The following is a 72,089-nucleotide window of genomic DNA, read 5'->3' as shown; positions in this document are numbered from 1 at the left end:
TCGTAGATAGAAAATGTTTGTTTCCACAATATTCGAAGTATTCTAGAACATCCCTATGCATAATATTTCAAAATATAGTCTTTTTTTAACTTCCTGTCTGATCTTTAACTTTCCCCAACCCGTCCGTTGATATAGTGAATGAGTGCTTGTAAGATAAGTGACAACTGTAATTTTCCTATTCTTTCAAAATTCAATTTTATCAAAAACTTAGATACACATTTTTCTAGTTATTTCTTTTTTAACCAGCTTGTCATCGTCTAAGGGCATTTAATTGTTTTGATACTTTTTCTAATTTTATAAAGTTTCTACTGATTTAACGAGAATTGGCATTTTTATGAAACATCTGTAGTGTTATCCTGCAAAAAGTTCATGATAACTTAATGGGTATACATTTTTACCAACCAAATAACAAACTTTATGCTTCTTAATATTATTTCCCTAGAACAAATTGCCAATAAAAAGATTACTGTCAAATGATGTAAAAAGATACGGGAATGAAAGTCTATCTATAAAAGCACATGCTGTGAGAAAATTTCAGCCTTGTTACAAACAGAACATGGAAAAAGAACCTTCAACATCAAGTGGAATAAAATGTTCTATTCCGCAAGAGTTACAAGATGAAATCGATGCGATAGTATCAAAACATCTACAAGCACCAGGTAGTTGTACATTATGTTATAAACAGATTGTGACAATACTTTAAATATCAAGTTTCGATTCTAAGTAATAGTACCTTTGACTTAGAAGTAAGCATACATGATAACTTCAGTTAAATAGATTGGTTTATCATGTCCATTCTTACAGTATCTAAACTAACTCAAGAAACATAAATCTAAAGAATCGAGATGCTTGCATATCTAATATGTCTAACGTTCCGGTTTATCAGTAAAATATAATCCCGGTTCAAATTATTTGACAGTTAGTTGCAATAAATTTTCTACATATACAGTCAAACTTCCAATGTATACTATTACCTTGTTTCTATGAAAGGATACGTAAAAGTTTTTAAGTAATTTGCCCAAAACTTAAGGATGTACATGGCATACCTAGATTACGCCCATTGGATTCTAAAACAACACTTCAATAACAATGACAGATATGAACAGAACAATTTATTTGGAAATAGTTTTGCTGTAAGAAGGACATAAGAAACATCATCATCTTATAAGGAAAATCCCCTATTGGGAAGATATTGTTCTGAGAGCCTCTCCGTGTTTAAAACTAAAATATGTTCCCTTATCTAGAAAAAAAACCTATTGCTTCACATATACCATTTCCTTAAATGGTCATGGTTGTCTCATTGGCAATTATACCACATCTTATTCTATATAGGCTATGAGTTAGACTGAAACTTAAGATAAATAAATATAATCATGAACAAAAGCGGAATGTTATGATTAAGTTTCAATACACAGAGAATGCATGTATTCTGCAGGAGACACTGCTTATTCCACAACAATTATATATCCACTTTAAAACTCAATCCCTGTCCTTCATTTACATGCTCTCTTTTTTTCACAGAACATAAAAACAATTCGTTGTTCAACTTTATTTACAGCAAAACCAGAAGATTTAGACGAAAATCAGAAAAGATGGTTGGTTGTTGGAATATGTTTACACAGCGTAATATCCCATGCCTTGAGGAAATATGTTGTTCCAATTTTAACAAAACTTTGTTATAAGTTATCTATTAAACATAAACTTGAAACACAAATATTTCCAACGCATTTACAAAAACATCCACTAACAAACAAGACCTTCCTGAATTACGAAGGAGTTAACAACAATAAAGCAAAACATGGTTATTTTAAAGCAAGGTACGACTACACGATCAAGAGTGTTGTAGACTTATCCAAACTATTCCTACAAACACATATGGCACATTATACAGGCTTTGATGACACATGTGACTCCTCAGCTTTGCTAGGATTGATTATCAACATTGACCTGTTCGATTCAGTCGTAAAGATTGTTGCCGAGGATGTACGTTAAGTATCTGTCTACATTTATCGGTTCATCTTATGCAAGTACCTGTATCATGATAAGTTAAGACGCAAATTAAATTAAATTGCAAAAGTATTATTATACTTTTATAAAAATCAAATTACTTTCAGCAGCTATTAGTATACTTTTAATATAAAGAATATTTGAAAAAATATCAATATAAAGATGACCCTCTTCGAATCACTCTTCCTCAGCTTTTGATTTTGCCTTTTGATTGAAATTTCGTTTTGAATTTTCCTCGGAGCTCAGTTTTTTTGTGATTTTTCCTTTTTCAGACATGTTACTTGTTAAACCATAAATAAGAAAAAAATCGTTAAATAAAAAAAAAGACGAAAAATGTAAATCAATATTTTTATAACGAGGTATATCAAGTAGACATAAAAACATTGACACAATCAAACTGAATGCATGGTGTGAATTAGGCATTTCATTGAAATTAGAATAACAGAATTTCGTTATTTAAGGCTACATGAAGTATTCATTAAAGTGTAACTAATAAAGTTTTCGAAATCTCGAGAAATTATCAATAAAAAAATAGTTTGTATATTAAGATCAGATTTGAATCAATAAATAGATTTACTGGTTTCGTATTTTTAAAAGTTTCTAAACTGTATCAAGTCTTACAATAAGGACATGTATTAATAATATAATAATTATTATTTTTTTCATGACAGGTACGAAGAAATATAAGAAATCCTTGGGCTCATTGTGACTTTAGTAAATGGGATGCTGTAAAGTATTCTAATTCATTCCAACTGATGAAGAAGCTGGTAAAGTGCTTTAAACTGAATCTCAATGACGAAACGCAAATCATCGGGGAAATTGAAAAATGGGAAATGAATGGTATTGTTCAAATACGTATTTTTGATTATAGTTATATTTGCTGAACATATATATATATAATACTCGTCTAAACATCAATCCAACAATGTTAGATCTGTAAATTTGCTTTCGCAAATTTTTTGTTCCTCCCTCGCCGGGATTCGAACATATGCTACTGAGATATCGTGACACCAAATCGCCTGCACTGCAGCCGTCCCGCTATATATATAAATGTCTAAGAATATAACTTAAACACGCTAATTAATACATTAAAAGTTCTATTAGATTTTAAATAGAAATACGCAATATTTCTCTAAACAAATTTATTCTATTCAAAATCTAATAGAGCTTTTAATGTATTAATTAGCGTGTTTAAGTTATATTCTTAGACATTTATATAATTTTAATTCAGTAACTGTATCAGTTTATTTTTACAAACTAATCCACGCTTAAATAGATTGAATGTTGATTGTTGCTATTTTTAGACATAATATATAATATATATATATATACAACTCGTCTAAACATCAACCCAACAATGTTAGATCTGTAAATTTGCTTTCGCAAATTTTTGGTTCTTCCCTCGCCGGGATTCGAACCCATGCTACTGTGATATCGTGACACCAAATCGCCTGCACTGCAGCCGTCCCACTAGACCACACGACCACCTGGGCTCTCAAAAAAAGAGCTTTCGGTGGGCATGTGTTACCTTTCCACGTCAGTTTTAATCTAGCGGCGTACTACAGTACATGATATATAAGGCATGAAGATGTTATTGTTACAGATCAGCTAAATTATCTATAGTAAAGGATCCTACAAATTAATGTAAGATACAGTCACAGAAAATAATTATATTCATAAGTACGTCTGAGTCAGTGACAACCCTACAACAGATGTATCCATCGGATCGCCATCAATGATGGTGATACATGGCTGTGTACATAATGTATATACAACTCGTCTAAACATCAACCCAACAATGTTAGATCTGTAAATTTGCTTTCGCAAATTAAGGTATATTAAATATATATAGGCAGAATAAACTTATTTTACTAATTAATGATTTTGGTCTCTCATAATTGACCTAGTGTCAGGATTTTTCTACCACAAAGCAAGTAATCTGTCGTTAGATATACATTCCGGAGTCTAAATTCGGGTTCCTCGTTTGAAGTGTTTTACATAATTTGACAATTCTTGGCCTTTGGTTGCTAACTTTGTATTATGAGCTTTGATCATTGTTGAATGCTGTATAGTGACATACAGTGTAATTTTTCTGTCATTTGGTATATTGTAAAGAATTGTCTCATTGGCAATCATACCACATTTTCTCTTTTTATACGATCGCAAAAATTTAAAATTGTTTATCGCAAAAATTGAAAATTGTTTATCGCAATAATTTAAAATTGTTTGGTCGTCAGCGTCGTCCTGAGACAGATGGTTTTCGGATAATAACTTAATCATAAGTAAATAGAAATCAATACAATTTTAACACAAGGTTTATAACCACTAAAGAAAGGTTGGAATTGATTTTGGGGGTTATGGTCAGGAATTTAAAAATGATTGGCAAAAAAAAGGGACCAAAATAAGCATTTTTTTAGTTTCTAGACAGTAACTTGTGTTCAGGTGTATGAATCTCTTTGAAATATACCACAATTATCCATATTAAAAAGGGATTGTTAGGATTGTCTTTGGGGGGGGGGGTGGGGGTTAGGGCTCAAACCATTTAGGAATTAGGGGCAAAAAACGGGAACAACCTTAGTTGAGACAATTTAAAAGCAGTGTCAGGGAGGTAATCCAATTCAATTAAAAAAAACAATGACTGATTACCTCCCTTACACTGCTTGTAAATTATGTATTAAGAAATAATCATTGTCTTGGATGTTTAGCTGTCAATTTATTTTTAGAAGTTACTATTAATTAATATCAATTTTATCCATGATTATGTATGTCATTTTATATTTTAAAACTTTTATGATGTATTTAAATGCGTAATTATGGGTTGGTTTTGTTCTTTTTGGGAGTGGGGGGGGGGGGGGGTTAATTTTTAACAGCATAGTGTATTGCACAAAAGCAAAAAAAAAACCGGGGTTATTTTTTTGGGGGAGGGGGATCAATTCGCAACAGCATAGTGTATTGCATAAAAGCAAACATTTGAAGATAAATTCAAATCATATCACCAATTTTAGGTTCTTTGACTACAGTTATTCTGTGTCAGAAAACTATTATGTGTAAAAAATGTAATTACCATCCAAATTCAGACCTGTATCAAGTGTATATATTGTGTCAATATTGGCCCCAACTCTTTAGGGTTGGACATTTGCGGTCGTATCAAGCTGCGCTCAGCGAAACAATTTATTTTAGCATAATCTTCTGAAAACTCAAAATATTTTTTATAACTATTCAAGGAATTACCCATTTATATTAAAATTTACCTTTTTGTTTGTTTAGGTCCACGTTTTCTTAGTGGAACAACTCATGGTTTTGAATTAGTTAACCAGTTTCGTCAAGAAACACGTGCGCTTGCTGAATATTCACAACTGATGGCAACAGAAACAGATAGTAATTTTATAAGGATGCAGAATGAACTGAAAAAAGTTGAAAGTCTCCTCCTCCATAACCTAGACCAATTAAAGAAAGATATAGAAAAACGATTGTTTGAAATAGATAAAGTAAGTAAGACTTCAGATGTATTTGGAAGGTCTAAATCATATCCATGTACTGTAAACCAAATCATTTTTGCTGATACTTTATTTTACGTTCAGCCCTCTCTATCTCTTTTTGCGGCGATTTAATTTCGCTATTTTTAAATTAACATGAAGTAATTGAATAAGGATCGATCTAAGTTTGATATATTCGCGACGATTTATGTGCGCAGGTTTTTTTTTACTCGCGAAAGTCGCGAAATTAAATCGTTCATGAAAATAAGTTGGTTTACAGTTGATAATTTTGCATTTAGTTAGATTTGTAAGTGCCTATGTAGAAAACATCAAGTAACCAATTCGTTCAAAGGCTCATTGTCTTGCATTAAGGCGAATATTTATCAAATCAACTTTTACATTACAACTTCTGCATCTTTGTACGTTTTCAGGTGCTTGTGGATCAAGACAAAACTTTGAAAAATCACGATACTCAATTAGGTATGTAGGATACAAAGTAAGGAGTTGTGGCATGATTATATCTAAAATGTATCCATCAGATGTCAAATGAAAAGTGCATGAATGCAGTTAGTTGCAACCGTACTTCCGTCAATTTTGAGAGGAATCCATACCGTTTAGTCAGCTATTAAAACCACTAAATTGAATTTGTGAAACAATTCAACAGACCACTAATCAGTTAATCCCATATAAATTTCGTCAATTATGTGCTCCTTTATAACGTCATTCGGCAGATACAGGGGATCGATTGTATCACTGCATTGTCTAAGTTATTCGAGCTGGATTACGGCCCTTTACTTAGGTAACGGTAACCACTTAAAGAAAAAAATCGTAATTAACTTTGTTTTCTCATCGACAATTATATCATAACTTCTTGCTTGTATGTAGTTCTAACATATAAGTGACTTAGTGTAGCAAAATCAACTTTAGAATAGCTGATTTCAGGAAAGTTATGGCAAAATCTAATGAGCAAAGTGAACCCAAAATGGCGTCCTACGCAGAAAAACAAAATCAGACCCTAAAACAATTGAACCCTCAGACATGGTCAGTGTTAAACCTGTATTTATACAGGAAAAATATATCTTTGGGTCAATATCTGATAGAGAGACTCTGAACAAATTACACCTGACTCACCCTAAAATGTACAAAGCTGTCGGTGAAGAAGTACCCGAAAAAATAAGTATTAAAAAATCCGAGGCTTAAGGAGAATTTACCTCGATGAGGAATCCAAATGCCTTAAAACTCGTGTTAATCAATCTGGATTTACCCAAGAAATCAACGTGTGACTGCACACGAAAACATCAGCAATGTACGAATAAGAGTAAACGAGGTACCTCTTTCAGCAGACGACGGACAAATAATTGGGGAGATCGAAAAACATGTCTGCTCAATTTTGAGCAATATGCACAAACGGCTTAGATACAATAACAAAGTGACAAACTGCCTAACAGGAGACAGGATCATCATTTGTGATGGACCTCTAACAGAGCACATCCCAAGATTCATTCTCATTGGCAAATATAGAGCCACCATCATCTATCGCGATATGCCTTGAAACAACCCTCAAAATGTGAAATGTTCAAAATGTCTGCAGGAAGGTCATCAAACAAAAGATTGTACAAATGATTGGGTATTTAGGTCATGCGGACAAGAAGGTCACAAACAAAATACATGTACTAAAGATACTTTCTCAGACGCACCTGATCAATCAGATAAAGAAAACATTAGCTGACCATTTAACTATTAGTCTTTTAATTTTCAGTTAATTGTCAGTTAATATAACAACAGTATCCTCACTTAAAAGAAATTTACATTCTTTTGGAAATTATTTACATATTCTCATATCAAGAAGTAAGCAGCATGTGCACAATCTCAAAATCTTTATATCTTTTTCTATTAAAATTCTTTGTGTATTTTTTTTTCACTTGTTGCATAGCTACACAAGTACATTAACTTCTCATTTTTGTTTTCAAAAAGCTCTTTTGAACCGTTCCTGCATAATTTAAATGAATCCTGCAATATGTTTGATTTAAGCAGATATTAGATTTTCATCTGTGAATCCATACACCAAACCTCAAAAGGATAAAGCCCACCTACAAAAATCAAAACAAAGTTCGATTACTATAATTCACACAAAAACTTTGAAAAGTCATACAATACATACTTTTATCATACACATACTAGTGTTTAACTCTGCTTATCAAGTAGCCAGTCATACTATGCAAAATTGGCTATGTAAATATTATGTAAATAGACGTCCAGTATGTATATATGTTTATGTGTACATGTAAAAGCATTAAAAAAAATAATTTGTGTTTAGTTTAAGTCATGTTTTATCTATCAACTGGTTCTGTATATATGTTGCTGTTGATTGTATTTTTATGTATGTTAACAAACTTAATGAGTCCACAATGAAAAAAAAATTGGACACAGAGAAGTCTGTATCTCACGTCACATTCTTTATTCCAATCACGACCTATGTATTGAGATCAATAATTGAAATTTGTGTTATGTTTACACATTTATTATCATGATATTTATAAAATGTAGTTATACATAAATGTACATATAGAACGAATTCAATACAGGTTTAGACGGACTAAATGTTGAGTTTTATAGAAAATGTTGGGAACAGATCAAATATTGCATAGTACCAGTTTTCAAATATTGCTTTAAAAAGGAGAATTAATCAACTCCCATAAAATTGGCCCGTGGGGCCATTTCTCTTTTGTTTTAAAAAAAAAGGATCCCCTCTCCCGTGATAACTATAGACCTATTACATTTTTAAACTATGATATTAAATCACTAGATTATGCTTAGCGCAACGACTAAAATCAGTACTACCAAAAAGCATTCACTCTGATCAAAAAGGTTACATAAAAAAAGATACATAAGATTTAACATTATGCAAATTCAAGACATTATTGATTATTCTGAAAATTTAATGTAGATGGTGCAGTTTTATTTTTAGACTTTATTAAAGCTTTCGACTCACTTTGGTGGTGTTTCACGTTTAAATCTTTAAAATAATTTAGTTTAAAAAAATAATTCATAAAATGGGTTGAAACTATGTATACAGATATAAAAGGATGTAATTTAAATAATGGATGGGTTTCTGCCACCTTCAATATATTTCGTGGAATTAGACCATTGTTTCCGTTATCTTCGTTAATTGTCGTTATATGTGTTGAAATGATGGCAGTTAAATTAAGAGAAAATAAGGAATTAAAAGGATTTGAAATCAAGTAAGACGAAAAATATTGCTCATGTAAAACATGTCAATTGGTATATGATACTCAATTGGTTTTTTTTAAACAAGCAAAGATATAAAGTATAAAGTATAGCCATCAATGATAATTGAAACTTTTGGAAGCCTCGCTGAACTCAAACTGAATAGAAATAAAAACAGAAGGTTTGTGGCTTGGCAAACTTAAAACTCTGAAAGATAAATTTGAAAATATAAAATAGAAACAAGACCACATTAAAAGTCTAGAATATATTTCGGATACAATTATGAAGCTTGTCAAAAACCAAACACAGAGAAGCAAATAGAAAAATGTGAAAAATTAATTTAAGGATAGAACAAACAAAATTTAACATTAAAAAGAAGATTACAGTATACATGTAGTCGCCGTCAGCTGAAATTCATAGCGTTTATCAGTAAAAATAATCGAAACTATCAATCACGTTCACTCGAGAAATAGTTTTTCACATTCCATTCATAAATCGCAAGAAGTTAAACCACTACTGACCTACCTTTTAAGTGATCACACTGTAATAATCCTGACCTTCACATTTTCCAGAATATTTTCCATTGTAATTCCGCCATCTTCGTTTCTATGAGGATCATTTGTTTACATATGACATTCGTCACTGTACGCAGTTTCCTGAAATGTTCCTTTCATTGATGTGATAAGGTTTCCCGCGCTTTATGCAAATTTTATGAAATTGAACTCCACGGAAACACTTCCGGTAAAAACAATGGCTGATTCCACCATTTAAAATCGTCTATGAAAAAGTGAAGGTCAGGATTATTACAGTGCGATCACTTAAAAGGTAGGTCAGTAGTGGTTTTTCTTTTTGCGATTTATGAATGGAATGTGAAAAACTATATCTCGAGAGAACGCGATTGATAGTTGAGATTATTTTTACCGATAACCGCTACGAATTTCAGCTGACGGCGATAATAGTAAAGTCCTTAATTTAACCAAACCTAACATGCACTGCATCATGTATGATAATAACACATGAAATAAAACAAGTTCAAAATTTAATATATAATTTTGTATGGAGTGGAAAAAAAGATAAAGATAAACGCTCTATATTATGTGACCATATCTTGATGGAGGATTACAAATGATCGATTTAGATTCCTATATAAAATCCTTAAAAATCAGATGGGTTTTAAAAATAATAAAATAAACGATAACTGGAAAATTATTTCACAGATTTTATTTAAATAAATTTAGGAAATATTTTATTTTATTCAGAATGAATTTAAAAAATGTTAAGTTACTTAATAAGATAGATTATATATCTTTACCTGAATTCTATAAACAACTTATTAAAACATGGGTAGAAGTAAAAGGAGGTCAAAATATCACACCAAAAAACTTTCTTGAGGTTAGAAAACTTATAGGGGGAAATCATTTTATCAAAGATAATGGGAAATGTCTGATTTTTTCAAAATTGAATTAGTAGTAATATTTTGTTCCTAAATAATTTAGTAGATAAAAATTAACACATCTTATCAGAAACTGTTCAAACCAATTTAAAGAATAAACAAGACTGTATCAACGAGTTTTCTTTAGTTAAAAATGCTATACCAAAGCACTGGGGAAATATTCTAAAACAAGAAAGCTCTTACAAAACTGTTGTCAACATAAAAAAATCGGTGAATTTAAATATCCTACTAAAACATGAAATTTCACCAGATATGAGCAACAAAGTAATATATACTTTCTTACAAAGTATATTTACAAATGATAAACCAACAGGAATTTTAATATGGGAAAGAATTCTGCATAACAAATGTCTACAAAATTAAAATCCACATTCAACTTTATGTTCAGCTACCTTGAAAACTACAAAATTTAATTTAAAATGTTTAAAACAAGGTATTAAATAAAACTCTTCTTATCGTTTAATTTCATGATGTTAGTTAGATTATTTTTTAATTTGATGTAACTATCATTATGTAATGTAAACATTAAAATTTGGGAACTAAGCTTATTCCATGCATGCATGGACGAATTCAACTAATGTAATTATGTTAACTTAGTCCATGCTTGCACACAAAACAAATTAACATTTACTGTTAAACATTATGGTGTACATATAATGTGTAAAAAAATGTCTTACCTCATCATTTTGAGACTTTTATAACAATTCAAAGGAGTAAACTTTTGAATTTTGAAATTCTACTGTCGGCTGAAAGGTCATGCTATTAATATCAAAGATCATCATCAATTTCACGGTTCAGTGAAGCTTTAATAAATAAACCAAATACAGCTTAGGTTAAGAAACGTACCATATTCCGGTATAAAATTGTTCTCTGTAGAACTGTTCCAATGTATTTATTAAATATAACTAAATTGATACATATATTTTATTGAATAATTTTCCCTACATATTCAATAACTAACTTAAGGGACACTTAATTGAAGCTGTAGATTTAGTAAATTGTTAACAGCAAAAGTGCAATAAAACGTCTTTATACAGAATAAACTGGAAATAGTGTGTTAATGATCTTTTATATATGTTATGATAGTATGATACTAAACCCCTAACGGGAAGGATTGTGCCTGATGTTCATATGATGAAATCATAATCTTTCAGTCAGTTTAATTGAAGTCTGGAGCTGGCATGTCAGTTAACTGCTAGTAGTCTGTTGTTATTTATGTATTATTGCCATTTTGTTTATTTTCATTGGTTACATCTTCTGACATCAGACTCGGACTTCTCTTGAACTGAATTTTAATGTGCGTATTGTAATGCGTTTACTTTTCTACATTGGCTAGAGGTATAGGGGGAGGGTTGAGATCTCACAAACATGTTTAATCCCGCCGCATTTTTGCGCCTGTCCCAAGTCAGGAGCCTCTGGCCTTTGTTAGTCTTGTATTATTTTTAATTTTAGTTTCTTGTGTACAATTTGGAAATTAGTATGGCGTTCATTATCACTGAACTAGCATATATTTGTTTAGGGGCCAGCTGAAGGACGCCTCCGGGTGCGGGAATTTCTCGCTACATTGAAGACCTGTTGGTGACCTTCTGCTGTTGTTTTTTTTTCTATGGTCGGGTTGTTGTCTCTTTGGCATATTCCCCATTTCCATTCTCAATTTTATGTTGTTCTGTAGGTACCTAATCACATTCCCTAATGACAGTAGTGATGATTATGCAGTATAGCATTTCATCAGATGTTTGTTCAGAAAACAATGGGTTTTGCATAATCGCAAAATTGTCCTACTCTTATTGCAACCCGGGACAAACAAGTTGTTATTGGGTATTGCCCAATTCTAAATGAATAGACGTCGCTGCATGTGTCCTTAACGACAATGTCGATAATGACGGTGTTTGAAATTTATGAGGATGCTGCTATAATGGCAACTAGTAACAATGTACAAACAACTTTTATCGATTAAGACCTTGATAACATTTCTGTGTATTCTTATATTCAAGTGAAAATAAAGTTAGAATTAAATGGAAAGAAATATCTTTTTTAATAATATGCAAAAAAACGGATTTTCACAAATTAAACGTTTCAATTGAAAATATGACTAGAAATAGTTATGCTCATTGTTGAAGGTCGTACAGTGAATAACACGAGTTTTTTTCTGTGTCACTGTGAAAATTTGAAAAACTGAGTCTTTTCTACCTTAAGCCCCAGTCCCACTAGACCACGATCGCACCACGCTCACCGCGTTCTAAATTAAATTCAGATCGGGGTGAGGTCACGGTATGAGCGGCATGAAAATGCAAATTTTCGTTGCTTTCACGATGCTACTACGTCCTCATTACGCTTCTACAACGATCCCGCTACGATTATAACACGTTCTCACCGCGCTTATTCTGCGACCTTACTACGCTTATCAAGATCTTTCTACGCTCGTCACGTTCTCGCTACGACCATACCACGAGTTATCCGATTGCAACACGATCTTACCACGCTTCTACTGCGATTATAGCACGTTCTCACCACGATTACACTACGTTCAAACCGCGATCTTACTACGCTCTCAGCAATAACGTCACCATCGTGTTCCATATCAATACAGTATCATACCTTCAGTTATATTTCTAATTAATACGTAGATTTCTCGAAAAAAAAATACAATCAAGCCACCAAAATCTACTAGAACACGTGGGCGTGGTGTTAGGGTTGATGTAGAGGCAGATGGAGCTCTGACAGTAACGAATCTTGATCAAGTAGAGATGTCGGACCGACCAATCCGACCTAAATTACAACCTATTGCTGGTCCATAAAGCTGAAATGACGATATTTTAGTGAACGATAGCAGATATGAAACAGATCTGTCAATAGATATAGGAAGATGTGGTATGCGTGCCAATGAGACAACTCTCAATCCAAGTAACAATTTTTAAAAGTAACAATTATATGCCAAGATACGGCCTTCAACACGGAGCCTTGGCTAACACCGAACAGCAAGATATAAAAGGCCCCAAAAATTACAAGTGTAAAACCATTCAAACGGGAAAACCAACGAAATCTATATGAAAACAAAAGGCATGGTTGAGCCGTTAGATGAAATGGACAAGAAGTCCCAATTACATACAAACAAACGAAACCTGGAGAGAATTAATATATTTTATGGGAAAATGACAATGAGAATAATGGTCGTAGTATGAACGTAGTCAGGTCATAAGAAGAGCGTGATGAGGACGGCAAGGGCGTGCTAGAATCGTACTATGGTCGTGAACAGCGTGATGTAGTCGTAGTGGAAGCGTAGTTTGGTCGCGGTGAGAACGTGATGATCGTAGTGAGGTTGAATAACGTCGCAATGAGATCGTAGCGCAGTTTCTCCGAATAGAATCACGCTTTCGCTACGCTCTCACTACGATGGTACAGCGACCTTTGCGATCTTACTACGATCTTAATGCGCTCTCACTACGCTTCTACTACGACCTGATTTGGCCACGACCGCACCACGATTGTTTTGAACATGTTCAAAGTTAGCCACGCTCATCACGTTCTTGAAGACCTCTCCACGACCGTGACACGAACTTACTGCGATCTACACGATCGTACTACGATCATCAACATTTTCATTTTTTTCACAGATCGTAGTGCGATCGTGGCCTAGTGGGACTGGGGTAAAGGAATAGATTACCTCAGCTGTTTTTGACAAAACTTTTGTTGAATTTTGTGTCCTCAATGCTCTTTAACTTCGTACTTTATTTGGCCTTTTTTTAACATTTTTTTTTATCGAGCGTCACTGATGAGTCTTTTGAAGACGAAACGCGCGTCTGGCGTAACTAAAATTTTAATCCTGGTATCCTATGATCAGTTTATTGGTCTCTTGTGGAGAGATGTCTCATTGGCATTTATACCACATATTCTTTGTCATATAATCTGATATTTTTAGCACATTTTGAATAAAATTTCCTTAATGTTAATATTAATGTAATAATGAGTAAAAAATAGATTATTATTGATATTTTACGTTTAATATTTCAGAGGTACTTAGAGAAAATAGTAGCAAAGGTGCATATTATGGTGAGTTTTGATTAACTTAATGATAAAGCAATACACAGTAATAGTCTTTTCATAATATTATTAGTAACATGGTGTGTTAGTTTCCTAATACTATATACATGGGGTCAGTAAATACCATATAGGGTGAAAACGAAGCAATAACAACGTGTTTGCTTTAAATTTGTTTTTTGAATATATTTCAGTCGTTTATTATCAGTTCTTTCGTCTGTTTAAACCATTCAGATGTCATTTCTGTTTTGAAAGGAAAGTAACTCCTTACCAACTCCATATGGTTGCTAAACCTATATGGTAACTCACCCTGTATTTTTCCGGACACCCTATATGAAATATGTATATTCATCACGTGTAGTCGATTAACCAATCATATCCCTATAAATCTATAGAGGGTAAGATAAAGCATGCATATCATATAATGCGTTCTTAAAATCACGACCAATTCAATCTAGTATTATTATATTAGTTGAGGATTATTACGTTGTGTGATATTGACATTTTTAACCAACAAGCAGCGTACAAGCAAGTAGGATTAAAACAAATACTACGATTTCTGTGTGTCCACCCGAGCTTCAAAAGTAGAAGGGGAACTACCAGTTATGGGCCATTTTGTCTAATGTTTACCCTATGGGGAAAAGGTAGCGTCCTGAGAGGTAGTCCTCCCGATTTGAGGCTAATTTCTATGACATCATTTTTAGGTATTATGACATAAATTAATTAAATAAATGAATTTCTTTTGAGATAAGGTCATTATAAAGTGTTGGTAACTATGGTGTTTTAATTATGGATAAGTACATGTATATACATTTTGTTTTTCTTTAAAAAAAAAATGGATCAAAATTCCCAGTCTTATAATATATATACAGGAAAACACCAACTTAGTGTGTATTAACATATCAAATATCATTGTATTATAAGTCTTTGAAATCCTTTTACTATAAAATGCCAAACTTATGAACAAGACATTTTAACATTTTCTGTTGACCCATATAACCTGGTGAGATCAAATACACGGGCGAATGACCATTAATGTAAACATGTCAAGTAATTCTTATAAAAAAAAATATTATTTCTACATTTATGTTAGGCTGTACGAACCTTTAAAGTTATATTTATTTTTCATAAACTTATTCATTAATAGATGCTTTCATTCCAAGTAATTTTGTATTACATCAGGATCAGACTGCACAAATAAATAAGCCTTGCTAGCAAAGAAAATAACGTCTGATCGTGCAACAGGTAAATCACACTGAACTGATAATCGATCGAAAAAAATTGGCGGATTCGGAATTAACCAATCAAATTACGTAAATTACGGAATTTCCACAATTCATGAAAATTTTGCTATATAAACGATGAGAATTGCGGGGCTCGGACAGTCTTATCGAAGACATCTTTAACCTGAAAACGAGTTTAAATCAACAGTACCTTTAGGGTTTAAAGGTATGGTACGACTAATAATTTTATTTATTTTTAACAACTTTTAACGTTTAGTAAAGGATTATATGATAAAAAATAAAGTTATCTTCCTTATTATTGTTTTTAAAATAAATTACCAACTATTTTTACGAATAAAAAATATATGGAATAGACATATTTGATTGTTAAAATAATGAGGAAAATAGGGGGATGTATTATTTAATACTCGATGTACGATTTTCATTATAATCACATGAAGGATAAATATGGATCTAGAGTAACACTCTTGTTTACGGAGACCGACTCCCTATGCTACAACATCAACACTGATGATACATATTTCAAGATTTGATGGAAGACAAACACCTATTTGATACGTCAGAGTATAACCCTGAAGATCGGCTTTAAAACACTTTAAATAAAAAGGTGTTAGGAAAAATGAAGGACGAAACACATGATAATCCCATACAAGAGTTCGTTAATCTCAAGTCGAAGATGTACTCGTTGATATATGAGGAGAATGAAACACTCAGTGAGAAGAAGAAACAAAGGCTATACAGAGCGATCAAACATGACACAAGACACAACAATATAAACAAAGTTTATTCAACAAAGAAATCCACGTGTCTACCGTGACACAGATCCGTGCCTACGACCACAAGTTATATAATATATCTTCACCAAACTTGGCTTATCCCCTTATGATGAAAAAATATACTTACTAGATGATGGGATACATGTACAAAGTTTAGCCTATGGACATTGGAGCATATAACTATGATGTATGTCAATATTTTCTTCACTATTATACTTCTATCATTCGAAATAAGTGGACGTGTTTTAATGGCTCTCCAATATGTCTGCTACTTGTCCAGATTGTGGTACATATCTTCTGCCGCCACCGCCACCACCGCCACAGAATCTGGTACTACATCATCCATTCACCATGATGTTTGCTGGACCTTCTGTTTCAGGTGAGACGTTTGGATGAAAGCATTATAGAAGCGAGCACGGACTATGATAAAACCATCACCTGAGAGGATTATCTAGTGTTATAAATGGTGGCAGACATAATTTAGTGAGCTGCAACAAACCATTGCATTCTCTAACGGAAAGGAGAGTAGAACCATAAGCATCAATAGCCAGTATATAGTCCTATTCAAAAACCTACGTGGGCAGCCATATTTGCTAGACAGATGTATGCTAATAATCCGAAGAAATTCATGAATATATACACAGATGGGACATAACGCCAATATGGGAGTCAATTCATTGATCTGAAAAAGAATACACCGGAAGAGGACATACTAAAACTTAATATAATTGAAAACAAGAACATAATTGGTGGTGGTATTTCTGAAGAGTATATTAGCAGAACAAAACTAGACCCAACTCAGTTTGAAAAATCATTTCAAAGTGAGCAGACGTATTTACCAGACGAAAAAGAAATCATGCCTTCATGTGAAGATTGCGGTGTAGTCTTTGAAAGCGTTCCTGATTTAGCTAGACATATGATTAAGTGGTGCCCGAAAAATAATGATTTTAAAAGAAAACGTGAAATAAAGGATGAAGACATACCCTTAATGAGGTCTCGTGTAAACGAAATTGATATAGAAAGTAGATAAGATATGGCTGTTATAAAATTAGTAGAAGTTGTTAGAAAGGCAAATTCAGATATATGGGAAGAAAAAAATGATAAGTACATGGATGATGACATGAATGAAGACCACGTCATTAGTAAGGCCATTCGTAAACTAAAAGACGAGGGTAAGGATCAGTTTTTGTCCAGATATAGCAGATAAGTTGAGTATTTACTACAGTTACAAAATGATAAACTGCATGGCAAAATCATAAAAATGATAACAGAATTAGTTAATGATGGCATGGACTACGAGAACGCCATTAAAGTAGCAATCAGGAAATATAAACCTATATTGGAAAGCTATCTAGATAAAGCTATGGATAACTAACCAAATAATGATAGTTCTGAAAGTGAAAGTAACATTGATGACGACGAAGAGGAAGAGGAAGACGAGGATGAGGAGGAAGACGATAAAAGCTCAACTATATACATGGATAAAAGTATTGCAATACCTTGGTTTTTTAAATCTTGAAAAATCAGCCTCTTTTTTTGGATGAAATACGATAAATATTTGTAAAATTATATTGAAACGTAGTTAATGAATACATTGGCATTTAAAAGAAGAACAAAAAATGTATGAAAAAAAATGTTTAATCTAACCAAAATTTTTATAACAAAATAAAGTGTTTTTTTATACAAAAAAATGCATTTTACAACTTTTACTGTAGTCGACCTTTACAATGTCAGACATTTCAAAATTAATCTTTAGGTGATTCTTCACATCATGGTTGATTGGTATACGCCAAAGAATTAGTACTTTGTGCGTAGCCTCCATTCAAACGGATAACCGCATGTTAAGGGCGCTACTGAAAATGAAAATGCTAATATTTGAACTTCGAAAATGGGGAAATTAGCAAAGACTTGCTTTGAAAATCAATTATGGCCTGTACATTAATGCTATGGTAACATTATTTATTTATGAAAGCTGTTCGTCATAATTTGCTGAATGGTTCCGCACAATAACATGTGGCCCGTCGCGTACGTTTAGTTTTTTTTGCAATCAACACTGTCACTGTCACTGAGCACATTTTTGCAGTTTCCATGGCAGCCATCTTGAACCATTCCATGGTGCCTGCAACTCTTCACCTAAGGGTCCTCAATATAGTAGAGTTCCATCAACTTTGGTCAATTGGATTTCGAGAAATCTCCTGGACAAAATGTGTGGAAGAAAAATAATAAAAACTAGAATTGCCATTGCAAGCAATAGCGGATGTCACCCTTCCCCCAATTGCCACTAAGCGGCAGCCATTTCGAAATTGTTTAACAGTGAATGCACATATATGCATGGCAATACATCTTTCTGTAAATTTTCAGTACATTGAGAGCATTCTAAAAAAATCACAATTGTGCTGTTTCCATGGCAACGGCAGCCATTTTGAAAATTTTGAAGTCAAAAGACTCATCTTTACTTGCCAATTAACAATAATATCAAGTTTTATTAAGTTCAAAGCATTTAGAGAATTTTTGACTTTTTTGCAGTTTCCATGGCAACGGTGGCCATTTTGGAAATTCCAAAGTCAAAAGTCTCATCCAGACTTGCCAGTCAACAATCATATTAAGTTTGATCAATTTAGGAGCATTTTGAAATTTTTGAAATATTTGGTCGTGTATCCATGGTAACAGAAGAGTTCCAATGATTGTCAAAATCATTCAAAAGCTGTATATAGTGGACAACTATATTGTGTAAAAATTTGATGATTTCAAGTTCAAGCATACCAAAATTATTGACCAAACCCTGAGGTTTTTAGAGCATTTTGACACTTATGCACTGTTTCCATGGTAACGGCAGACATTTTGGAAATTCCAACGCCAAATTACGCATCTACCAAAGTTGCTCATCGTTACTATGAAGTTTCAAAAAATTTGGAGCATTTTGATATTTTTGAAATTTTTGGTGTAGTTTCCATGGCAACATAGTAGTTCCAATGATTGCCAAAAATCATCCAAAACCAGTATATGGCTGGCACCTACATTGTATCAAAATATAATGGTTCTGAGTTTAAGTATGTACAAATAATTCACCAAAACCAAAAAGTGGAAATTTTCACAATTGTTCCGTTTCCATGGAAACGGCAGCCATTTTATATGGTCTTAGACCCTACTGCAACCCGAAATGTTGTGTTCCTCCTTATAGTGAATTATCATTAAGATTGGTTCCATTTCACTCCAAAAAACCTGTCGGACAAAAAAAGGTGGATGAATAACTAGAATTGCTATTGCAAGCAATAGCGGATGTCACCCTTCCCCCAATGGCCACTAAGCGGCAGCCATTTCAAAATTGTTTAACAGTGAATGCACATATATGCATTGCAGTACATCTTTCTGTAAATTTTCAGTACATTGAGAGCATTTTAGAAAATTTCACATTTTTGCTGTTTCCATGGCAAAGGCAGCCATTTTGAAAATTCCAAAGTCAAAAGTCTCATCTATACATGCAAGTTAACAATAATATTAAGTTTCATAAAGTTTGGAGCATTTTGAAAATATTTGACATTTCCGCAGTTTCCATGGCAACGGTGGCCATTTTGGAAATTCCAACTTCAAAAGTCTCATTCAGACTTGTCAGTGTAGAATCCTATTAAGTTTCATTAATTTTGGAGCATTTTGAAATTTTTGAAATTTTTGACATTTGGGATGGTTCCTATGGCAACAGAGACCGTTCCCAAAATTGAATGGCATATACCACATTGGTACATGGGAGGGACCATACCATCAAAGTTTCAATCAATTTGACCTACCATTTTAAGAAAGTAAATGCCACTTGAAGGTTTTTAGACCATTTTGACCTGTTTTGCATTGTTTCCATGGTAACGGCAGACATTTTCGAAATTGCAACACCAAATTCCACATCTACCAATGTTGCTCATCATTACTGTGAAGTTTTATAAAATTTGGAGCATTTCCATATTTTTGAAATTTTTGGTGTAGTATCCATGGCAACATAGCAGTTCCAATGATTGCCAAAATCATCCAAAACCAGTATATGCCCGGCACCTACATTGTATCAAAATATAATGATTCTAAGTTAAAGCATTTCCAAATAATTCATCAAAACCAAAAACTGGAATTTTCCATTATTTTTCGGTTTCCATGGTGATGGCAGCCATTTTTTAGTTCCAATGTTGCACTGCAACTGGAAAGTCAGGGTTCCTTGTTATAGTGCACCATCATTCAGATTGGTTCCTTTGGCTCTGAGAAAACTGCCGGACAAAACTAGGTGGAAGAATAATAATAATAATAATAATAGTGAAAAAGAAACAGAGGAATAGCAATATGTCACCCGACATTGTCGATCGGGTGACATAATAATAACTAGATTTGCCATTGCAAGCAATAGCGGATGTCACCCTTCCCCCTATTGCCACTAAGCGGCAGCCATTTCTATGGCAACGGCAGCCATTTTCAAATTTTCAAAGTCATAAGTCTCATCTTTACTTGGCAGTTAATAATAATATCAAGTTTCATTAAGTTCAAAGCATTTTGAAAATTTTTGACATTTTTGCAGTTTCCATGGCAACGGTGGCCATTTTGGAAATTCCAACTTGAAAAGTCTCATGCAGACTTGACAGTCAACAATCCTGTTAAGTAACATCCATTTTGGAGCATTTTGAAATTTTTGAAATTTTTGACATTTTGATTGGTTCCTATGGCAACAGAGACCATTCCCAAAATTTAATGGCATATACCACATCACATTGGTACATGGGAGGGACCATACCATCAAAGTTTGGATCAATTTGACCTACCATTTTAAGAAAGTAAAAGCCACTTTAAGATTTTTGGACCATTTTGACCTGTTTTGCATTGTTTCCATGGTAACGGCAGACATTTTCGAAATTCCAACGCCAAATTCTACATCTACCAATGTTGCTCATCGTTACTGTGAAGTTTCATTAAATTTGGAGCATTTCCATATTTTGGAAATTTTTGGTGTAGTATCTATGGCAACATAGCAGTTCCAATGATTGCCAAAATCATCCCAAAGCAGTATATAGTGGGCACCTCACTTTATTAAAATCTAAAGATTTTAAGGATTCAAGATTCAAGATTCAATATTTTATTATAGTCTCACCACATACAAACATAAAATGAGATTCACATACATAGATTTAAAACATTAAAACATTTGCATTGCATGTACCAATCTTAAGAAGATTTATAAGGTTAAGCATTCTCAAACAATTCACCTAACTCCAAAATTATATTTTTTCACCATTTTTCCGTTTCCATGGTGATGGCAGCCATTTTTTAGTTCCAAATTTGCACTGCAACAGGAAAGTCAGGGTTCATTGTTATAGTGCACCATCGTTTAGATTGGTTCCTTTGGCTCTGAGAAAACTGCCGGACAAAATTAGGTGGAAGAAAAATAATAATAATAGAGGAAAAACAATATGTCACCCTACATCGTCGATCGGGTGACATAATAACTAGATTTGCCATTGCAAGCAATAGCGGATGGCACCCTTTCCTAATTGCCAGGCCAGCGGCAGCACTTTAGACAATTTTTGCTGTTTCCATGGCAACGACGGCCATTTTGAAAATTCGAAACTCAAAAGTTAAGTCTACATAAGCTAGGCAAAACTTGTTATAAGTTTCATTAAATTAAAAGCATTTTGAAGTTTTTCATAATTTTGCTGTTCCCATGGTAACGGCGGCCATTTTGAATATTCCAAAGTCAAACCCCCGCTGCAATTTTTTCCCTCCATAATCATATATACCATTTAATGTCTCTAGAGTAAATTTAACAGATTGATGTTCTGGAATGTTCTGTGAAAATTCAAAGTTTTGACCTTTTTGCATTGTTTCCATGGTAACTATAGATTTTTTGGAAATTCCAACGACAAATGCCACATCTTCCAATGTTGCTCATCGTTACTGTGAAGTTTTATGAAGTTTGGAGCATTTTGATATTTTTGAAATTTTTGGTGTAGTTTCCATGGCAACATAGTAGGTGCAATGAGTGCCAAAATCATCCAACACCTGTATATAGTGGGCACCTACATTGTATAAAAATATGATGATTTTGAGTGTAAGCATATTGAAACAGTTCACCAAAACAAAAAACAGAAATTTTTCACATTTGTTTCGTTTCCATGGCAACGGCAGCCATCTAGATGATGCCATACCTCACTGCAGTATTTAATGTGGTGGTCAACATTATGGTATAGTTCCATCAATATTGTTTAAGCCAATTCTGAGAAATAGTATGGACAAAAAAGAGTGGAAGAATAAATATAACTAGATTTGCCATTGCAAGCAATAGCGGATGGCACCCTTTCCCTATTGCCAGGCCAGCGGCATCCATTTAGAAAATTTTTGCTGTTTCCATGGCAACGGCGGCCATTTTGAAAATTTTAAACTCAAAAGTTAAGTCTACATAATCTAGGCAAAATATATTTAAGTTTCATTAAATTTAAAGCATTTTGAAGTTTTTCATAACTTTGCTGTTCCCATGGTAACGGCGGCCATTTTGAATATTCCAAAGTCAAACCCCCGCTGCAATTTTTTCCCTCCATAATCATATATACCATTTAATGTCTCTAGAATAAATTTAACATTGATGTTCTGGAATGTTCTGTGAAAATTCAAAGTTTTAACCTTTTTGCATTGTTTCCATGGTAACAACAGATATTTTGGAAATTCCAACGCCAAATTCCACATCTTCCAATGTTGCTCATCGTTACTGTGAAGTTTCATGAAGTTTGGAGCATTTTGATATTTTGAAATTTTTGGTATAGTTTCCATGGCAACATAGTAGTTCCAATGAGTGCTCAAATCATCCAACACCTGTATATAGTGGGCACCTACATTGTAATAAAATATAATGATTCTGAGTTAAAGCATATCCAAACAGTTCACCAAAACAAAAAACTGGAATTTTTCACATTTGTTCTGTTTCCATGGTAACGGTAGCCATCTTGAACCATTCCATGCTTCCTGCAACACAGCACATGTGGGTCCTTAATATAGTAAAGTTCCATCAACTTTGGTCCATTGGATTTCGAGAAATCGCGCGGACAAAATTTGTTGCAAGAAATATAAGAAAAAAAAAGAAACGTAGAATAACAATACGTCACCCCAACTCCGTTGAGGGTGCCATAATAAAAAAAAAGAGACGAACAATAACAATATGTCACCCCAACTCCGTTGAGGGTGCCATAATAAAGAGAAAAAAAAGAAACGAAAAATAACAAGATGTCACCCCAACTCCGTTGAGGGTGCCATAACTAGATTTGCCATTGCAAGCAATAGCGGATGGCACCCTTTCCCCATTGCCAGGCCAGCGGCAGCCATTTAGAAAATTTTTGCTGTTTCCATGGAAACGGTGGCCATTTTGAAAATTCGAAACTCAAAAGCTAAGTCTACATAAGCTAGGCAAAATTTGTTATAAGTTTCATTAAATTAAAAGCATTTTGAAGTTTTTCATAATTTTGCTGTTCCCATGGTAACGGCGGCCATTTTGAATATTCCAAAGTCAAACCCCCGCTGCAATTTTTCCCCTCCATAATCATATATACCCTCATATACCATTTAATGGCTGTAGAATAAATTTAACATTGATGTTCTGGAATGTTCTGTGAAAATTCAAAGTTTTGACCTTTTTGCATTGTTTCCATGGTAACAACAGATATTTTGGAAATTCCAACGCCAAATTCCACAACTTCCAATGTTGCTCATCGTTACTGTGAAGTCTCATTAAGTTTGGAACATTTTGAAATATTTGAAATTTTTGGAGTAGTTTCCATGGCAACATAGTAGTTCCAATGAGTGCCAAAATCATCCAACACCTGTATATAGTGGGCACCTACATTGTATTAAAATATAATGATTCTGAGTTCAAGCATATCCAAATAGTTCACCAAAACAAAACACTGGATTTTTTCACATTTGTTTCGTTTCCATGGCAACGGCAGCCATCTTGATGGTGCCATACACCACTGCACTATAGAATTTGGTGGTCTACATTATGGTATAGTTCCGTCAATATTGTTCAAGCCAATTCTGAGAAATAGTATGGACAAAAAAGTGTGGAAGAATAAATATAACTAGAATTGCCATTGCAAGCAATAGCAGATGTCACCCTTCCCCCTATTGCCACTAAGCGGCAGCCATTTCAAACTTGTTTAACAGTAAATGAACAAATATGTATGGCTATTCATCTTTTTGTAAATTTTCAGTATATTCAGAGCATTTTAAAGTATTTCATATTTATACCGTTTCCATGGCAACGGCAGCCATTTTGAAAATTTCAAAGTCAAAAGTCTCATCTATACATGACAGTTTACAATAATATTAAGTTTCATTAAGTTTGGAGCATTTTGAAAATATTTGACATTTTTGCAGTTTCCATGGCAACGGTAGACATTTTGGAAATTCCAACTTCAAAAGTCTCATGCAGACTTGACAGTCTACAATCATATGAAGTTTCATCAAATTTGAAGCATTTTGAAATTTTTGAAATTTTTGACATTTGTGAAGGTTCCTATGGCAACAGAGACCATTCCCAAAATTTAATGGCAAATACCACATTGGTACATGGGAGGGACCATACCATCAAAGTTTCGATCAATTTGACCTACCATATTAAGAAAGTAAATTGCACTTTAAGGTTTTGGACCATTTTGACCTGTTTTGCATTGTTTCCATGGTAACGGCAGACATTTTCAAAATTCCAACGCCAAATTCTACCTCTACCAATGTTGCTCATCGTTACAGTGAAGTTTTATAAAATTTGGAGCATTTCCATATTTTGAAATTTTTGGTGTAGTATCCATGGCAACATAGCAGTTCCAATGATTGCCAAAATCATCCCAAAGCAGTATATAGTGGGCACCTACATTGTATCAAAATCTAAAGATTTTAAGGTTAAGCATTCTCAAACAATTCAACTAACTCCAAAAATATATTTTTTCACCATTTTTCCGTTTCCATGGTGATGGCAGCCATTTTTTTAGTTCCAATATCGGAAAGCAACTGGAAAGTCAGGGTTCCTTGTTATAGTGCACCATCATTCAGATTGGTTCCTTTTGCTCCAAAAAAACTGCCGGACAAAATTAGGTGGAAGAAAAATAATAATAACTAGATTTGTAATTGCTAGCAATAACGGATGGCACCCTTCCCCTCATTGCCAGGTGAGCGGCAGCCATTTTGAAAATTCCAAAGTCGAAGAATGCATTTACAGATGTCTAGTAGCATTTTTGCAAAGTTTCATAAAGTTTGAAGCATTTTGAAATTTTTGATATTTTTGCTGTTTCCATGGTTACGGCGGCCATTTTGAAATTTCCAACTTCAAAATGCAACTCCGCACATGTCAGTCACTATTCCTGTTAAGTTTCATCCAGTTTGCAGCACTTTATTTTTTTTGGAAATTTTGAACATTTGTGCTGCAACCATGGTTACAGTAGATAATTCCAAAATTCTAAAAGCGTACATCTCATTGCCACATGTCATGTTATATATCAATACAGTTTCATTTACTTTAGTGCAATACTCTCTGAGAAAATGCTGATTTTATGCATTTTTCCATAGGGTCAATGCAAAACTTGGCCCCAGTTTCCATGACAACGGCGGCCATTTTGAACTATCCAAATATTGTCTTGACATCTTGGCATACTGGAGAACATTTTCATAAAGTTTCATCCAGTTGGATCTTATAACGAAAGAGTTAGAATTTTTGATATTTTAGCTGTTTCCATGGTAACGGCAGCCATTTTGAAAATTCCAAAGTCAAACTGGAAATCAGCACATGCCAGTCAACATTCCTGTGGAGTTTCTTCCAGTTTGGAACACTTTGATTTTTTTCGCATTTATGCTGTTTCCATGGAAACGGCGGCCATCTTTTACCATTCCATACCAAGGTGCACAACTTTACATGGGGGTCCTCCTTATAGTAAAGTTCCATCAACATTGGTCCATTGGATTCCGAGAAACACGACGGACAAAATGTGTGGAAGAAGAAAAAGAAAAATAAGAAAAAAAAGAAACGTAGAATAACAATATGTCACCCCAACTCCGTTGAGGGTGCCATAATAAGAAAAAAAAGAAACGTAGAATAACAATATGTCACCCCAACTCCGTTGAGGGTGCCATAACAAAAAGAAACGTAGAATAACAATATGTCACCCAAACTCCGTTTAGGGTGCCATAATAATAGGGAAAAAGAAACAGAGGAAAAGCAATATGTCACCCGACTTCGTCGATCGGGTGACATAACTAGATTTGCCATTGCAAGCAATAGCGGATGGCACCCTTTCCCAATTGCCAGGCCAGCGGCAGCCATTTAGAATATTTTTGCTGTTTCCCATGGCAACGGCGGCCATTTTGAAAATTCGAAACTCAAAAGTTAAGCCTACATAAGCTAGGCAAAATGTGTTATAAGTTTAATTAAATTTAAAGCATTTTGAAGTTTTTCATAATTTTGCTGTTCCCATGGTAACGGCGGCCATTTTGAATATTCCAAAAGTGCAATTTTTTCCCTCCATAATCATATATACCATCATATACCATTTAATGTCTCTAGAATGAATTTAACATTGATGTTCTGGAATGTTCCGTGAAAATTCAAAGTTTTGACCTTTTTGCATTATTTCCATGGGAACAACAGATATTTTGGAAATTCCAACGCCAAATTCCACATCTTCCAATGTTGCTCATCGTTACTGTGAAGTTTCAAAAAATTTGGAGGATTTCCATATTTTGGAAATTTTTGGTGTAGTTTCCATGGCAACATAGTAGTTCCAATGAGTGCCAAAATCACCCAACACCTGTATATAGTGGGCACCTCCATTGTATTCAAATATAATGATTCTGAGTTAAAGCATATTTAAACAGTTCACCAAAAACAAAAACTGGATTTTTTCACATTTGTTCTGTTTCCATGGAAACGGCAGCCATCTTGAACCATTCCATGCTTCCTGCAACTCTGCACATGGGGGTCCTTAATATAGTAAAGTTCCATCAACTTTGGTACTTTAGATTTGGAGAAATCGCCTGGACAAAATGTGTTGCAAGAAAAATAATAATAAGAAAAAAAAAGAAACGTAGAATAACAATACGTCACCCCAACTCCGTTGAGGGTGCCATAATAATAATACGGAAAAAGAAACAGAGGAAAAGCAATATGTCACCCGACATTGTCGATCGGGTGACATAGTAATAAGACAAAAAGAAACGAACAATAACAATATGTCACCCCAACTCCGTTGAGGGTGCCATAATAAGAAAAAAAAAAGAAACGTACAATAACAATACGTCACCCCAACTCCGTTGAGGGTGCCATAAAAAGAAACGTAGAATAACAATGCGTCACCCCAACTCCGTTGAGGGTGCCATAATAAAAAAAAAGAAACGGAGGAAAAGCAATATGTCACCCGACATTGTCGATCGGGTGACATAATAAGAAAAAAAAGAAACGTAGAATAACAATACGTCACCCCAACTCCGTTGAGGGTGCCATAAAAAAAGAAACGTAGAATAACAATACGTCACCCCAACTCCGTTGCGGGTGCCATAATAATACGGAAAAGGCAATATGTCACCCGACATTGTCGGTCGGGTGACATAAAAACTAAAGTCTACTATCTCTATTTTCTTCGAACTGAAAATTCTAGCTTTTTTGACCTAGATTAATTTAATTCTTAAATTTGAAAGCAATACAACAAAAATCAAAATGACTTAGGATTCAGTAAGCTTAATATATATTTTAGATAGCTGCATAATTAGATGAAAATCCAAGTTGATTTGAAAAAGTTATTAAAAAACTAAAGTGTACTATATCTATTTTGTTCGAACTGCAAATTCTAGCTTTTTTGACCTAGATTAATTTAATTCTTAAATTTCACAGCAAGACAACAAAAACCAAAGTGACCTGGGATTCAGTAAGGTTAAGTTATGTCTAAGATAGCTGCATAGTTTGATGAAAATCCAAGTTGATTTGAAAAAAAAATTAAAGATGCCTATCTGAATTTATATAATAACTTTCATTTTTATCTATTGTTAAATTAAATTCCCACATTTCACAGCAATAAATCAAACTACCTAATAAGCTTGAATTTTAAAGATCAATATTTAATTTAGTTAGATTGGCTGATTTACACCAGTCAAAACTAAATTTGAAGGTCAAGACTAGTCAAGACAGGTCGAGACTGGTTGAGACTGAGTCGAGACTAGTCGAGACAGGTCGAGACTAGTCAAGACAGGTTGAGACAGGTCGAGCCTTAGTCAAGACCATTTTAGACTACACAAAGGTCATCAAATACTGAATCATACTAATTAAGTAAAGTTAAGCCCTAGTCCAGACAATGTCGAGACTAGTCGAGTGAAATGTGTGCTCGATTTTACTGGTCGAGCACAAAAACTGGTCAATTCAGACTCTGAGCAGTTTGTAGTGTATGTAGACGAAACGCGCGTCTGGCGTACTAAATATAATCCTGGTACCATTGATAACTATATATGACTATGTAAATAACTTACAGAATTTTGCTAACAGCTACCAAAGACCTTCCATAGAACTATTTGCATGGCACCAGACAAAGTCACCATAAAAAGACAAACCTGTGGTGGAAAATGTATTGGTTGAAAAGATTACAACCTAAGACAGAGAAAGTACGAAAACCATTCCTTTTTCAAAATCGGTGATAAAGTTCGGATTACATACATAAGAAATCATTATACCAGGGAATACGGTAAGAAATGGAGCGCAAAGATATTCAAAATATCTCAAAGAATATTACTTGGTGGGCTTCCAGTTTATCGACTTATTGATTTTCAAGACAAAGAAATTTCAGGAACCTTCTACCAATCAGAAGTGAGTGGATGTTCGGGGAGACGCTATGTGGAGAGTTGAAACCATTCTTAGAACGAAAGGCAAAGGACCCAACAAACAATATTATATGAAATGGTTACATTTGCCAAGGAAATTCAACTCTTTGATTAAAGCTCGCGATTTATCTGATATTTGAGAGAGTTAACTGTCCCGGAAAGACTAACTTGAAGTCTTGATAGCTTTCATCCCTGCACGAAATATATCATACTGTTGGCCCTTTCTTGAGGTTGGAGATACTTTTGAGTGGTAAACGATTCTCTAATCCTTTTATCTCGATGTATAAGATAGTAATATATAATTTTGTTATATTGTAAATGCACCATGTGGATGGCTCTCCGACCCATGTTTGTCTGAATTGACGGGGATATTACATATTGTACATACTATTATATTAGTATTACTTGTGTGGAACCAAGAAGCCAAAACTTAAAAAAAAAGGAAAACAATCATACAAAAGAATAATCAAATTGGATAATTCTTTGCTCATATTTACATGAACAAAACCTTGAGTCGATACCTACAAACACACACACACACACACACACACCCACACACATGCTAAAAAAATGATAATCATTTGTACATTATTCAATAAAAACAATCCATTAATGTCATTAAACCTAAACATGACGTCATATAAATTAGCCTCACCTCAGGAGGCTATCTTTCAGGGACTACCTTTTCCCTAAAGGGGTTAACATTAGACAAAATAAATGGCCCAGAACCGGTAGCTCCTCAACTACTCTTCAAGTTTCCGAATATACAGCCCGAATCTGTTTTCGTAATTGATCAGTAAAAGTCTATACTTTCATTGTCGCAGTCAACTAAAACTACAAAAGGGATTAATTATAAAATACGTTTTTATTAGGTGATGGAAACGTGGCTTGTATCAAACAAATGAGTCTTCAATGGATTGTCATCCAAAAATAAAATTTGTTTTAAAACCTGTACATTCCATTTTCCTGTATGATTTTGAAAATAGTAAGTCACATTTTCGCATTTGATTTCAAATCAATTAGTGGAAATACAAAGATGATTTACGCTGACGCCCTTAATCGGAATTTACCAATTCGAATAACAAACTTGTTGCATGTAAATGATAAACATTGCAAATGAGACAATTGTATCGTACAAAATCAACAAAACAGTAACGGCCTTCGATGACTATTTTGAATACTAATTTTAATACATTTTTGTTTTGTCAGATTTTCACATTGTTGAGATAGAATTTTGGAAAAAACAAGAACTACTGTTCGTTGAAACGCCTGCTGTAATAAAGATTTTGCAGTGCCTTGAATCAGAACATACTGTATTAATAGTGGGTGAACCTGGCATCGGTAAGAGCATGTTAATGCATCATGTCGCTTTAAAAATACATTCAACAACAAGTTATTGTATAGTACCATGTTCAGGAATTCAGGATATATTTCATCATTTTAATATGGACAAAGAGCAGATGTTTGTTTTAGATGATATTTGTGGACGATTTACACCTAGTTTGTCGGACATTGAATGCTTGATAAAAAATGAACACAAGTTAAAACAGATACTGGAAAGGGGGAAAACGAAAATTGCAGCAACATGCCGTTTAGATATTTATTTTGAGGAAACTGTTTGTAAATCATGTACTGTTTTCCAACCAAATATCTTCAACTTATCTCAAGAATATTCAAAAGAGGACAAGTTAAAGATATGTATGATGTATTTATCAAAAACTAGTTGTGCGATGTTGAAAAATCAAGATGTAGAGTTTACACCTTTAATGTGTTACCTATACTCCAAAAATACAGAATTTAATTTAACAGATTTTTTACACTGTCCTTACGGTACATACCAAAAAGAATGGGAAAAGTTTAAAGTAATGAATCCACACAAATATTGCTCGCTATTCTTATGTGTAATTCACAATGGTATTATTAAGGAGTCACTGTTTGACATCTTTAATGAAAGTAGTAACAAAACTAAATATTTCTTGAAAAATATTTATGAAATCTGCGGAGTGAATCGAGGTACATCTAGAATCAAAATGAAATCAACTTTTGACAGCATTATTGGAACCTACTTAGAAAAAACAAAAACTGAATACAGGGTATTACATGACAAAATGTTTGACTTTTTATGTTGTTATTTTGGTTCAAAGGATACGCTGGTCAGATGTATATTGCGTTATTCAGACATCCGAGTATTGAACGAAAGAACACAATTGGAATCAATCAATGCAAAATGTGACAAATATACTATATTGATATCAAAGAGATATGAACAGGAATACTTTGAAAGAATTAAAAAAGACTTACAACTTGGAAAAATAAATCAATGCTTTTGCAATTCACAGATGAAACATGAAAAACATAGGTCTAAATTTCTCAAAGTATTACAGACAATAGACGACAAATTTCTTTTTGAACAAATGTTTTCGAGAAAATGTTTGCAATTTACTTTCAAACATAAAGAATATGCTGATGCTGAATCACATATAGAATACAACGATAATGGTGATCTGTCCGAACCTTTAATAACATCATGCTTTCGAGGATATCATGATATAGTTCAATTCTTCATCACCAAATATGTTGATCTAAAGAACTATTATTCATTTAAAACACCTCTGACAGCTGCTTGTTACGGAGGACATGAGAAGATAGTTTTGTTACTTCTAGACAAAGGATGTGATATAAACCAGATTGATGATGCTAGCCAAACACCACTGACAGCTGCTTGTAGTGGAGGACATGATAAGATAGTACAGCTACTCATAGAAAAAGGATGTGATCCAAGCTATGAGGGTCGTATGGGAAGAACACCTTTGACAGCTGCTTGTGAAAATGGAGATGAAGAGATAGTACAGTTACTTATAAGAAGAGGATGTGATGTTAACCAGGGTGATGATGCAAAACAGACACCACTGACAGCTGCTTGTAGTAGTGGACATGCTAATATAGTACAGCTACTCATAGAAAAAGGATGTGATCTTAGTTATGATGATCGTGTGGCAAATACACCTTTGACAGCTGCTTGTATAAACGGACATGAAAAGATAGCACAGTTACTTATAAGCAGAGGATGTGATGTTAACCAGGCTGATGTAACTACAGAGACACCACTGACAGTTGCTTGTGGAAATGGGCATGCTAATATAATACAGCTACTCATAGACAAAGGATGTGATACTAGCCAGAATGCTTGCATTGGAGAAACACCTTTGACAGCTGCTTGTAGGAATGGAAATGAAAAGATAGTACAGTTGCTTATAAGAAGAGGATGTGATGTTAACCAGGTTGATGCTACCAGAGATACACCTTTGACAGCTGCTTGTGGGGGAGGAAATGAGAAGATAGTCCAGTTGCTTATTGACAAAGGATGTGGTGTTACCCAGGCTGATGGTACTACAAATCCACTTATGGCTGCTGCTTGTTTAGGAGGAAATGAGAAAATAGTAAAAATACTTATAGAAAACGGATGTGATATTAACGAACAGGGAAGTTGTATAACAGATACACCTTTGTTAACTGTTTGTTGGAGAGGAGATGTGAAACTTGCACAGTTATTATTAGAAAAAGGATGCGATATTAACCGGTTTAATGGTAATGGGGACACACCTTTGTCAGCTGCGTGTTATGGAGGAGACGAAAAGATGGTACAGTTTCTTATCGACAAAGGATGTGATGTTATCCGAGCTAATGTTGAGATACATCTGTTTGCTGCATGTCGGGGAGGAAATGAGAAGATTGTACAGTTACTTTTAAAACATGGATTTGATATTAATCCACGCAACTATTTTGGAGATGCACCTTTAGTAGCTGCTAGTTGGGCAGTAAGTGAGAAATTAGTAGAGTTACTTATGGACAACGGATATGATATTAATCAGTTTGATGTTAATGGGGACACACCTTTAGCAGCTGCTTGTATTATGGGAAATGAAAGGTTTGTACAGTTTCTTATTGACAAAGGATGTGATGTAACTCAGGCTGAATGTAGGAAAAAGATACATCTGGTGGCTGCCTGTCGTGGAGGAAATATGCAAATAGTACAATTACTTTTAGAAAAAGGTTGTGATGTTAACCGTGTTGATGTTATGGGACAGACACCTTTGACAGCTGCCTGTTCGAATAGAAAAGAGAAATTAGTACAATTTCTAATAAACGCAGGATGTGATATCAACCAGGTTGATGGTTTGGGTGGAACACCTTTGGAAGCAGCTTGTAAATCTAGGGGAGGAAATAAAAATATTGTACAGTTTCTTCTCGACGAAGGATGTGATGTGGAAGAGAAACATCTAATAGCTGCTCATAATGGGGAAAATGATAAGATAGTACAATTAATTAAAGAAAAAAAATGTGATCTTAAACATGCTGATGGTATGGCAAAGACACCCCTGACAGCTGCTTGTCAGTGAGGAAATGAAAAGAAATCACAAGTACGTAAAGACAAATGAAGTGCTGTTTACCAGGCTGGGGAAGAGGATGAATCATTTCTAGAAATAAGAAGATAACGCTGATTAATGAAGACGTTTATATTATTAACACTTAAAACCAACAAAATACACCACCGAAATATCAGACGGATAAAATAATCACTTTCAAATCATATTGAACTTCTACCAATGGAAGTTTTAATTTGTTTAAAACGTTCATTTATCTCAAAGAGAAAATTGAAAAATCATGAATCTTTTTGTACCATTGATTCAAACAATGTAATATAACACTTTGTAAAGTATAAGTAATAAAAAGTTTAACTTACTTTCTTACCTAAGCTCCTGGTCGGGGAAAATATTGACATTTTACGAACTTTCTCCATCTAACTCGATTCTGTGTCGCTGCGCCAAGTGTTTCTTTGTTGTTCTCTGTTTCATTTTCCCTTATAGTTCCAATTAAGTGCCTACTTTGAACAACACGATGTGGTGCAGGATCTGCGTACCCTTCCGCAGCACCTGAGATCCCCCCAGTTTTTTTGTGGGGTTCATGTTGCTTAGTCTTTAGTTTTTATGTTGTGTCTTGTGTACTATTATGTTGATTTTCCCATTTGAATGGGTTTACACTTGTAATTGTTGGGGCCCTTATATGCCTGTTGTTTGGAGTGAGCCAGGGCTCCGTGTTAAAGACCGTATCTTGACTTATAATGGTTTACTTCTATAAATTGTGATTTAGTTGGAGAGTTGTCTCATTGGCACTCATAGGACATTTTTCTATATCTATTTTTTTTTGTCTTTTTCTTTTCAAGCCATGTCATTGTCAATGTATTTTTGATCTATGAGTTTGACTGTCCCTCTGATATCTTTCGTCTATCTTTTGTAATGATGCTAGTTGATTTTTGCAGTTGCCTATCCATACCCAATTTTGTTTGTTGAATTGGGTTTCAATAGGTACATGGTCAGCTGTTTTCAATAGGTCTTCGTTTCTTACTTTATTGAACCATCTTATGTTGATGATTATCCTTAGGTTGATGAATCTTTTGAGTCTAACCCACATTGTTTTAGTTGTTCTCTGTGTTTGTTATCTGTTCAAGAGCACGGATTTTACGTTTGAGTTGAAAATTTTCGTATTCTTCTCACTGGATTCAAGAATGTGTAAGTGCAAATGAATTCTACTTCCCAGGTTAGACGAGGTTTGGTGTGTTGTCAAACATGTTTACAACCCCCCTGCCCCCCCCCCCCCCTTTATGCATGTTCGGTATGTGACTGATCCAAGTCAAGAAATGTCTATCATATTTGAATTGTTTTTGGTAGATGATGCTTTAAATTTTCCCAATTGAATTGTTTCATATTTTATTTCATAGCCGACTCATTGTTGAAGGCCGTATGGCTGCCTATCGTTGCTTTCGTCCGCTTCATTTGAACTTTTGTTGTCTCATTGACAATAATACCAAATATTCTTATTCCATTTATTGGATTATACGACAAACTGTGTCAGCAGGGACGCAACAAAATGTTCATTCAGATGTTATGAAGAATAAACGACTATGTGGAGGCTTAAAAAAGATTCGCATCTATATCTTAGATTTACTTATTATCCAAACGTATTGAATAAAGTGCTACTTAATTGAACTTATCAGAAATCCAAAGGATTGCCCTGTTTCATTTTATAATTGGTTAGAGACGACATATTTTAAATGGGAAAATCTATAACTTAGTAATTTTTGTCGGTAAAATAAACTAATTGGTCGACACACCTTCACCATCTAAGTTAGAACATATATCTCATATTTCTCACATTAGCACTGTACACATGTTTTTTTCACACATTGTCAAACAAAAACTTGTTAAGGTGTATTAATATACACCTCACAAAATCATCACAAACACATGGAAAACCAAAATCAACCGGGATTTTATTGTGGTGGTTTTTTTTATTATCACAAATTCAATATTGTGGATTTTTTTTGCATCACTGCACGTCGTTTGTCTTGAAAAGTACAGGACCCTAACATTAAGAGTAATAAAGTGAATGTACCAAATGAAGGTTGTATGTTTGTATGTGTGTTTGTGCCTCCCGTTACTGTCTCTTATTTCTTATTGAGTGTTAATGTCGCAGTTTGTTCGTATTCGTTATCATGTGTCATTTTAATTTTGTTCGAATTCCCGTAAAAAAGACTTTGTTTATAGAAAGAAGATATGTTAACTTGTTGATTCAAATTTTGTAACAGCAGTTTAAAGATTTAAAGTTAGTAATGCTAATATTATAATATGAACACACAACTATCGTCCTTTGATTACGAATACTTTTCATTTATTGTCTGGAAGAAATGCACTACGAAATAACTGTGTTCTCTAACCTAAGAGCGTAAAGTGCAATAGCTGTCATTCACTAGATCACTGGTTATGACCTTTATACTCATATTCTATGTATGATAAATTAAATAGTAAATCCAAATTACAAAACCTTTACCACTAACGATATATAAGTCCATATGAAGGAGTTGATATAATGTTGTTACATGTATAAAGTCAAGAATCTGATGTTTTTTGTTAACGAGGTTCTCGTTTCTCTTGGTTTTTTTTTATATAGATTAGACCATTTGTTTTCCCTTTTGAATGGTTTAATACTAGTAATGTTAGGGGCCCTTTATAGCTTGCTGTTCGGTGTAAGCCAATGCTCCGTGTTGGAGACCGTTCTTTGATCATACAATAGAGGATTTCTAATGTTTTCATCGAACCGATAGTTATTAACATGTTCTTTTAACAGTTTATATTAAAACTCCTACCTGAAACTTTAATCGATGTCATGAAATGAAATAAAATGAATTTGATATACCTTATATTCGACAATTTTAGGTTATATTATACTAGAACCCAACATTTCTCTCTGCACGTTTACTTATGTTGGTTTATTTTTTAAGAAATTGTGACTTTGATGGAGACATGTCTCATTGGAACTCATATCACATTTTCTTATATATATGTTGGTACATCTTGTTTTAATGTTTTAGTGCACTGCAACCCCGTCCTCTATTTGGCCTTAAACTGTATTTATTCCAGCGCAATTATGGAAATTTTAAAATGTTAGCAGACAAAAGGTACTGCGCCTGTACTAAATAAAACCAGATATTACTATCACTGATGAGATTTTATACCCCAACTGTTTTATTGATACTGTTGTTATTTAAAGTTAAGAATAAAAAATGCAGATTTTGTAGTTTTTACAATTTCAAAAATGTATGATACCTTCCAGATGACCTTTTGCAAAATGTCTCGTAAGTTTTCTGTCTCATTGCTGTATTATGCACATCTTTTTTATGTACAAAATAATATACATAAAGCGAACATGATAATGAATTATCTTTTAAATCCTCATTTGTTAACCTAACATACTTATTGACAAAAAATAATTGAGAAATTATTCGCACATACAATACATAAAATAAAATTCACAATCCTAAGTCAACGGGTGTCACATATGGAGCAGGATCTGCTTACCCTTCAGAAGAACCTGAGATCACCCCTAGTTTTTGGTGGGGTCCGTGTTGTTTATTCTTTAGTTTTCTATGTTGTGTCATGTGTACTACTGTTTGTCTGTTTGTCTTTTGTATGTTTAGCCATGGCGTTGTCAGTTTATTTTCCAATTTTGAGTTTGACTGTCCCTCTGGTATCTTTCGTCCCTCTTTTTCAAATATTAAGGCCAATAATATACCACGATAATTACATTGTAATCCTTTCGCAAGAACATCACAACTGACACCTTTTATATTGTTTATTGTTACAAAACTTTGAATTTTTGGAAAACTAAGGATTTTCTTATCCCAGGAATAGATTACCTTAGCCGTATTTGGCACAACATTTTGGAATTTTGGGTCCTCATTGCTCTTCAACTTTGTACTTGATTGGCTTGATAACTTTTTTGATTATAGCGTCACTGATAAGTCTTATATATAATTATGTAGACGAAACGGGCGTCTGGCGTATTGAATTACAATCCTGGTACATTGAATTACTATTTACTGACTCTTTTAATTAATAATCGACCTTGGATTGACTAAGTAGGTCATCTTTGATATCAAGAGAGGTTAGGTAACATTTGGTCATGTTTAAGAATATAAACTTCGACGAGTAGCTTCCTATAATTTATGTTAAATCGAAATAGAAACAAACAAGAATGTGTCTTTAGTGCACGGATGCCCGACTCGCACTATCATTTTCTATGTTCATTGGACCGTAAAATTGGGAACAAAACTCACGTATTGTATAAATTAGCAGGATGATATCATTGGGAACATATGTATTAAGTTTCAAATTGATTGGAATTAAACTTCATTAAAAACTACATTGACTTAAAACTTGAACCTGAAGCGGGACAGACGGACTGACAGACTGACGGACGAATAAACAAACGGAAGAACAAACAAACTAATGAACGAACAAAACAAACGGACGAACAAACAAACGAACGGAGGGACGATTGCACGAACGCAGTGACCGATAAACATAATGCTTCTAAGTGGGGCATATGAAATATTTTCTTAAATGTTTCAATCAAAGGTATCTTTCGTCTATCTTTTGTAATGATGCTGGTTGATTTTTGCAGTTGCCTATCCATACCCAATTTTGTTTGTTGAATTGGGTTTCAATAGGTACATGGTCAGCTATTTTTCATAGGTCTTCGTTTCTTACTTTATTGAACCATCTTATGTTGATGATTATCCTTAGGTTGTTGAATCTTTTGAGTCTAACCCACATTGTTTTAGTTGTTCTCTGTGTTTGTTATCCGTTCAAGAGCACTGATTTAACGTTTGAGATGAAAATTTTCATATTCTACTCACTAAATGCAAGAATGTGTAAGTGCAAATGTATTCTACTTCCCAGGTTAGAAGAGGTTTGGTGTTGTCAAACATGTTTAACCCCCCCCCCCCCCATGTTGTGCTATGTGTACTATTGTTTGTCTGTTTATCTTTTGTATGTTTAGCCATGGCGTTGTCAGTTTATTTTCCAATTTTGAGTTTGATTGTCCCTCTTGTATCTTTCGTCTCTCTTTTTCAAATATTAAGGTCAAATATTTACCACGATAATTAATCCTTTCTCCAGAAACTCACAACTGACACCTTTTATATTGTTTACTGACACTTTTAATTAATAATCGACCTTGGATTGACTATGTGCGTCATCTTTGATATATATAGAGGTTAGATAACATTTGGTCATGTTTAAGAATATAAACTTCGACGAGTAGCCTCCTATAATTTATGTTAAATCAAAATAGAAACAAACAAGAATGTGTCTTTAGTGCACGGATGCCCGACTCGCACTATCATTTTCTATGTTCATTGGACCGTAAAATTGGGAACAAAACTCACATATTGCATAAATTAGCAGGATGATATCATTGGAAACATGTGTATTAAGTTTCAAATTGATTGGAATTAAACTTCATTAAAAACTACATTAACCTAAAACTTTAACCTGAAGCGGGACAGACGGACTGACAGACGGACGGACAAATAAACAAACGGAAGAACAAACAAACTAACAGACGAACCAACAAACGGACGAACAAACAAACGAAGTGTGAGGTGGTGTGATTGCACGAACGCAGTGACCGATAAACATAATGCTCCTAAGTGGGGCATAAGTAAAAATTTCCTTAAATACTTCTATCAAAAAACAAAGACGTAATTTAGGCAATATTATCTATATTGCAACTATTAAAAAATTAAAAAAACTTTTGTGTGACGAAGATCAAGAAAATCGAGCATAATTGATAAATCGATCAATTGATGTTGTCCAAAGTATGTTAAAAAAAAAAGTGTCAGATATGCCATCTAGACTAAGATAACGAGTATAAATTGTTCACATTTTATTAAAGAGAAAAAAGTTTATAAATCAAAATTTTAAATGAAGGCCAAATATTAAACTATGTATTGTCTTCTACAATATCATACATATTATAAATTCATCTTAGTTTTAACGAATAATAAACAAGCGGGTGTGGCCTCCTTAATACATTAAAATTTGTTTTTGTTGTTGTTTATATTGCATATTTATATGTATGTTAATGTGTTAAATGTAATGTTTTATATGTCTTCTCTGTGCCCAGTACCTGGTGACGAGAATAAAGATTTATATATGGTTGATCATGTCCTATATGATTAAGTAACTGTGACTCTTCTTGCAGCCTTGCATATGCAGAAAATACATATTTACATGATCAAAGATAGGTTTATATCATATGAACAAGAATTTGTGAAAAGTTACAACCGATTAAAAGTTCAAAATGTTTTAGTTCTTCTTATTTATTGAGCTGCACAACTGGAACAATATCTAAGGATATGGAGAAAAAGTAAGTTGTCCTTTTATTGATCATAAGGTTTATGTCTTAAAAAGTCAAATGGTATAATATATACTTTAAGGTATTATTCTAACTACGATTGAATTTGATAAGATACGAGACAGAGTAACTATATTTAAATAAACATGTATTTTAGAGAAGTTGAAGTTATCCTTAAAAAAAATTACAGTACACAATTTTATTCTTTTAAGGTCGACCTTGGGTTCATGAGATTATAACTATGCTAGTGGACCATACGACAAAATATAACAGTAAGGACGCGACACTGAAAATACATTTAGACTTCATGACTGACTTTCAACTGTTGGAGTCCGAAACAAGGCGGAGAATTCTTCATTCACATCGGCCTTAGAGCTTTTTGCCATCAAAGCATAAAGACAAAAAGCATAAGTTGCGTATGTAAACAGAAATCCAAAGGATAGACACGCTTCCCAGTACAATTGGTTGAAACAGATGAATGGTGGTTCTCCAGATTTTACATGGAAGCTGTATTATGAAGATATGGTTATCAATGGTAACCTGTTTTCTTTTTAGTCATGTACTATTGGTATGTGACGGGTGCCACATGTGAAGAAGGATCTCCTTACCCTTCCAGAGCACTTGAGATCACCCCTAGTTTTTAGTGGGGTTCTTGTTGCTTATTCTTTACTTTTCTATGTTGAGTCATGTGTACTATTGTTTGTCTGTTTGTCTTTTTCATTTTTAGCCATCGCGTTGTCAGTTTATTTTCGATTTATGAGTTTGACTGTCCCTGTTGTTTTCTTTCGTCTCTCTTTTATATTAAGTGTACGATCTGTATATACTACGCAAAACAAATAAAAAAACGTATATTTGCAAATCAATAATCCAAGAAAAATGTTTTCTTGAAAATGTAATTAAATAGTGAGTAATGTTCATTACTCATTTTCTATCCATTTGTATAATGTTCACTCGTTGATACTACATAAATACAATTTTGATATACCTGTGTCGTGAGTCTTGACTATATCATTTATGGTTCCATATAAAAAAAGATGACAGTAAAAGGCCCCGACATGAAAAATACAATTGAGAAAACAAACAACATAATTTGAAACAAAACAGTTGACGAAAACAATTACAACAAACATGAACCGACGACAACCAGTGAATTGAAGGTTCGTGATTTATGACATGTACATATGAACGATAGGAGTGAGGTCAACAATGTGTGTGAGCTCTGATCCCTCTCCAAACATGGGGCATTGGCATCCATAAACCCTTGTTTGAAAAAATGTTGTTTATCATGTTCTTAAATTACTTCGTGCAGTTTCTTCAAATAAGCGTAGGTGATTGAAAATAACAATTAGTTCAAAACCTTTATCGAATATCGATATATAAAAAAGAGGCGATTTATGAAAATACAAATATGTATAAATGTGATGCTGTACTTAAAATAAATCAAATTGAAATCTGGAATCTTATCGGATTTACTGGTGATCGTGATGCACGGTAAAATGTTTTTTTCATGAGTTTTTTGTGAATTTGTTTAATATCATTATCGATAGATGATTGACTGGTTGTTTCAATTACACGAAAAAAAATGAAAAAGGCTGCAAGAAATTACAAGAATGTTCACGGTGTGCTCTTTGTAGATCTAAAATTGGTAAAAAGATTATAAAGACTGATTTTTTCCTTTTTTTGATTAAGGTCACTTTTCGATTACTTTTGGGAAAAAAAGGTTTTCAAAAATAAAATTGTATTTTATTCTCAATTTTTCATAACTTGGAGTATACATTTTTAAATATTGCAGATATCTCTTTCTGATTCTGACAAAACATATCAAGAGGTTTATTGATCGTATGTTACAAATGCTAGTATTGCAAACGTCAAAATATGAATTTTTGGATGTTGAGTTTACATCAGTGAAACTGCAAACAAGAGCTATAACAACATGGATGGAACAAGATAACTTCTTTAATAATAAAGAGTATATACACAATATGTCGAACTGCAATCTGCACGAATCAAAAACAGTTGTGAACAAAGATCTACCAAAGACTAGCCATCAACACTAATGTTTTTATCTTCTACTTTTCAACATACATTGTAGCGCCCGATTGAAACAATCAAACACATTGCTGAGTTCCTTGCAGTTGCCTTTTTCGACCAGTTCATAGCGGAAGTTGCCGATAAAAATGTCTTCCGAAAGTTAAAAGATTATAAACAGGATGCTACAGTTGCAAAATCAAGAGATTACAAGTCAGTGTTGTTTAGAAAAGGTAAATATCAAGATATTACAAGTCAGTGTTGTTTAGAAAAGGTAAATATTAGTAGATTACAGGTGAGGGTTGTTTAGAAAAGGTGATTTATTATGACCGTTTAAATGAGATGATGATTACTAGGTGCCCAGTAAACAACTTGGATAAAATCAAGAAAATAAGCAAGATATCTTATGGATTCGAATGTACTTTTTTTTTGTTTGTCTTAATGAAGTGTGAGTAATTACCGTTTATAGCTTGTGGTTCATTGTAAGCCATGAATCAGTGTTGAAGACCGTAATTTGACATAAAATGGTTTACTTTTACAGATTGTGACTTGGATTGAGAGTTAAACATGAAAATGTGTATAATAATGGTATAACGAAATCGATTTCGTTATTCAAATGAGAGTGCTGGTTCCTTTCTGAGCGCATATTTAACGTTTTGTGTTTTTGATAGATTGTAGCTCTAAAATTATAAAGGCAACGTTTTTCGCCAATCAATTTTCTAATGTGGATGAACAAGTTCTAAATGTAAACACAATTTTATAATACAAAATACTTACGTTCATTTGCCTTTATAGTTAAATCAGTCGTGTGACTTAAAAATGTAGATAAAATCCTTCAGTCAGTTTTATATAAAACGCATGCAACAACTATACGAAAAAAGATGCACGTTTCCTATCATATGCTAAAATGTCTTGAATTCGTGTAAATATAGCAAATTGATATGAGTTTTCCGTTCAAGAACGTATACTAATATGTTGAAGTAGCTGTTAAAGTTTAGGAATCAGGAATTTCTTCAAAACTGTCAGATGTTGCACAATAACTTTGGTATAAGTAAATATAAATCTGTGAAATTTAAACACAAGGTTGATGACTACAAAAGGAAGGTTGGGATTGATTTTGGAAGTTTTTGTCCAAACAGTTTAGGGATTAAGGGCCAGATGGGTCAAAATTAAACTTTGTTTGATTTCATCAAAAATTGAATCATTGTAGTTCTTTCATATGCCGAATCTAACTGAAAAAATTGTCTTTAAAAATTATTTCGTAAACTATCATTTTCTGAAATGTTCCCTTTCTAAGTTTGTCACACTTTCATGCAGCTCAATACACGTCATGTTTCTTTTCTTTCCAGGAGAAATTGGAGACTGAAAGAACTGGATTAAGGTCTCTCAAAAATGAACAATTTGACGCAATGTACAAAAAGGTAATGAAAGGAGTCGAAGTTGACTTCATACACGAAACGCTGTAGATACTGTATCGATATTGTTTGAAAAATTTGTATTATTCAAATAATCAATATAGACAAATTCCACGGAGCCACATGAACTAGATTTTTTTCAGCAACAAACAATGTAAAAATGTTTAACTGTAAAAGGTAAATGTCCCTCTGGTATCTTTCACCCTCTTTCGTCCTCTTACAAACAAAAACTCACATTGAATGCACATACCTATCAGATGGTTGAAATAACCTGCCCGTTCTGAGACAAACAAAATGTTTGTCAGCCTAGATCATGTATATTAATATCAATACATTCCTAGTTTTTACAAAATTTTATAATTTAAGGTGGTGCCAAATATTCCTTTAATATTTAGTCTTTTTTGTTGTTTGTCGGTGATGTCTATTTAAAATAAAATTTGTTCAATGACACATGGGATAGGTTCAACCAATCACATATTGATAAAACTATCAATATGTATGAATAGTGGCAAAACTGTTAATGTCACATTAACCAATTACTATAACAATAAAGACATATGTATGATCACCAATGAGACAACTCTACAAAAGTTTAGATGAAGTGGTTATACGCAATTCTAATTGCTCAACCATCTTTTTTTCAATATTAGAAAACTATAAACAACTGTCATATAAAACTTGGTTTAACCTAAAATATTTTCTCCGAAAAAGGACATTAAAAGAGTATGAATATTATAGTAAGTATTATATTTAATTCTATTAGTTTTAATGGACTTTTCATTTTTGAAATTCACATTTGAGTTCAGTGTATTTGGCAATACTTTTTCTTTAAGTGTGATATAGTGTACTACATTTGGCAAATGATTTCTTGCATTTTAAAAACAACAAAAAAGTTCAGTATATGAAGATATTTTATGCTTAGAATGAATAATCTGTATTCATTTTTTTTTACAAACGATGCATACTATAATATAAATATATATAATATGAATTCAAAATTTGACTTATAATTTCATGTTCACTGGAAAATGTGAATTGTGAACAAATGTAAAAAAAACTTATCATTGATTCAATGATTGAAATTATGGAGGTCAGAGACACATTTAATCTATGAAAGACTCATCAGTGACGCTCGAAATAAAAGCCAAATAGAGTATGAATTTTTAGAGTATTGGCATATAGGCTATATGATTAAAAAGATAAACATACGTTTAAAATTAATATTATTTTTCAAAGGGTGAAAATATTTGATTTAGCAAGGAATAAAACAACTTCTGTCTCTGCAAGTGATACACATTAGAATAGTAAGAATAGCAAACACTGGCACACGGAATTCTATCAAAATATCTTGACTGTATATCTAGATCTCATTCATATCCAAGTCATCACACTGAAAATAAAGAAATATTATAATGAACATGTGTCAACGTAAACTTGCATTCGATAGCTGTGATTGAATTAATTTCAAAATAATAACTAAACTGGATTTTTGTAATTGGAAATTTCCTGGATTATAATGTCGTCATAACTGTCTTCTTCTCATTTCAAATCTTATTTTGTTTTATTCGAGTCTGTCCCGAAGACATAGTATATTCTAAAGAGAATATTGTTGGATTTCATACGCAGGTAAGGCTTATCTGAGTTAGAACGTTAGATGCAATGCTTCGTATAGGGAGAGTACCATGTTCAATGAAAGCTTAAGAACCTTTGACACTAATTCAATCATATCATTACTAAAATATCCTACCAATCGGTCTCCGTATATTGACAGATTCTGTGGGATTCGGTACTAACACTATCCAGCCTCCTGCTTCCATGAATGTTGATTTTAATGTAAACGGGAATCATTAGTTTGCATCCTGGGCAACTGAGAAAATTTTTTTAACAGGATATTTTTGGAATAGACGAATATCTATTCAAAACAAATATTTCCAGGCTGTACGCTGTTTTGCAAAAAAGATTACTGAGATACCTTATATGATTTTCCCCACTGCAATAGTTTTATGCTTCCACACCATAAGGTACACATACCTATCTATTTTTTTCTATGATTTATTCATGGATTCCGGTGGACTGCAACTACATGGAATACAATACATGAAACCATGTCTAGTATTGATTCTTTTAATGAACCATCGATGCGTATCAGCTGGTACCATTGACTTTATAATGCATGAACTGTGCATAAATATTGCACAATAGTATTCTAAATAGTAATGATTATAAATTGTATTAATTTACACAGCTTAATTAATTTGAATGCGTTTTAACTATCAAGTTCCAAATAACTATGGATCAGTGAATCTAGTCAATGGCCTGACTATTATTACTGACAATACAATTTATACTTGCTGTTAATTACACGAGGTCAGTCGTTTATTGAGCCGGAGATCATTCCCGTCGGTGCATCGACAATCACTAAAGATCGATCTTTGTTATCCTTTTTCTTTTTAAGCCATGTTGTAACATGTCTGTTTATGTCGATTTATGGTTATGTATTATCGCTAGGTTTTATTTGTCAAAAACTTAAACCTTTTTGAAAATGTCATGGCTAAAGACGAAAAAGACAAACAGAAAAATAATATTACACAAGACAATGCATGCGATATTTCTCGGCATTTACACATGTTTGCGAAATGCTTCATAAAATATTGTTTACCTCTACATGTCCTCCGAGCTAATGAGATTTCGATGGACGAATGAGCAGCATAGCTGTCAACAGAAAATGAATACTTTGATGTAGGAGTGGACGCCATGGTATCCAATTCATTCTGATCTATGTATGTTCAAACACCTCGGGAAGAGAAAAAAAATAGTTCAAATTTGTATTCAAAATAGTATATTCATGTTTTGTTGGAATTTGATTAAATAAAATTAACAATAGAAATTGGGAATGTGTCAAAGAGACAACAGCCCGAAAAATGAATAGAAAAACATCATGAGGCCTCAAAATGGTCTTTAAAACAGCGAGAAAATTCCTCCCTTGGAATCTGGTTTCAGCTGGTTCCTAATATGTACTAGTTAAGTGAATGTTGCCGTCTCAATTAAGTCCGGAACATATTAATGAACTAAAACAAAACACTAAATACAAGACTAGCAAAGGCCAGAGGCTTGCAAACAGCCGATATCTTTTTTGCTTATTATATCGGCAGAACACTCTTCAAATACCTTTTCACTTATTGATTTGTGTATAAAGATTTGCTTTTTACTTGACATAACAATTAAAATAAAACAGCGTCAATAAAAACGGTTATAGAAATTTGTGTATGAGTAAATTTAAGGTGAAATATGGCCGAATGTTAAAAGAAAAATCGATTATAGATGATTTTTTTCTACGGTTATTTTGATGTTGGAACAATATCCCGAAATTCTGTTATACTAGGGTAGATGTTTAGATTATATAAACTTTAATTCACCATTTACTTACCTATTAATCTATATCCTTATCTGTCTATTTTTTTATTCATTTTTTTTATTCAATTTGTTTCGTCATTGCAGTAGCGTATTTAACAGTGTTCGTTCGACTTACCATTTGTGGTATATTTTTTTTTCGGATTTTATAATTGAATTAGATGTTGCAATTACTCCCCTTTTTTATTATATTTGATATGGTTTCATTATTCATAAACAATCTTTTACATTCAAGACTACGTATGCTTTAACTTCAATAGGATTTTCAGAATCATACTGTATTCATTATGAGTTTTTACCTTGTTAATTTTCAACGTTTTGATTATGTAAACATACCTATTGCAAACATAATAATTCCTTGATTGTTTGCTTTGATTGCCTGCATTTTTGTATGGAGTGGTTTAGTTGAGGCTCCGTCTGTAACAACGATTGCAATCTTTGGAACTGTGTTTCCTCGCTCGCCATTAGCTCTCGTAAATCCATCCTTGTATAGCAGTTGTATGGCCTTATGTGTATTAGTAATTCCAGTAGTATATGGAATATTCAAAATAGTATTTATTATATTTGACTTTCCACCATAGGTATTAAGTTTGAATTCTATTTCTGCGTCATCCGAAAATGTTATAAGACCAATCTTTATGTGGTTTGGACCAATTGTAAACCTACTGACAACAGACGTTGCAAATCTCTTCAACTCGTTGAATGCAGTAATTCCTATACTAGTTGAGCTATCAGCAATGAAGAAAATGTCGGCAACTGCTCGGCGACAAGCTACAAATAACAGTAATGTTCAATTTAGCAAAAAACTTATCGATATCACTAATATTCCTATTTTTGTGTAATAATTTTTTAATCTTATAGCATTACATGTTTAAAATCAGTATGTCAATGATGCCACATTAACCCTCTGTGTCCTAGTTAGATTTAAGAAAGCAAGATTATGAAGACATCTGTCATTAGTGTTTCGTTTTTATTCTATGAACCTATGTTTCCAAACAAATCTTGATTTTGAAGTATTTTTGTATGTTAGGGTATATGTGTTCAAATGGAATCAAACTACTATGAAAATACGGTTACTGAAACAAAACAATGATGAAAAACTAAGAAGAGATCTAATTTACACTTAAGTGTCTGGTGTATCAAATGCATACGATAAATGTTGTATTAATTTGATTTTTCTTAATGAGATTTGATTTGAAAAGACCTGGATTCTTCAAAACTTTATGAAGTTTGTGAATTGTTTTGACTTGCGAAACACAATCCATATATATCCCAAAACAATGTATGCATTTCAACTATGCATCGTATTTTAAAATTCTTAAATGAGAGGCAACAACAGCGTATCGCTGTTCAAATATCATATACCTAAGATAACGATACTATTTTCCTACTAATTATTAAATATTATTTAAAAAATAATACAATCTGATCCTTTATGTTCACCTCTTATTCTCACAACTACAGGTTGAATACTTTATTACAAGATCATCTGCATTTGATATTTAATAATCAATTTATTTAATAATACATGTTTCAGGAGGAGATTTTGATTTTCTTCAAACCGTTCTCTGACGGTATACACATTTGAATTGAAAAACATGTATAAAAGAATGCAATTAGCTTTATTAACTTTAAAATACTGCAGCTTATAAGATACATTTGATTATCATGTAAATATATTACTAGTATTCTGTAAGACACTCTTACACTTTAACATCCCACATAAAAAACACATTTGATGCGTGTTTGTTAGGGACACAATGAAATCTCTGATCTTAATGTGGGCTGAAGGTTGCCATAAACTTAATAATATCGAATCCTGATGAAGCTATTTGTTGTTCTTTCACCACCCTTTCTATGATATTTAATTACTATTTCAGCGATATATATGCTACACCGTCATCATCAACTTGCACATATTTACAATTACGTAACGGTTGCCATATATTTTTTAAATGTCGTTCATATTGAAGGCCTCTTTTGTCCTTTAATTGCTCTTTTTAATAAGATATTAAGATATGGGATTGCTCTTCCATCGACATATACGCTAAAACATTTGCAGTAACTTGTATATTGAAATAGTTGCTAAATGGTTGCAATATACTTATAAATGTCGAAATTTATTGAAGGCCATTTGTTGAACTTTCTTTTTTTTTTTTTTTTTACATATAAAGATATTTGATTGCTTTATCGACATTTTCTACAACAACTAGTATAGAAAATGTGACTGATCATCAATTTCATAGTTCAAAAGCACGAAATTTGTAAATTTTAATAAAATTTCTTAAAAGACACATATTGTTGGGGTTGTGCAGTAGTGATCACAACAGCTAAAACAAAAGTAATAATTCGATTTTAATTAATCAACTCACACCTTCGCCTCTTATATTTAATACTTTCCCTCAGTTTTAGTTTGTAACTCGGATTTGTTTTTTTTTCTATTGATTTATGGGTTTCGAACAACGGTATACTACTGTTACCTTTATTTATATGTGAAATTGTTTTAAGTACTTTCATATTAAGCACACACCATATTTGTTGTCATATTTATACGTTTGTTACTGTTATTCCCATTGATCAGTTGTTTTATGTCGTGAATAATCTAGTTTTGAGAAGAATTACGCTGATATTATAAAGAAGAAAATATCGAAGATTATATCATTCTTATGCTGGAAATTATTTGACATTGAACACATTTGTTGAGTTTGGTGGACTGATATTTCACCAAACAATCGGTATTCATATGAGTAATAATTGCGCTCGACTATTGACCGATTGTCCAACTTATTGTTGCACTGAACTGTAGCAGCACATTCCAATTGATAAGTCTTTGATTTGAATGGCGGGCGTTCGAACCCACAATCCCCAGCACCGAGATGAGCACGCTATCATAATACCATGTAGGATGTTATTGTTTGTTATGTTGACTCCGAAGTGAAGAAAAACATATTGTAGTCCAATGTCCTTAGCTTTTGTATCAGCAGGTTAAAGACTCTTGCTTGCTTTCAAATGCGATTCTTATTTTTTGAGTATCTAGTATTGTTTTGATAGTTACTTCGAACTTATGTTTCTGTTTTATATCAAACCGTTATCATACATGGTATAACATTTCTTTGAACTTTTTTATTGTTTTGTTCGTCCGCTTTGGTAGTCAATTGATTAAAATTAAAATATCTCATAAGACATGTTTATCCCCGTCATGTTTTCATATTTCTGTCCTAAAAATACAGTGGTTTTATTTTTTTGCAAAATTTTTATGGCTATTAATAAAAAGTCATCTATTTGTTGAAACTACACATAATTTGATAACAATGGTCGTATGGTTGATGTCTTACTTACCCACGCAAACTCTTGATAACAACGTCCGCATCTGTATTTAAAGCTTCAAAAGAAGAAACTTGGATCGTGAATTCTTCATCTGGATCACTAGACATGCCTTTCAGGTCGTCAATATCTACAAGACTTTCAACTCCGATAACAAATATGAAAGCTGGTCTGGCCTTAATGATGGCAGCCTCGATCTGAGTTTTTCACTTTCCACTTTCATAGCCGTATTAATCATAACTGCCCGGATTTCCGTCTGTCAAAACAATAACGACATCTGCTACATCCGGCCGTGCACCAATACCAGGTCCGTAAAGTATGAAGTGTGTATATTCCAAAGCAAGATAAGTTCTTGCTGCATTACCCTGAGAATGATCAATTCTTTTGATTGATTGTAACACATCTTCTTTTCTAGAAAAATTGTTGAATCCGAATTCGGGAAAGCCATAATTACTAAATGACACAGCTGAAATACGTGTCTTCTGTGGACCAACATCCAGAAAGCTGACAATATCTTCAATAAACCGTATTTGTCGTGTAAAGTCTATATGTGGAATATTTGTGGATGTATCGACCACAAAAGCGAGATCTACTTTTGACTGGTCTATCCGGTACGTAATCTGAGGCTGCATTTTACTATAATAATAATAATTAAAACAGTAGTTAAGATTATTATGATCAGATGATATCAAATCAATAATAACCACGGACGGAACGAGGGTTTGTAAAAGGGGCGGGCATAATACCATTAAATTGATATCTAGAATGAGTTTTTTACCCTAGTATTCATTCTGTTTTCGAGTTATGTGAAGTCCTGGTTCTTCTGTGATCATTATTTTAGTTATCTCCCCAATCTTGAAGATATGACGGATATACGGGCTATCATGCAAATGGGATGCATAGAATGCTATAAAACCAGGTTTGAAACACCATTCGTTTCGGATAAAGCAACTGCCAAGCCAGGAATATGACAGTTGTTCTCCATTTTTCCGTTGGGTGATCAATAGTAAAAATAAGTATTATGTTCATTATTTTAACGAAGAGCTTGCATATGTAAAAAAAAAAATACTCAAGATGCTTAATTAGGTACGACTATAAATTTTAAGATGACTGTCTTAATATGGTGTAATACGATTCATAATTGTTAGAATTATCTACTAGATTTAGATGAACAAATCGGAAAGTGAGTGTTATATATGAGGCACAAAGTCGAAAGTCGAAAGTGGTTACGTAGATTTCTGACTTTCTAACCTAGTTATCAAAGGAACCAGGATTATAATTTCGTACGCTAGACGCGCGTTTCGTCTACATAAGACTCATCAGTGACGCTCAGATCCAAATAGTTGTAGAGCCAAACAAGTACAAATTTGAAGAGCATTGAGGACCAACATTCCAAAAAGTTGTGCCAAATACGGCTAAGGTAATTTATTCCTGGGATAAGAAAATCCTTAGTTTTTCGAAAAATTCAAAGTTTTGTAACAAGAAATTTTTAAAAATGACCATATTATTATTATTCATGTCAACACCGAAATGCTGACTACTGGGCTGGTGATACCTTTGGGGACGAAAAGTTCACCAGCAGTGGCATCGACCCAGTGGTATTAATGGTTATCAAAGGTACCAGGATTATAATTTCGTACGCTAGACGCGCGTTTCGTCTACATAAGACTCATCAGTGACGCTCAGATCAAAATAGTTGTAAAGCAAAACAAGTACAAAGTTGAAGAGCATGGAGTACCCAAAATTCCAAACGATGTGCCAAAACCGGCTTAGGTAATCTGTTCCTGGGATAAGAAAATCCTTAGTTTTCGAAAAATTCAAAGATTTGTAACAGGAAATTTATAATAATGACCATATAATTGATATTCATGTCAACCATTTAAACAAGAGGCTTTAAAGAGCCTGTGTCGCTCCTTTAACCATGTCATACTTACTCTAAATGCTTTGGTTTCAGAGTGATAAGACAATATCTATATTTTACCCCTATGTTCTATTTTTAGCCATAAAGTTTTTGTAAAGTACATACCCTAATGATGATTGTGGACAAGTTTGGTTAAATTTGCCTTAGTAGTTTCAGAGGAGAAAATTTTTGTAAAAGATTACAAACATTAAGAAAAATGTTAAAAATCGGCTATAAAGGGCAACAACTCCTTTAGAGGTCAATTGACCAATTTGATTAGTTGACTTATTTGTAGATCGTACTTTGCTGAACACTATTTCTGTTCACAGTTTACCTCTTTCTATAATAATATTCAAGATAATAACCAAAAACGGCAAAAATTTCCTTAAAATTACCAATTTAGGGGCAGCAACCCAACGAGTTATCTGATTCATCTGAAAATTTCAGAGCAGATAGATCTTCAGCTGATAAACGATTTTACTCATGTAAGATTTGCTCTAAATGCTTTGGTTCCAGAGATATAAGCCAAAATCTACATTTTACCCCATTGTTCAATTTGAGCCATGGCAGCCATCTTGGTTGGTTGGCCGGACCACCGGACACATTTTCAAAACTAGACACCCCAATGATAATTGTTTCAGAGGAGAAATTTTTTGTAAAAGTTTACGACGACGGACGAAGACAGACGCCGGACGCACAGTGATGAGAAACGCTCACTTGGCTCTTCAAGCTAGGTGAGCTAAAATGTAATATAAAGCTAAGAAGATGTGTCATGATTGCCAATGAAGCTCCCATCGAAGAAAAAAATAATTTAAAATTAAACATTTAAAGGTCATTGTACGTCTTTCAACAATGCGCCTAACAATATCGTATATCATGCCACGAAAGGCCATACCTTGACAAATGTAAAACAATCCAAGAGAAAACTTTCGGACATATTATTTAAAAAAAAACAAGCAACATGCGACAATTTTGAAATAAAGATAGCAGTTATCTTACTTATTACTTATGTTTACATGTCCAAAAATGGAATGAGCAGGACTTCGAATTTCAACAAAATGTTCTATGAAAAGTATTGGAGCATCCGAAATATAACAAGCAATTATGTGAAGTAGGCAATTATCCATACATAACAAGGGCCAGTTGAAATTATAAATTGAATTATAATTCGTAATTGCAAATTATCTATCATAAGTTTAGAAAAATATTATGGACAAATTTATACAGTCTTTCAATTCTCCTAAGGCAGTACAAAAAATGCCCGAAAAATGAGGCGTCTGTTTAACTATTAAAAATGTATCAGATCATATAACTATACCTAGCTCAACTGGATGGGCGACTTTAAATTCATTTTTTTTTTGGATAAAAAACGGTCACACTGTCTCAAATGACAGAACTAGTGCAGGTAAACTTTTGCATGACAATATCCCCGCCCCTAATCCTGACCACTATCTATTAATTGGGTTAATAAAATTGTGTTATTGTCGGCAATATGTATGGACTATTTGATATAAGAACCAAAACAAATTACAACCACTTAAGAAATCAACAAAAGACGAATAAATAAACAAACATAAGAAAGGTAAATGCCGCGAACATTTTTTATTAAAAATATAATGACTATACTTTATGGCTGTTTCACTATCTGTTAAAAAAGGGAAACAATGCTGTTATATTATCCTTTCTTGTTGTCTTATATACACGAAATGGAACTATTTACCAGAATAATGACTAATTGACTAATGGTGACGAATAATAGTTGACTTTCTAACGTCTTTAGATTTTACACGTTACATGGTTTATTTAGTTCTTTCATGCTATTTCAACAAAATATATCTAACTACTTCTTATGAACAAAATTGCATATTAAACATTTAAAAACTACTAAAGAGACTTACTTTTAGTAAAAAGTGGTTGTAAAGTAGTCTCCCCTAGAGCTGAAATAATACAAATATCGATAAACATATACAATTTAGCAGCATGACCATTGTGTTCTTTGTTTAGTTAAAATAAGCACTTTATAGAGTTGTTTGCCTAAATCTTTTCTTAACTATGTCAATCTTGCGATGCATTTGCTGTATGCTAACTAGTGTGTAGCTATTGATACATCAAAAGTATTTGACTTTATGTATTTTAGTCAGCAGTTCAAATATTTTGAGTTTAACAAATGCGAAAACAATTGCATTACCGTAGTGTTAAATCTGTTCATAAATTATGACATCCTGTCTGTACCATTTCATAATTATGACAGTTGTTTTCCATTGGTTCCGTTAGTTGGTATAGTCAAGGGTTTGAGTTTGTCAAGTGTTATGACTTTCCCCTTTTTTAATTTAACTTTGAAATAGTTATTTTTGTTTATACTTGTTTTCTCTCAACTGACTTTTGAACCGACGTTTTCTACTGTTGGCTTTATTTGTAAATGTGTTTATCCTTTTAAAGTGCTGATATCATAATTATCACAAGGTTCTTTTGTTTTAAATGTTTTCGTAATCTATCGTTTGCCCTTTTTCAAAGTTTTAATTTTGAACCTGTTGATAATTTGGATAATCAATTTTGGAAATAAAATAATAAAATGTTTGATAAACTTAACACCAAGAAAGTCCCACATTGTGTTTTGTGTGCCTGTCGAAAGTCAGAAACCTCATCAACATGTTTATTTGTATAAGTTTCGAGTATTTTGAAGAATTTGATGTTCTGGGAATACATTTGTTTTATGTATTATCAATTCAGAAATCACTCAACACGCTGCATATTGCTTGACATATGAATACGACATCCATTTAATTTTCAAAAATATATTTTGACCATTTTTGATAAGATGGTGTTAAGATATTTATATAGTGTGGTTGCTGTTTTACGTACCAACGCAAACTCTTGATAACAACGTTCGTTTGACAGCACCTGTATTCAATGCTTCAAATGAGGAAACTTGGATCGTGAATTCTTCATCTGGATTACTAGACATGCCGTTCAGTTCCTCAATATCTACAAGGCTTCCAACTCCGATATCAAATATGAAAGCTGGTCTAGCCTTAATGATAGCAGCCTCGATCTGAGTTTGTCGCTTTTAACTTTCCTCGCCGCATTTATCATAGCTACCCGGATTTGTTTTTCCATCTGTTAAAACAACTACTACATCTGCTACATCCGGTCGTTTACCATTCCCAGGTCTGTAAATGTTTTCGTGTGTGTATTCCAAAGCAAGATATGTCATCTTGGCGTCACCCTGAGAATGTTTAATTCTTTTGATTGCATTTAATACATCTTGCTTTCTTGAAAAATTGTTGAATCCAAATTCTGGAAAGTTATGATTACTAAATACAACAGACGCAACACGTGTGTTTTGAGGACTGACGTCGAGAAAACTAACAATGTCTTCAATAAAACGTCTTTGTCGTGTAAAGTCTTCATATGGAATACGTCTTGATGTATCAATCACAAAGGCCAGGTCTATTTTGGTCGTACAGTACCTAGATATATATGATCTGTCTAGTTTGTTATTATTGAAAACACGGCTTCTACGTTGTGTGTCAACTGATGCTGGATTTAGAAATAACAATAATCATCAACATTGATGTTATATATGTGCACCCTATAAAACCAGTTGCATATATATATATCAACATGATAAACATGATAAATATAGATTCTACCACTGCATCGAGTGTAATACGATATTTAACCGCTCAAGACAGTTAAATTGTCAAATTTAAAAAGCGAGGCTTGCCCGAGCGTTTTAAATATTTAAAATTTAATTGTCGAGAGTGGATAAATATCGTTTTAAACGAGATTTGGTCGCGGAATCTGTTTCTCTAATGATTTTCTAACATTATGCAGGCAAACTTATTCCTTTTTTTCGAATGATCTGCAAAACGATGTGTTCTTTCTATTTGACGTCATCAGGCATGGTCGCCTTTTTGCATGCCGTCACAATAGGAAATTCAGAGGAAAGCAAGGAAATTCGACGTCATAATAGGATTTTAACCAATGGAGTACTGAGATAAAAAAAAATCACACGTTGATTAAATTTGTTTATACAATGGGTGCAGAAAGGGATAAACTGGCGAAGAATTAGAAAAATATATATATATATTATTTCTCCCAAACGTAGGATAGTTTAAATATTATTTCAAAGGCGCATTATTTTCTAATTATTTATCTAATGATTAGACATATACGACTTTTTCCCGATCAAGTCTTTTAATACGGTATATGTTATCACATAGTCTGTTTATATATATGTTAGCGTTTGGATGTTTATGTATTTGTTTTACCGATACTTCAATTTGATTAACAAATAAGATATTTGTCGGATAGGCTTTTAAGTCAACATAAACATATCATAATTTATATTTATATCTACACTTGACTGACAAGATAGCTGTATATAATTCATTCGGCCTTCAATACTTTTATTTCATCATTATCAAAATACGAAAGAACTACGTTGCAACTAGGTCGAGCACATACTGTGATGTTCTTTGGGTTTGTTTATGATATGTTTTTACTGTCACATCTAATCCTAATGGCATTAACTTAAATATTGATTTTCCATTTCAAATGATAACGTGTTGATTGTATCAAATATTCATAGAGAAACTTGTCATAAAAAGTTTTCGAAAATTCTTACCAATGACATCGGAGGCCTGTAAAAGTGAATATGATAAACTTCGATGAATGAACTGTAAAAATGATTAAAACGTAAACACATCAATTTTCGATATTTCTTTATTATCAAAATATTTACCTCCTTTAGAAAAAATAAGTTCCGTCTGGTACATTTCTTCCTACATTTGCATTAAATAGTTGCTGGTAAACAAACATATGTTATCGTTTAATCAAAAGCTAAAAACCAATGTGAATATTAGATTCGTTGGGTCAGAAGTTACAATGGAAAACAGTAAAATCACATAAATACTGATCTCAGAAGAAAATCAAATCGGAAAGTCCCTAATCATGGCAAAATCAAATCACAAAACTCATCAAAAACAAATGGACAACAACTGTCATATTCCTGATTTGTACAGTTTCAAATGTAGACAATAGTGGATTAAACCTGGTTTTATAGCGCTTAACCGCTCACTTTGTACGACAGTGTCATCAAATTACGTTATATTTACAATGATGCGTAAACGAAACAGACATTATAAAAAAAATTCAAAAATATGGGTACAGCAGTCATCATCGTGTTACATTTTAAAAGATAAACTGAAACTGAAGATCTCTACTTTTGATAGTACTAACAATTACATGTGTCTGCGAAAAAAAAATAGATTTCATTATTGTAATTGTACTATAATTCTATTGGTGTTTTTGAGAGAAGTTCCCGATTGTTAAATGAAAGAGGTTATAGGAAACTCATCATTACGTCTGCCTTTCTCATCTTTCAAGTAACTAGGAAATGCATATCAAACGACGGTTTGCCTTGATACATTAATAAATAAGTTTCATTCGAAATCATGTTTCCTCGGTTGACTGGGGTATAGAAATATGGTCATCTATTTATTTCTCCCTGTCAACTACTGTGCTGAAGGATGTATACATACATAGTCGCCTCATAAATACTACGCTAGTTTCGACAGCATGGTTTATTGGATCGAAACTAAAGTATTAGATAAATGAACCCATCACATTCAAGTATTTGAATATATTGAAATCATATACAAATGACAATTTCTTAATTGTTTTCGTCATGCACATGCAAAATATTGAAATATTTACCAATGTAAGTTGAGCAAGATTTCTTTCGAAAAAATCTTTGATTTCCTTTTTTTTTTTTTTTTTTTACCAAAAGTAGAATAACGAACAGTATTAAGAATAGTTTTTCACAAGCAACAACTCTTCCTACCAAAATATAAAAAAAGATTACCTATACAAGTATGTAAAACATGATTCTTCACCAGAATAAGAAGAACTACATGGGAAAACTCCATTTTGAATATAACACTGGTTATTTTTTCACCTTAAAAAAAACCTTCAAGTGTTTAATTTCTTTTTCAACGAAACTTATCATAAAAAGGTTATTTGTTACTTATATATAATTTATGATGAAAGACACGTATGGTTTTAAATAAGTCAGTAATCGCATAACCTACTAAAACATTTACTTAAAATTATCTTCAAATTCCACATATGAGATTAACATTAAAGACAAGCACTTTAATAAATTACATCACAATAAATACACAATTGATATAACAACTCAATTTTTTCAGAAATCTCTACAATAAAACAACTACATTATTATGAGAGCATTCTGACATAAGTATTAAATTACTCTTAAGTTGATACTAAAAATAAATGTCATATACAAATCAAATAATTATCTACTTATGTGTGTTTTGTCAAATATGTTAAAGGTCTTCGTGTCGTATACAAACTAATGAGACCCTGTATAGTATAAACAAAGAGCTTGGAATAAAACCCGAATAGATGAAGCGTTAGTCGTGCCGTTATGAAATAAACAAAAATGTGTAGCTATAAGACATCAGTTCGTACTGCTGCATCTCCTTTTTTATGTTCAATTGATCGAAAAACAAAGGTAAACACTATTAAATGTCGTCAGCATTATTGATAATCCACGATTGCAGCGTTTGGTTACATATCATGCAATCGGTGTTTTCAAACCTAATCAAAAACACAAAATTTAATATTTGATTGAATTTCATTTCATTAGAAGGCAATCCCCAACCTGTGTAGTACACTAGCCTAGAATTTTCTTTCATTTATTTTTTTAGTCCACATGATGCAATTATATACCTTAATGCTTAACTATAACAAAATTTCTGCGTGGGACACATGTTCTGGTTAACCAAAACTGGTACCTGCCACCTGAGAACTTTTTATCCGGAAAAGAGAACCACATGTGGTCGCCATGTTGAAAATTCAACAAATTTTATAAGAAATTTTATGATACATCACTTGCAACTTATATTTCGAAACTTTTATTTGAGGAAAGCTTAAATGCATATTATTTAACAATTAACCGTCCACTATTTATAACCTTTTACACATTCCGTGAATATTTCCAAAACTGTGAAGGACCTTGTGTAAATATTACTAGAACACACCCGCGAAATCGCAGGAATATACTGCTTGTGAACTGTTGTAGGACGATTTTTTGTAAAAGATATTATTTATGGAGAATTTCATAAAAGGTATCAAAAGCCCTCTCCTTTTTCCAAAGTCCGATATTTGTTTTCTTTCTGTTAAATTCAATTATTTTCGTGTTTCTGGCCTAAGACCACAATTATTCTTCTCCTTTGCAACAATGCATCTTTTGGTAAAAGTCAAAATAAATAAAAAATATGCACCGCTTCAAACATAAAATAAATAAAACTGCTTATATATAGACCATTATTAGTGTAATGAAATATGATTCTAGGACAATCTATCAGTGCTTTTTCTTTTAAGAGCCTTATTAACATGCCAATGGTAGATATGTATAAATGACTAAGAACGACTAAGGCTAATTTGAGGGGTGGTCCGAGGGTCCCTGATCCCGATACCCCGGGCTTAAAACCATGAAATTCCGAGATGCAAAATTTAAAGAATTTCATATCCCGAAATCGAAAAATATAATCCCGGATCCCGAAAGGATCAATCCCCAAATTCCAAGCTTAAAAATACCCGATCTCGACGTCCCGAAAAGGTCCTGCCTCCCTCTATAATCTCTTACTACCCTATTTTCATTTTTGCCATATCACTACTTTCACTTTCAACAATATTTGTTTATGCCCCATTTATGGGCATTATGTTGTCTAGTCTGTGCATCCGTGCGTTCGTTCGTTCGTCCGTCCGTCTGTCCCGTTTCAGGTTAAAGTTCAAGTTTGGTCGAGGTAGTTTTTGATGAAGTTAAAGTCCAAGTCAACTCGAAATTTAGTAAATATAGTGCCGATACAGAGAGTCTCTGGATATTAAAGTTCTATAATCGTAGTTTACATGTAGATAAACGCGAAAATTAATTGTACTTTCTAAGGAGATATAATAGTTGTGGTTCTTGCGATCTAAACACCATGATATGGAGAACGCTCTGATTGGCTTATTTATTTTTCATTTTTGTTATTTATCATACGATTGGTTGTACTTGTGCAGGTTTCAAACAGGAAGTATTATTTAGGACTAAAGTCAGTCTGATGCCCGAATCAATATCCGGACTCCTTTTTTGTCGTTTTTTCTCCAAAAATAACTCAATCTGAATAATTATAAGAATGGATGACAAATGCGACTATGCATGTTACCTATAGAACACAGAGGCATGATGATTAATTTATCGTGGAAGGAAGAGAAGCGACACACCAAATGAGGTTTATTAGTATAGATTCTAGCACAGTGATCTACTACAACAAGATTTTATTCATTTTAGCATATTATCTGAAATAAACTTTAATCATAAATATTTTTACCGCTGTTATAGTTCATTAAACAGCATGGGATATCCAAATAGTTTTTCAGATATGATATTTGCCTGAGCTCCTGTATCAAGTTTAAAAACCACAGACTGTTTGTTTATAGACATAGATTCCTTCCATTCCTCACACTGATGAATACTGTCTACGCTTACAGTTCCAATAAATAGTTCATCTTCGCTGTCGTAATAATCATACTTAATTGCATCTACTTTAAATGCCCCACCTACGATAGTAGAGGGGCATTATGTTTTCTGGTCTGTGCGTCCGTCCGTCCGTCCGTTCGTTCAGGTTAAAGTTTTTGGTCAAGGTAGTTTTTGATGAAGTTGAAGTCCAATCAATTTCAAACTAAGTACACATGTTCCCTATGATATGAGCTTTCAAATTTAATTGCCAAATTAGACTTTTGACCCCAATTTCACGGTCCACTGAACATAGAAAATAACAGTGCAAGTTTCAGGTTAAATTTTTGGTCAAGGTAGTTTTTGATGAAGTTGAAGTCCAATCAACTTCAAACTTAGTACACATGTTCCCTATGATATGATCTTTCTAATTTAATTGCCAAATAAGAGTTTTGGTCCCAATTTCACGGTCTACTGAACATAGAAAATGATAATTCGAGTGGAGAATCCGTGTACTATGGACACATTCTTGTTTCTTCTGTTTTGACATGCAATATTTAGCAAAGTGGTTCTTCTTATTGCATGAATGACATTCCTTACCGAACGCTGGGCAATTCCGTTTACCATGTGTTCTGCCACAATTTTTACATAAAGCCTGTCTTTCTGCCTGCACAGATCTTTGATTTTTGTGACTGTCATTTTGTCTATATCTAGATTAACTGACCTGTTTTACGGCGTTCACAGAATGTTCCTCGGTAGATTTTAATGATTTTAGCTGCTGTGAGCTTATGTCCTGTGCACGACATGTGTATATTGCTTTTACTAATTTTAAAGCCGGGCTTGTCAACCTTCGTTTTGTATGCCACAAACGATACGATATCTAATCAAGCCATCAGATAAATGTTCAAAATCACATGGTTTAGCTTTTTTCTTTAGATCCGTGACGTAACTATCTATGTTTTCATGTGGTCCTTGATTTCGGGTAAAGAAAACGTGACGAATGTACGTGAGATTCTTTCTCGGCTCACAGTAACCCTTAAATCTATCTTTAAGTACATCAATTTTCTCTTTATCATCCGCAACAATTTCAAAAGTATTATAAACACGTTGTGCTTCAGAGCCTGTGACATGCAGAAAAGTAGCCACTTGTACCTTCCCTGACTTTTCTTCAATTCCCGTTGCGGTAAGATAAAGTTCGAATGACTGAATCCATTCTTTGTAGTTTTCGGCTAAATTCCCTTCCAAATTTAGTGTTCCTGGAGGCTTTAGTTGCTCCATTTTACAAGTTTTACATCTAACACCATGTGGGATACGTCAAGAATACAACAATGGCTGACTAACAATGCTTTAATGACTCAAGGGGAGTAACTCTGATACATAATGTTTAGTACATAAATATGGAACACAATACATGACAGTATCTGTTTTGTGCCTCATATTATGCGGGAAAATCGTCTTTTTTCTTCAGAAAAATTTAACAAAGATTCCCGCCAAATTGTAGAAGGCAAAGGGTAACATTTCCGGTCCTTAACAATAAAAGAACCTCGTCTTTTCATTTAAACATGAAAAAAAAACACCAAGAATAATGTTGTTACAAAATGTTTTTATTCGAAACAATGACAGTCAAGTTTGTTCAAATCACAAAATTGTGCAGTGAGTTTTTTTTAGATATTTCATTGTATTCCTTTATCAAAACGTCATCATACACAAAACTAAAATAAACGGGAAATTGAATGTGTATTTTAGCGTAAACATTTATTTCTATGAAACCTTTTATTACGATCGACGAATTCCACTGTTAAATATTGACCAATGGAGACGTGGTGTTTACCTATAGCTAAAAGAGACAAAAACCCAACGACACTAAAGTTTCCACATATTATGTCTCATGGTAAGATTTTTCTTCCTTTTTAATCTAAAGGTAAGGTACAAAACAATCTGTATTATTGACTAGTGTGGATCTAGCCGTCGATAGCAGCCGGCGTTAATATTCATAAGGCCAGCCTTCAATAATATTCATGAGCCGTCAATAATATTCATGAGATGACTTGCGTTCGAAGAAGTGTTGTTAGAAACTATGAACGATAATTATAATTAAATAACGTTCCTATTTATATTTGATATTACTTCAAATAGGCATGTCAATGGGTGTCTTCTTCGAGGTCCGCGTTTATTGAATCAACTTTGGGTCTTCTTCAAGGTCTGCGTCTTTAAACAACATTGTAAATGTAATAAAAACAATGTAAATGCCTCCATAAATATAAAACAAAGAAATGGTCTTTTAACATTCTGTGATTAGAGAAATAATGTAAACTAAAGCAATAACAAGTTTTAAAAAAATATAATTAAATATAGAAATTAAACGGGACATTACAACAAACAAATAAAGTAAAGAGCAGTTCTTATTAAAATTTTGTGATAATTAAATCAATGTAAGCTACAATAAATTTAAAAAATTGATTAAATATAGAACTTTAGGAATGACAGAGAATTGATGGTCATTTGTTAGTTGTCTACAAATATAGTCCAATCATGAAACTAAAACATACAATATTACGACAGTATTTTCTATTTAAACATATCAGAAAAATAGAAACATAGTTAATTGCAGAAATAAAAATAACAGAAAAATAACAACTGTCAATTACTATTTCAATGACATATGATTCTTCAAAATTATGGAGACCAATCTGAGTCATTATTAACAATTCATATTATTGCCTCTAAAATGGCCCATAGCACTTATGCCCTAGACCCGTACGAGTTAGTCAGGAGAGAATAAGGGGGTACCCTGGTATATCACAAATTCGAAAATGAACAATTGCCGGCTGGCCAAACGAAGAGATTCTCCACGTGGGCAATGGTATCAGACGAAGAAGTACTTATTGCCTTTAAAATGGCCCATAGCACTTATACCCTAGACCCGTACGAGTTTGTCAGTAGAGGGTTAAAAGGGGGGATATGGTATCCGGTTTACAACGAATTCTTACTGAACTATTGCCGGCTGGCCAAACTAAGAGATTCTCCACATTGACCATCATACCAGAGGTAGAGGTTGGTATTGCCTCTAACATGGCCCCTAGCACTTATGCCCTAGACCCGTACGAGTTAGTCAGGAGAGGATAAGGGGTACCCTGGTATATCACAAATTCTAAAATAAACTGTTGCCGGCTGGCCAAACGAAGAGATTCTCCACGTGGGCAATGGTACCAGACGAAGAAGTACTTATTGCCTTTAAAATGGCCTATAGCACTTGTACCCTAGACCCGTACGAGTTTGTCAGTAGATGGTTAAAAGGGGAGATATGGTATCCGGTTTACAACGAATTCTTACTGAACTATTGCCGGCTGGCCAAACTAAGAGATTCTCCACATCGACCATCATACCAGAGGTAGAAGTTGGTATTGCCTCTAAAATGGCCTATAGCACCTGTACCCTAGACCCGTACGAGTTTGTCAGGAGAGGGTTAAAAGGGGGGATATTGTATCCGGTTTACAACGAATTCTTACTGAACTATTGCCGGCTGGCCAAACTAAGAGATTCTCCACATCGACCATCATACCAGAGGTAGAAGTTGGTATTGCCTCTAAAATGGCACATAGCACTTATACCCTAGACCCGTACGAGATAGTATGAAAAGGATAAGGGGGTACCCTGGTATATCACAAATTCGAAAATGAACTATTGCCGGATGGCCAAACGAAGAGATTGTCCACATGGGCAATGGTACCAGACGAAGAGGTACTTATTGCCTTTAAAATGGCCTATAGCACTTGTGCCCTAGACCCGTACGAGATAGTATGAAAAGGATAAGGGGGTACCCTGGTATATCACAAATTCGAAAATGAACTATTGCCGGCTGGCCAAACGAAGAGATTGTCCACATGGGCAATGGTACCAGACGAAGAGGTACTTATTGCCTTTAAAATGGCCTATAGCACTTGTGCCCTAGTCCCGTACGAGTTAGTCAGGAGAGGATAAGGGGGTACCCTGGTATATCACAAATTCGAAAATGAACTATTGCCGGCTGGCCAAACGAAGAGCTTCTTCACATGGGCAATGATACCAGAGGAAGAGGTACTTATTGCCTTTAAAATGGCTCGTAGCACTTATACCCTAGACCCGTACGAGTTTGTCAGTAGAGGGTTGAAAGGGGGTATATGGTATCCCGGATACAACGAATTCGAACTGAACTATTGCCGGCTGGCCAAACTAAGAGATTCTCCACATCGACCATTACACCAGAGGTAGAGGTTGGTATTGCCTCTAAAATGGCCCATAGCAGTTATGCCCTAGACCCGTACGAGTAAGTAAGAAAAGGATAAGGGGGTACCCTGGTATATCACAAATTCGAAAATGAACAATTGCCGGCTGGCCAAACGAAGAGATTTTCCACGTGGGCAATGGTACCAGACGAAGAGGTACTTTTTGCCTTTAAAATGGCCTATAGCACCTGTACCTTAGACCCGTACGAGTTTGTCAGTAGAGGGTTAAAAGGGGGGATATTGTATCCGGTTTACAACGAATTCTTACTGAACTATTGCCGGCTGGACAAACTAAGAGATTCTCCACATCGACCATCATACCAGAGGTAGAAGTTGGTATTGCCTCTAAAATGGCACATAGCACTTATGCCCTAGACCCGTACGAGTTAGTCAGGAGAGGATAAGTGGGTACCCTGGTATATCACAAATTCGAAAATGAACTATTGCCGGCTGGCCAAACGAAGAGATTCTCCACATGGGCAATGGTACCAGACGAAGAGGTACTTATTGCCTTTAAAATGGCCTATAGCACTTATACCCTAGACCCGTACGAATTTGTCAGAAGAGTGTTCAAAGGGGGGATATGGTATCCCGGATACAACGAATTCGAACTGAACTATTGCCGGCTGGCCAAACTAAGAGATTCTCCACATCGACCATTATACCAGAGGTAGAGGTTGGTATTGCCTCTAAAATGGCCCATAGCACGTGTGCCCTAGTCCCGTACGAGTTAGTCAGGAGAGGATAAGGGGGTACCCTGGTATATCACAAATTCGAAAATGAACTATTGCCGGCTGGCCAAACGAAGAGTTTCTCCGAATGGGCAATGATACCAGAGGAAGAGGTACTTATTGCCTTTTAAATGACCTATAGCACTTATACCCTAGACCCGTACGAGTTTGTCAGTAGAGGGTTGAAAGGGGGTATATGGTATTACGACAGTATTTTCTATTTAAACATATCAGAAAAATAGAAACATAGTTAATTGCAGAAATAAAAATAACAGAAAAATAACAACTGTCAATTACTATTTCAATGACATATGATTCTTCAAAATTATGGAGACCAATCTGAGTCATTATTAACAATTCATATTATTGCCTCTAAAATGGCCCATAGCACTTATGCCCTAGACCCGTACGAGTTAGTCAGGAGAGAATAAGGGGGTACCCTGGTATATCACAAATTCGAAAATGAACAATTGCCGGCTGGCCAAACGAAGAGATTCTCCACGTGGGCAATGGTATCAGACGAAGAAGTACTTATTGCCTTTAAAATGGCCCATAGCACTTATACCCTAGACCCGTACGAGTTTGTCAGTAGAGGGTTAAAAGGGGGGATATGGTATCCGGTTTACAACGAATTCTTACTGAACTATTGCCGGCTGGCCAAACTAAGAGATTCTCCACATTGACCATCATACCAGAGGTAGAGGTTGGTATTGCCTCTAACATGGCCCCTAGCACTTATGCCCTAGACCCGTACGAGTTAGTCAGGAGAGGATAAGGGGTACCCTGGTATATCACAAATTCTAAAATAAACTGTTGCCGGCTGGCCAAACGAAGAGATTCTCCACGTGGGCAATGGTACCAGACGAAGAAGTACTTATTGCCTTTAAAATGGCCTATAGCACTTGTACCCTAGACCCGTACGAGTTTGTCAGTAGATGGTTAAAAGGGGAGATATGGTATCCGGTTTACAACGAATTCTTACTGAACTATTGCCGGCTGGCCAAACTAAGAGATTCTCCACATCGACCATCATACCAGAGGTAGAAGTTGGTATTGCCTCTAAAATGGCCTATAGCACCTGTACCCTAGACCCGTACGAGTTTGTCAGGAGAGGGTTAAAAGGGGGGATATTGTATCCGGTTTACAACGAATTCTTACTGAACTATTGCCGGCTGGCCAAACTAAGAGATTCTCCACATCGACCATCATACCAGAGGTAGAAGTTGGTATTGCCTCTAAAATGGCACATAACACTTATACCCTAGACCCGTACGAGATAGTATGAAAAGGATAAGGGGGTACCCTGGTATATCACAAATTCGAAAATGAACTATTGCCGGATGGCCAAACGAAGAGATTGTCCACATGGGCAATGGTACCAGACAAAGAGGTACTTATTGCCTTTAAAATGGCCTATAGCACTTGTGCCCTAGACCCGTACGAGATAGTATGAAAAGGATAAGGGGGTACCCTGGTATATCACAAATTCGAAAATGAACTATTGCCGGCTGGCCAAACGAAGAGATTGTCCACATGGGCAATGGTACCAGACGAAGAGGTACTTATTGCCTTTAAAATGGCCTATAGCACTTGTGCCCTAGTCCCGTACGAGTTTGTCAGTAGAGGGTTGAAAGGGGGTATATGGTATCCCGGATACAACGAATTCGAACTGAACTATTGCCGGCTGGCCAAACTAAGAGATTCTCCACATCGACCATTACACCAGAGGTAGAGGTTGGTATTGCCTCTAAAATGGCCCATAGCAGTTATGCCCTAGACCCGTACGAGTAAGTAAGAAAAGGATAAGGGGGTACCCTGGTATATCACAAATTCGAAAATGAACAATTGCCGGCTGGCCAAACGAAGAGATTTTCCACGTGGGCAATGGTACCAGACGAAGAGGTACTTTTTGCCTTTAAAATGGCCCATAGCACCTGTACCTTAGACCCGTACGAGTTTGTCAGTAGAGGGTTAAAAGGGGGGATATTGTATCCGGTTTACAACGAATTCGAACTGAACTATTGCCGGCTGGCCAAACTAAGAGATTCTCCACATCGACCATTATACCAGAGGTAGAGGTTGGTATTGCCTCTAAAATGGCCCATAGCACGTGTGCCCTAGTCCCGTACGAGTTAGTCAGGAGAGGATAAGGGGGTACCCTGGTATATCACAAATTCGAAAATGAACTATTGCCGGCTGGCCAAACGAAGAGTTTCTCCGAATGGGCAATGATACCAGAGGAAGAGGTACTTATTGCCTTTTGAATGACCTATAGCACTTATACCCTAGACCCGTACGAGTTTCTCAGTAGAGGGTTGAAAGGGGGTATATGGTATCCCGGATACAACGAATTCTTACTGAACTATTGCCGGCTGGCCAAACTAAGAGATTCTCCACATCGACCATTATACCAGAGGTAGAGGATGGTATTGCCTCTAAAATGGCCCATACCACTTATGCCCTAGACCCGTACGAGTTAGTCAGAAAAGGATTGGGGGGTACCCTGGTATATCACAAATTCTAAAATGAACTATTGCCGGCTGGCCAAACGAAGAGATTCTTCATGTGGACAATGATACCAGAGGAAGAGGTACTTATTACCGTTAAAATTTTCCATAGCACTTGTACCATAGACCCGTACGAGTTTGTCAGTATAGGGTTAAAAGAGGTGATATGGTATCCGGTTTACAACGAATTCTTGCTGAACTATTGCCGGCTGCCCAAACTAAAAGATTCTCCACATCGACCATCATACCAGAGGTAGAGGTTGGTATTGCCTCTAAAATGGCCAATAGCACTTATGCCCTTGACCCGTTCGAGTTAGTCAGGAGAGGATAAGGGGGTACCCTGGTATATCACAAATTCTAAAATGAACTATTGCGGCTCGCCAAACTAAGATATTCTCCACATCGACCATTATACCAGAGATAGAGGTTGGTATTGCCTCTAAAATGGCCCATAGCACTTATGCCCTAGACCCGTACGAGTTAGTAATAAAAGCATAAGGAGGGTACCCTGGTATATCACAAATTCTAAAATGAACTATTGCCGGCTGGCCAAACGAAGAGATTCTCCACGTGGACAATGATACCAGAGGAAGAGGTACTTATTACCTTTAATATGGCCTATAGCACTTGTACCCTAGACCCGTACGAGTTTGTCAGTAGGAGTCCAAAGGGGGGATATGGTATCCGGTTTACAACGAATTCTTACTAAACTATTGCCGGCTGGCCAAACTAAGAGATTCTCCACATCGACCATCATACCAGAGGTAGAAGTTGGTATTGCCTCTAAAATGTCCCATAGCACTTATGCCCTAGACCCGTACGAGTTAGTCAGGAGAGGATAAGTGGGTACCCTGGTATATCACAAATCCGAAAATGAACTATTGCCGGCTGGCCAAACGAAGAGATTCCGCACGTGGGCAATAGTACCAGACGAAGAGGTACTTATTGCCTTTAAAATGGCTCATAGCACTTATACCCTAGACCCGTACGAGTTTGTCAGTAGAGGGTTCAAAAAGGGGATATGGTATCCCGGATACAACGAATTCGAACTGAATACTATTGCCGGCTGGCCAAACTAAGAGATTCTCGACATCGACCATTATACCAGAGGTAGAGGTTAGTATTGCCTCTAAAATGGCCCATAGCACTTGTGCCCTAGACCCGTACGAGTTAGTCAGAAAAGGATAAGGGGGTACCCTGGTATATCACAAATTCGAAAATGAACTATTGCTGGCTGGCCAAACGAAGAGCTTCTCCACATGGGCAATGATACCAGAGGAAGAGGTACTTATTGCCTTTAAAATGGCTCGGAGCACTTATACCCTAGACCCGTACGAGTTTGTCACTAGATGGTTGAAAGGGGGTATATGGTATCCCGGATACAACGAATTCGAACTGAACTATTGCCGGCTGGCCAAACTAAGAGATTGTCAACATCGACCATTACACCAGAGGTAGAGGTTGGTATTGCCTCTAAAATGGCCCATAGCAGTTATGCCCTAGACCCGTACGAGTAAGTAAGAAAAGGATAAGGGGGTACCCTGGTATATCACAAATTCGAAAATGAACTATTGCCGGCTGGCCAAACGAAGAGATTCTCCACGTGGGCAATGGTACCAGACGAAGAGGTACTTTTTGCCTTTAAAATGGCCTATAGCACCTGTACCCTAGACCCGTACGAGTTTGTCAGTAGAGGGTTAAAAGGGGGGATATTGTATCCGGTTTACAACGAATTCTTACTGAACTATTGCCGGCTGGCCAAACTAAGAGATTCTCCACATCGACCATCATACCAGAGGTAGAAGTTGGTATTGCCTCTAAAATGGCACATAGCACTTATGCCCTAGACCCGTACGAGTTAGTCAGGAGAGGATAAGGGTGTACCCTGGTATATCACAAATTCTAAAATGAACTATTGCCGGCTCGCCAAACTAAGAGATTCTCCACATCGACCATTATATCAGAGATAGAGGTTGGTATTGCCTCTAAAATGGCCCATAGCACTTATGCCCTAGACCCGTACGAGTTAGTAATAAAAGCATAAGGAAGGTACCCTGGTATATCACAAATTCTAAAATGAACTATTGCCGGCTGGCCAAACGAAGAGATTCTATACGTGGACAATGATACCAGAGGAAGAGGTACTTATTACCTTTAATATGGCCTATAGCAGTTGTACCCTAGACCCGTACGAGTTTGTCAGTAGGAGTCCAAAGGGGGGATATGGTATCCGGTTTACAACGAATTCTTACTAAACTATTGCCGGCTGGCCAAACTAAGAGATTCTCCACATCGATTATCATACCAGAGGTAGAGGTTGGTATTGCCTCTAAAATGGCCCATAGCACTTATGCCCTAGACCCGTACGAGTTAGTCAGGAGAAGATAAGTGGGTACCCTGGTATATCACAAATCCGAAAATGAACTATTGACGGCTGGCCAAACGAAGAGATTCCGCACGTGGGCAATAGTACCAGACGAAGAGGTACTTATTGCCTTTAAAATGGCCCATAGCACTTATACCCTAGACCCGTACGAGTTTGTCAGTAGAGGGTTCAAAAAGGGGATATGGTATCCCGGATACAACGAATTCGAACTGAATACTATTGCCGGCTGGCCAAACTAAGAGATTCTCGACATCGACCATTATATCAGAGGTAGAGGTTGGTATTGCCTCTAAAATGGCCCATAGCACTTGTGCCCTAGACCCGTACGAGTTAGTCAGAAAAGGATAAGGGGGTACCCTGGTATATCACAAATTCGAAAATGAACTATTGCTGGCTGGCCAAACGAATAGCTTCTCCACATGGGCAATGATACCAGAGGAAGAGGTACTTATTGCCTTTAAAATGGCTCGGAGCACTTATACCCTAGACCCGTACGAGTTTGTCAGTAGAGGGTTGAAAGGAGGTATATGGTATCCCGGATACAACGAATTCGAACTGAACTATTGCCGGCTGGCCAAACTAAGAGATTCTCAACATCGACCATTACACCAGAGGTAGAGGTTGGTATTGCCTCTAAAATGGCCCATAGCAGTTATGCCCTAGACCCGTACGAGTAAGTAAGAAAAGGATAAGGGGGTACCCTGGTATATCACAAATTCGAAAATGAACTATTGCCGGCTGGCCAAACGAAGAGATTCTCCACGTGGGCAATGGTACCAGACGAAGAGGTACTTTTTGCCTTTAAAATGGCCTATAGCACCTGTACCCTAGACCCGTACGAGTTTGTCAGTAGAGGGTTAAAAGGGGGGATATTGTATCCGGTTTACAACGAATTCTTACTGAACTATTGCCGTCTGGCCAAACTAAGAGATTCTCCACATCGACCATCATACCAGAGGTAGAAGTTGGTATTGCCTCTAAAATGGCACATAGCACTTATGGCCTAGACCCGTACGAGTTAGTCAGGAGAGGATAAGTGGGTACCCTGGTATATCACAAATCCGAAAATGAACTATTGCCGGCTGGCCAAACGAAGAGATTCTCCACATGGGCAAAGGTACCAGACGAAGAGGTACTAATTGCCTTTAAAATATCATATAGCACTTATACCCTAGACCCGTACGAGTTTGTCAGTAGAGGGTCCAAAGGGGGGATATGGTATCCGGTTTACAACGAATTCTTACTGAACTATTGCCGGCTGGCCAAACTAAGAGATTCTCCACATCGACCATTATACCAGAGGTAGAGGTTGGTATTGCCTCTTAAATGGCCCATAACACTTGTGCCCTAGACCCGTACGAGTTAGTCAGAAAAGGATAAGGGGGTACCCTGGTATATCACAAATTCTAAAATGAACTATTGCCGGCTGGCCAAACGAAGAGATTCTCCACGTGGGCAATGATACCAGAGGAAGAGGTACTTATTGCCTTTAAAATGGTCCATAGCACTTATACCCTAGACCCGTACGAGTTTGTCAGTTGAGGGTTCAAAGGGGGGATATGGTATCCCGGTAAACAACGAATTCGAACTGAACTATTGCTGGCTGGCCAAACGAAGAGATTCTCCACATCGACCATTATATCAGAGGTAGAGGTTGGTATTGCCTTTAAAATGGCCTATAGCACTTATGCTTTAGACTCATACGAGTTTGTCAGTAGAGGGTTAAAAGGGGGGATATGGTATCC

At 34.6% G+C, this 72,089-nt stretch overlaps 2 protein-coding genes and 1 pseudogene across 2 annotated transcripts; 1 reads left to right on the top strand and 2 right to left on the bottom strand.

Annotated features, from left to right (window-relative positions):
- Window positions 1–17,255: 17,255 nt before the first annotated feature.
- On the top strand, window positions 17,256–33,489 carry LOC139500404 (ankyrin repeat domain-containing protein 50-like). The gene is made up of 2 exons (XM_071289144.1): window positions 17,256–17,394; window positions 30,299–33,489. The coding sequence occupies exons 1-2, from the start codon at window positions 17,256–17,258 to the stop codon at window positions 33,487–33,489; spliced, it is 3,330 nt and encodes a 1,109-aa protein (XP_071145245.1).
- A 13,534-nt stretch (window positions 33,490–47,023) lies between these two features.
- LOC139500403 (matrilin-3-like) lies at window positions 47,024–50,135 on the bottom strand. Its single transcript, XM_071289143.1, has 2 exons — window positions 50,045–50,135; window positions 47,024–47,472 (listed from the first exon to the last, which is right to left on the bottom strand). The coding sequence occupies exons 1-2, from the start codon at window positions 50,133–50,135 to the stop codon at window positions 47,024–47,026; spliced, it is 540 nt and encodes a 179-aa protein (XP_071145244.1).
- Window positions 50,136–50,255: 120 nt separating this feature from the next.
- On the bottom strand, window positions 50,256–61,261 carry LOC139500402 (cartilage matrix protein-like; annotated as a pseudogene).
- Between the last annotated feature and the right edge of the window lie 10,828 nt (window positions 61,262–72,089).

The sequence above is a fragment of the Mytilus edulis genome, chromosome 13, assembly GCF_963676685.1.
Source record: "Mytilus edulis chromosome 13, xbMytEdul2.2, whole genome shotgun sequence".
NCBI lineage: Eukaryota > Metazoa > Mollusca > Bivalvia > Mytilida > Mytilidae > Mytilus > Mytilus edulis.
This window is presented reverse-complemented; position numbering and strand designations above follow the sequence as displayed.

What these genes read in the sequence shown, in the direction of transcription:
- LOC139500404 (XM_071289144.1), top strand. Translation starts at nt 17,256, where the DNA reads ATGGCTGTTATAAAATTAGTAGAAGTTGTTAGAAAGGCAAATTCAGAT. An exon ending in TCGTAAACTAAAAGACGAGG is followed by an intron (nt 17,395 to 30,298) that starts GTAAGGATCAGT and finishes TTGTTTTGTCAG; the next exon opens with ATTTTCACATTGTTGAGATA.
- LOC139500403 (XM_071289143.1), bottom strand. Translation starts at nt 50,135, where the DNA reads ATGTCTAGTGATCCAGATGAAGAATTCACGATCCAAGTTTCTTCTTTT. An exon ending in CGTTGTTATCAAGAGTTTGC is followed by an intron (nt 47,473 to 50,044) that starts GTGGGTAAGTAA and finishes TGTTATTTGTAG; the next exon opens with CTTGTCGCCGAGCAGTTGCC.